The sequence below is a fragment of the Saccopteryx leptura genome, chromosome 2 (genome assembly GCF_036850995.1).
Source record: "Saccopteryx leptura isolate mSacLep1 chromosome 2, mSacLep1_pri_phased_curated, whole genome shotgun sequence".
In the NCBI taxonomy this organism is placed as follows: Eukaryota; Metazoa; Chordata; class Mammalia; order Chiroptera; family Emballonuridae; genus Saccopteryx; species Saccopteryx leptura.
This window is the reverse complement of record NC_089504.1, coordinates 38414125-38485035: the sequence shown is the minus strand read 5'-3', so window position 1 is coordinate 38485035 and position 70911 is coordinate 38414125. Positions and strand designations below refer to the sequence as shown.

The window sequence follows — 70911 nt, the reverse complement described above, 5'->3', positions numbered from 1 at the left end:
ACTGTAGAACTCAAAATTAATTTGTGTCAGGATTATCTTGAAAGGGGCTGTGGCTTACATCACAATCCATAGCCCCACTATCCTAACAGAAAATAAACTGCAGTCTTTATGTTGGGGTGGTACGGGCCACTATTCCCAGAAATCATCTGAGGTAATGTGTTGTGGAGTTGGGAATCTGAAACCTGTATGATCATGTTAAGTAGTGTCACCCTAATAAATTCAATTAAAAAATAAAATTAGGGACATGTAAACACACACACACACACACACACACACACACACACACACACACATACACATACAAAAAGAAGGCAACAATGAGAACCTGGTGCTCCTCTTTGCCTCTGAATCTTCTCTCTGGTCTTCAGGCACCTGACATGTCTCAGGGATTTAATCCTGGTTCAGTCTACTGTTCTGTACTTGCTCTTTTCAGCATACCCAATGTCTTCTCCCTTTATATCATTTCTTCCAAGCAGGCCTTGGGCTAAGGAAGTCCAGAATGCCTTTATGTGATATTCTCTCCCACTGCTGCCATCCCATGGAACTGTCTGCAATCCCAAGCCATGCCCAAATGTCAGGAAACTGAGCCCATTTTTTCCATGGGGAAATGCTCAGTAAATGGGGGCTGAATAAACCATGGAAAAATAAATATACACTAAGGCAAATTAAAAAGAATGATATTGCAATGAAATCGTACATGATTTTTCTATTTTTTAAGACATTTTAAGTGTAGTGGCATTAGAATATTTATAATAATTTAAGTATTTTATAAATTCTTAAGTATGTTTTAAAATAAAATATGCAAGCATATATTTAAATACTTTGATAGAAAATGAATAGCTTATAAATATATACTTAACCACCTGACCAGGCGGTGGCGCAGTGGATAGAGCGTCGGACTGGGATGCAGAGGACCCAGGTTCGAGACCCCAAGGTCGCCAGCTTGAGCGCCGGCTCATCTGATTTGAGCAAAGAGCCCACCAGCTTGAACCCAAGGTCACTGGCTCCAGCAAAGGGTTACTCGGTCTGCTGAAGGCCCGCGGTCAAGGCACATATGAGAAAGCAATCAATGAACAACTAAGGTGTTGCAACGCGCAATGAAAAACTAATGATTGATGCTTCTCATCTCTTTCCATTCCTGTCTGTCTGTCCCTGTCTATCCCTCTCTCTGACTCTCTCTCTGTCTCTGTAAAAAAATAAAAAAATATACACTTAACCTATTTTTATTAAAAAATACTGTTATTATATGTAAATTCAGAAAAAATTTCCCCATGCATTTTCTTTTTTTTCTTTTAGTGAGAGAGAGAAAAAGAGACAGACAGACAGGAAGGGAGAGAGATGAGAAGCATTTAACTTCTAGTTGTGGCACTTTAGTTGTTCATTGATTGTTTTCTAATATGTACCTTGACTGGGGGGCTTCAGATAAGCCAGTGACCTCTTGCTCAAGCTAGCGATCTTGAGATTCATGCCAGCAACCTTTGAGCTCAAACTAGTGACCATGGTGGGGTCCCAACTATGATGCCACACTCAAGCCAGTTGAGCTCACACTCAAACTGGCAACCTCGGGGTTTTAAAGCTATGTCCTCAGCATCCCAGGTCGATGTTCTATCCACTGCACCACCACCTGGTCAGGCCCCATACATTTTCTAAATATATCCTAAATATGTTTCTGTCATTTCTATCCCAGCCTAACTCCCACTAGAATGTCAGCCCCTCTGCCATGACAATGTGAGTCTTCCCCCTGCTGCCAGAATATATGATTCATGAGGGTAGGACCTTCTTTTTTGTTCCCCACTATATCCCTAGTTCCAAGAACAATGGCTGATAAATGGCAGTCATGCAAAAATACTGCTGAATAAGAAAATGTACATCTGCATCTTTATCCAAAGATAGGAAGACTTACAGCAATCAAGCGGAGGCAATAAGAATGCATATATTACATGGATCTTATTACAGTATTAATCATGGATAACATTTATAAAGCATTTATTAAGTAAATAGGCAATGCTAAGCATTTGATATGTAAAATATGATATAGACACTATTATTAATTTTATTTTTTAAAAACCTGGAGGACACTGAATTTTAGAGGGGTTAGTTATTACATACCTACATATAATGTCTTTTTTAATTTAGCAGAGCACTGAACCATCTTCATGAGTTATTCATCATAATAAAATTATAGAGTAAGATAATGTTCAAGTTATTATTTGGCTCCTCAAAGTACACAGTGAGTCAGTGAGTAAAAAGAACTGCAATAAGGATTTTGATTCCTTAATCCTAGTATGCATCCAAAGCAGCTCAGATTTCTTGCCAGGAGACAAATACAAACATTTGTAGTGATGCTGCCCGTGTTGCAAGTTTCTGGTGGGGGAGAGTTAATAAATGATTACAGAATTCTTTGTAAATAGAGTGCTGTAGAAATGCAAAACATCTACAACAGCAGTAATTAATTCTAATCACCATCTCTTCTCTGTGTGCAGCTGTCTCACAACATTCTCTTTGGGAGTTGCATCACCCCATCTCAACAAATAAAGCAACCTCCCTCTTTCACGGACCCTACTAAGAAGCTGTCCCTTAACCCCACGCCCCCAGTGCTGAAGTTCTTCCCTTCCTCCCCTGCCCCCACTCCCTTCATATTTCCCTCTAGTTGATCAACAAAGACTGAATGCTGACATTAATAAGAAAAAATTCAGACTGAGCTTTGAGTCTTTCAAAATTCCAGAATTTCAAACAAAATTGGGCACAAAGAAGAAATGTAAAGGCATTTCAAAACAGAATTCCCCTCCCTCTGCTACACAGGAAGGATATTTTTTTCTTCCTCCTCTGAGTTCTAGTTATGTTCAGATAACTATGCTGAAATACCAGGCTGATGAATTATTGTTTATTTAGCAATATGAGGTTCATAATAGGCACTAATGATAATGATCAGTTCAAAACATTCATTTATGTCTATGGCTTCTTGAATAATTGTTACAAACACCATATGTCCCCAAAACTGAAAATATTTACTGTCTGGCCCTTTATATTAGTAGTTTGCCAACCCCTGATAGGCTGAGGCCTCAGACCTGGTGCACTCCAATACAATAAGAAATATGAGGTAAGAACTTTAAAAAGGAGCAGTTCATGATGTGGGCAGAAAACCTGTAGAAACACATCCTGTAGGCTCTGAAAATACAGCTGACTTGCAAGCCATAACGCCTAGAAGATTCATGGCATTCTCTAGATTGGTTTTCTTTTTATTATCATTTACTAATGTCTCATTCAGATATTCCAGCTTTTTATTGAGAATCACACAAACCCATGTGTCCGCATAAGATTCAGAATGTTAAAAAGAGCATTGTCTTGAAAGTCAGCCCTCGACACAAGGGTTTGTAAAAAAATAAATAAATAAAATAAAAAAGAGCATTGTCTCCTGGAGGCCAGTGTGGTAAGGGAAACAGTGATCAGGAAAAGGGAATTAATTCCACAGGTAGTGCCTGCGTCACAAAGCCCAGTCAGCCCTTGATTTTTATTCCAGTGTCAACATTAGAAATTTTGTTTTATTTAATTAAGAAGAGGAAAACTTACAAAGTCAAGGAAGCTTTTGTGTTGAGGGATATGTTCTAATAAGATAATGGGTATAATGGCATATGATTTCTCTTACAAAACAAAACTCGGAACTTTCACGGTTTAACTCTCCTGGAAGACTTTTCAGGCAGAAAGGGGAAGCTCAGCAGATCTGCCCAACACTGTCCCCCCGTTTCTCTTGCCCCAGCGGAACTCTTACCTCAAGAACCTTTACAGACTCCAGGAGTGCATTGTTCTTCCTTTTACATTATGCTATAAGTGTAGTCAGAAACTCCTCTTGCTTTGGCAGGATAAATACAAGACTAGAATATTCTTAGTCTTTCCAGGAGACTAAGAGGATAATGAAGCAAGCAAAAACTGCAGAAGCAGGAAAACAGGAAAATGAAATCTAGGCACACTGATTGAAGGCAGATAATCCTGGATTTAAACTCTGATTCTGCCACATATTGCCAGTATAATCTTGTGCAGGTCAATTAACCTCTCTGAAGCATCGTGTCTTCATCTGTAAAATGGGTAAACTTACACCTACTTATGTTAGTTCAGATCCTCCAAGAAGTAGGCAGCAAGATCAGATTACAATGCAAGAATTTGGGGGAAATGCCTGTGAAAGAAAATGGGGAGGGAGCTGGAGAAGGCCAAGATCTGTCAGACAGTAATGCACATCTGACCCATGACAAGGAGAGAGGGAAAGAAGGTAGGTAGGATAGAAAGAGCCTTAGACTGCCATGAAACTTCTAGAAAGTTTCTGCAAAACCAATGCAGAATCCCCAAGCCAAAATCAGCAGTCAGAGGAGTCCTCTGTCTTACAGGAATGGGCCTGCCATAATATCCCGTTGTGTACTGTCACTGCCTGGAAACATGGCCCTAGAGCAAATACAGTGTTTCATTTAGAACACAGCAGCTGTAGGCATCAGCCAATTTTGCTCCCCACAGTAGGAGATGTGAGAGGCACATTCTCATGGTCACACACATCTTCTCCACAGGGGTTTGGAGAGCAGCTCCTCCAAGGTTCCCAGGGGCCTCTATTCCTGAGATAGAGCCAGTTTGGTGAAACAAACTAGAGCCCTCATAACTGCTGTTGATCGCAGGCCTACAGCTGGTATTCATAGTTTGCCTTTTTTTTTTTTAGATTTTATTTATCATTTTAGAGAGAGGAGACAGAGAGAGAGAGAAGGGAGGGGAGGAGCAGAAAGCATCAACTCTCATATGTGCCTTGACCAGGCAAGCCTGGGGTTTCGAACCGGCAACCTCAGCATTCCAGGTCGATGCTTTACCCACTGCACCACTGCGGGTCAGGCTATAGTTTTCCTTCTCCATTCTAAATTCCCCTCACTGTCATCTATCACCTTGGCTAGTCTTAGTGGCTTACCTGGTAGTGTAACCCAAGTCTTCATTCCTGAAAAGTCTGGTAATCATACTTTTGTTGTTGGTAATCACACCCTTCTCAGGCTGGAGTTGCTGCATGTGTCCATTCAAAGGGAACAGGGAATATCAGGAGATGCCCAACTACATCACAAAGGTTCTACGCCTACCTTCCTTCCCTGTCCCCCTTGTGTAAAAGTAGCCTTACCTTCTGCTGATCAGGGTCAATTACCTTTGCCAAAATGGTGAATCTTCTTCTCTAGGCTGGTCACTGGACACAAGGAGTCCAAAAGTCCTGGTGGCAGCCATAGCTTATAGTTTAGTGGGATCATTACCATGTTCCCTGGCAAAAGTACACCTTCTTTGGGGATCAGGACTTCAAACTCTGCAAAGCTTAGCATTGCAGGGACAGGAAGTACAAAATCCACCATTGGATCATTATGAGTAACGGTAAGTGGTTACCTCTGCTTGCACCCCTTGATTTCCAGATCCATGTATTATTACTGTCAGGGGCTTAGCACCATATAAAGTCCTATGTATGGGGTTGGCAAAAGTAGGTTTACAGTTGTCCATATGAAAATAATACAATAATTAATAAGTAATAATACAAGAATAGGCCCTGGCCAGCTGGCTCAGCAGTGAGCATTGGCAGAGGCAGATTAAGGTCAGTTGAGGCCCCTGGCATAGAAGAAAATATTGAGCCCCTTCAAAAAGAGAGAGAGAGAGAGAGAAAATAAAAATACATGTTAACCATATTTTCAAATAAATTTTAAAAAATAATGTATTATTAATGTTAAAATTGCACATATGAAACCAAACTTGGTGTCATTAGAAAAAAGTATAACGTTGGGGTTTTGCGGGGCCCTTCAGAAGTCGGGGCCCAGGGCGCATGCCTGGTACGGCCTCCCTTAAATCCACTTCTGAGCATTGGCCTCACCTGTAGATGTCCTAGTCAGGGCACACAGGAGAAGTGTCCACCTGCTTCTTTACCACTCCCCCTCTCTTGCTTCTCTCCCCACTCCTCACCCCTGCAGCTATGGCTCGATTGGAGCTAGTTAGCCTGGCCAGGGCACTGAAGATGGCCCCATGGCCTGGGCCTCAAGCCCTAAGAGCTCAGTTGCTGAGCAAAAGAGCAACGCCCCAGATGAGCAGAGCATCACCCCCTAGTGGGCTTGTCAGGTGGATCCCGGTCAAAGTCTGTCTCTGCCTCCCCTCCTCTCACTGAATTAAAAAATAATAACAACAATAATAATAAAGAATAAACTGTGTTTTATGTACTCACAACTGTAAACCTACATTTGCCCACCCCTGTATACTGCATCCTGAAGTATGGTGCTCCATCCTTTCACAGTGTTGCCACAAAGCTGGCAGTTACCTGTGCCTTTAAAAGGCTATTCCAACATTTTCTGAGGCCAGCTGCCCCTGATGGTGCAGTTATATGATACAACTAGTGGACCTATAACCATAAACCCACTTCACACATCCTTCACTGTGAAGTGGATCCCATGTTTTGACACTTTGTTGTGTGAGAATCCTTGCTTATGGATCAAACATTCTACAAGCCCCCTATAGGGGCTCACTAGTTCTAACCATTCCAATTTTTGCATGCTTTACTAGAAGTAGGAATCCTCTCAAAGGACCACTCACTGCCTCTCCAGTGACTCCCAGATACTTCAATTAATTTTCAGTCTATTCCCATAAGTCATAAAACCTCTTAAATCAGATAAGAGGTTTTATGAACATATGTAAGAGTGTTCCCAACAATCACCAAAGGATTTCAAAATTGTTTACAACAGGGATGTCACATGCACAGAGAGCAGACCCAGAGACTAGAGTTAGAGAAAAGATTTTTCTGGCTTCTTCACTCAATCTGCATAAGATTTTATTTAAGACTATCTAAATTTGCAGTCTTCTTGGTCCAAAATCACTTTGTCTGCGTCTTCTAGAAGTATATATTCTATTGGTTCAAATATTTTCTGAGCTGCTAAAAATCAGAGAATCAAAAATAAATTTAAAGTAATAAGGGACTTAAAGTAAAATAAATTTAAAATATATCTATATATTAGTATATTTATTATGTTTGAGCTATTGTGAGGAATACAAAAAAAAAGTAACATGATCCCAGTTCTCAAAGAGCATATAAACAAATCTTTCCACAGCCAGATTTTTATTACCTATATTGTTATTTTCCTTCTCTTTTTCTACAGCTCTGAAATTTTTATTTTTCTAGGGTTTTGCTGAACTTTAAACCAGTCTCATCAATAAGTCACATGCTGCTGGCACAAGTTAGAAATAACTACAGAAAAATATAGCATAGTTGGCCCTGGTGGGTTAGCTCCATAGAGTGTCAGCTGGCATGTGGATGTCCCAGGTTTGATTCCCAACCAGGGCAGATAGGAGAAGTGCCTGTCTGCTCCTCCACTCCCTCTTGCTTCTCTCCCCCTCTCTCTCTTCTCCTCCCTTCCTGCAGCTATGGCTCTATTGGAGTGATTTGGCCCCAGGCTCTGAGGATGTCTCCATGGCCTCCACCTTATATACTAAAAAATGGCTCCAGTTGCAAGGTAGCAAGGGCCCCAGGTGGGCAGAGGATCGCCCCCTAGTGAGCTTGCCAGGTGGATCCCAGTCAGGGTGCATGTGGACTCTGTCTCTGTCTCCCCTCCTCTCACTAAAATAAATTTAAATTTTTTTCTACCCCACATGGGTGCTTTCTTTGTTTAATTCTTCACAGAGTGTATACAACTTACACAAATTCAAATCCCACTCAGGGTTTTCCCTGAAGTCTACCATTTGAGGTCTCTACTTAATTCAACTGATATAATAATTTGTGCTTTTGCATTCTGTAACTTTTTACTTTATAGAGTCATTATTATCTTATTACCTATAGAATTTATAAGTTCTTAAAATATAGAAAAAAAATTTTAATTTATGATTTTAATTTATGTTTACATAGATTCAAGTGTCCTACTGAATATATCTCCCCCCATCCCTTTATTCACCCTCAGCTCCCCCCATGCCCCCTCCCCCCAGTGCCTTCCCCTCTTCCCTCCAGGATTTGCTGTCCTGTTCTCTATAATGCTGTTATGAATACATAATTTCATTAATCTCTTTCCTTATTTTTTAATAAAAAAATAGCCTACTTATCATCTACTCTCCTAAATGTGGAAGACATACTCAAACAGAAAAAATTTGAATTTTCAATATCTTAGAACCAAGCAACACATCCTAGAAATTAGCTAAATTACATTTTCTGGCATCTAAGCAACTGAGATCTAAGGAGTAATGGCTTCCATGGGTTCCTATGGCCTCAGTTTAAAAAACTGAAGGACATAAAAAGTAATATTCACCAAATATTTATGTTAATACCTTTGAGTACTCACTAAACCTCAGACACTGAGAATAATACATGGTCCCTGCCCTTGAAAAATGCATAGTCTAGTAAGAGAGACAGAAATTCAGATAGTGATACTACAAAATGATAGAAATGGTAATAGGGATAAGCACAGGGCACTATGTAAATCCAGGGTACAAAGCACAGGAAGGACACTAAGCTACCTGGTGTGAAGGAAATAACATCTGACCTAAGTGTTAAAAGAAGGTAAGTTTTAGATAGCAAAACTATGAGGCAAGGTAAGCTAGGTGTATATACCAGTCAGGTTACCAATCAATCATCAGAAAACAACTTTGACTGATTTAATTAGAAAAGGAGTTTATTGGGAAAGTGTTGTATAGTTCAGAGAATCCCTAGAAAGATTGAAGATCATACAAGATTAGAAAACAGGAACAAAAGGATACTGCTCATGATAAATACAGTCAAAATCACATGAGAGAACCAATCAAATGAAGATGCTGCTGCTGCTGTCATTGAACCATGGCTCATTCAGCTGAAATTGCCAGTGCTATTATATGGGACACTGAAATGCTGGTACTAGACAGTGAATGCTAGTATTGGATTCTGGATGTCCAGTGCAAGTCAGTGGTTGCCCCACTGGTAACCTTCAAGACTCATAGAATTGGTGATTCCTAAACCATAGGAGAAAGGTTCCAATGCTGACAGTTTAAAAAGGGGCATTATAGCAACATTCAAAGGAGATGAAAAATCAAGAGAAAATGCACATGTAAATGTCTGCATGAAAAAGAACAATCCTAAATCAATCCCTTAAGCTTTAAACTTAAAGTAGAAAAATAGGAGCAAACTAAACCCAAAGCTAGCAGAAGAAAAGAAATAACAAAGAACAGAAAATAGAAATCAATGAAATAGAAAACAAAAACCAAGGAAGCAAATCAATAAAACCAAAAGTTGGTTCCTAGAGAAGAATAAAATTGACTAAACTTATGCTAGACTCACCAAGAAAATAAAAGAGAAGACATAAATTATTAAACTAGAAATGAAAGAGGAGACATCACTAGCAATCTTATAGAAATTAAGAGGGTTATAAAAAAAGATATAAACTTTATGCCAATAAGTAGGACAACTTATATAACATAATTCTATATAGTTCCTATAAAAATACAAATTACCAAAATTAACTCAAGAATAAATGGAAATAACCCATAACAAGAAATTAAATCAGTCATTTAATATCCCTTCATAAATAAAAGCCCAGGCTCAGATATGTTCATTGGTGAATTATATCAGAATTTAAAGAATAAATAATATCAATCTTTCACAAACTTTCCAGAAAATAGCAGAGGAAGGATCACTTCCCAACTCATTCTATTAAGTCAGTATTATTGGGATACAGATGCTGGACAAAGACACCGAAAGAAAAAATATATAAACCAGTATCCTTCCCAAATATAAACAAAAATTCTCAGCAAGATAATAGAAAACTAAATCAACAAAATATAAAAAAGGATTAAACAACAAAGGCAAGTATTGATGAGGATGTGGAGAAAAGGGACCCTTGTGCGCTGTTGTTAAAAATGTAAATTGGTGAAACCACTATGGAAAACAGTCTGAAGGTTCCTCAAAAAATTAAAAATAAAACTACAACATGACTCAGTAATTCCTTTCTGGTTGTCTGTCTGAAGAAAACAAAAATACTAACTTAAAGAGATATAGCCTGACCAGGCGGTGGTGCAGTGGATAGAGCGTCGAACTGGGATGCCGAAGACCCAGGTTAAAGACCCCGAGCTTGCCAGCTTGAGTGTGGGCTCATCTGGTTTGAGCAAAGCTCACCAACTTGGACTCAAGGTTGCTGGCTCGAGCGAGGGGTTACTCAGTCTGCTGAAAGCCCATGGTCAAGGCACATATGAGAAAGCAATCAATGAACAACTAAGGTGTCTCAATGAAAAACTAATGATTGATGCTTCTCATCTCTCTCCATTCCTGTCTGTCTGTCCCTATATATCCCTCTCTCTGACTCTCTGTCTCTGTAAAAAAAAAAAAAAAAAATTCATCCCATGTTCATTGAAGCATTATTTACAATAGTCAAGATGTGAAAATAACCTTAAGAGTCCATTGGCAGATGAATGGATAAAGAAAATGTGATATATGTACATATGTTTTATAAACATATATAAATTCAGCCATTAAAAAAAAGAGATCATGCCATTGTAACAACATGGATGGAACTTGAGGGCACTATGCTAAGTGAAATAAATCAGACACAGAAAGACATACAGTGGTACCTTGAGATACGAGCAGACCAACACACAAATTTTTTAAGGTATGAGCTGCAACTCGGTCTGTATTTTTGTTTGAGATCCGAGCGAAATTCCGAGATACAAGTCATAATTCGGGAAGCTGCTGCTAGTTGGCGCATTGGCTCATGGGTCCAGTATCGGCAGCACAACACTAGCATCTCATTCTTTCTCACGTGTTACCTGCAGAATCAAGTCGAATCTCATGCGCTGTACCTGTTCTTGCATCATTTTTACTAACTTTTTTTGTGTGCTATCATGGGGCCGAAGAAAGTGAGTATAAAGGACAGTGGTGAGAAGAAGAGAATGATGTCAATAGAAGTAAAGCAAGAAATAATAGAAAAACGAGCGTGGCGTACGAGTGATGGAACTGGCAAGGCTGTACAACTGCAATACATCTACAATTGTACCATCCTTAACCAAAAGGATGCCATCAAAAGCACAAATCCAGTGAAAGGAACTACAATTCTGTCCCAATTAAGGACATATATCCATGAATAAATGCAGAAGCTTTTGTTGGTGTGGGTGAAAGAGAAATAGCTGGCAGGAGATACAGTGACAGAGACTTTAATATGCGAGAAGGTATGTATTATTTACAGCGACTTGAAGAAGAAAGAACCATCAACCTCAAAAGAGACAGCAGAAGATACATTTAAGGCAAGTCATGGCTGGTTTGAAAATTTCAAGAAGAGATCTGGCATCCCCTCAGTGGTGAGGCATGATGAAGCTGTGAGCGCTGATGATAAGGCAACTGAGGAGCACATACACGTTTTGCTGTGCTTATCGCAAAGTAAGGCTACATCCCAACTGTGATGAAACAGGATTGTTTTGGAAAAAAATGCCCCGGAGGACTTTCATCACCACAGAGGAGAAACTGCCAGGCCATAAACCCATGAAGGACCGTCTGACCCTTGCATTGTGCACAAATGCTAGCGATGACTGTAAAGTAAAGCCACTGCTAGTGTATCATTCCAAAAATCCTTGAGCCTTTAATTTATTTTATTTTATTTTTTATAAAATCCTTGAGCCTTTAAGACTCACAAGATTCTTAAAGAAAAACTGCAGGTCATGTGGCGTGCCAATGCTGGGGCATGGGTTACGTGACAGTTTTTTATTGAATGGGTAAATCTCATCTTTGGTCCTTCAGTGAAGAAATATCTTCAAGAAAATAAACTCCCGATGAAAGCATTACTAACCCTTGAAAATGCTCCCGCCCACCCACCTGGTCTTGAAGATGACATGCTCGATGAGTTCAAATGAAAGTCCTCTACCTCCCACCCAACACAACTTCAATCGTGCAACCTATGGATCAGCAGGTCATTTCCAACTTTAAAAAGCTTTACACAAAGTACTTGTTCCGCCATTGCTTTGAGGTGTCTGAGAATACAAATCTAACCCTTCGAGAGTTTTGGAAAGATCACTACAACATCGTGATATGTTTATGCATTATTGACTTGGCATGGCAAAAGGTTACAAGAAGAACCTAGAACTCGGCATGGAAAAAGTTATGGCCTGATATTGCTGCAGACAGAGACTTCCAAGGATTCGAACCAGAGACCGAGACCAAGGTAGAAGCATTGGAGGAAATTGTGTCCCTCTGAAAGTTGATGGGTCTGGAGGTAGTTGAGGGTGTCTTAAACAAGCTCGTTGAGGAACATGAGGAGGAACTCTCAACTGAGGAGTTGAAGGAGCTACAGATGATGCAACATATGGAGCTTCTGCAAGAGATTAGTAGTGAGGAGGAGGTAGAGTTGGAGGAAGTGATTTCTACAAGTGAAATTAAAGACATGCTGGCAATGTGGGAGAAGCTTTCAGGTTTCATTGAAAGGAAACACCCAGAAAAAGTTTCAACTGGTCCTGCTTCAGCACTTTTTAATGACACTTGCTTGTCACATTTCCATAACATTTTAAAAGGCAGGCAAAAACAAACCTCTTTGGATAGATTTTTATTCAAAAGTCCTGCAAGTGAAAGTCCCAAAAGTGCAGCCAAAAAGGCAAAAACAGGTGATAATAAAATGAAAAATATGTAATGTTAAGCTTAGGTTAAGTTTAAAGTTAAGAAAGTGCATTTTTTTTACAATTAAGTGTTTGTGGTTTCATTTTAAGTAAAGAAAGTTTTAGTTTTGTTTAAAGTAAAGAAAATGCAGTTTTAGTTTACATTTAGTGTTAACAAAGTGCAGTTTTAGTTTACATGTCTACAGTGCCTGCATCCCTTCCTCTCTCCTTCCTCCTCCACCATTCACCTCCATTGGCCTCACTCGTCTGTCTCCAAGGTAAGAATCCAGTATTAAATAGCACTTTTTTCTTTTATTTCATATATTTTTTTATGCATTGGTAAAGTATATCTGTGTGTTTCTTAATTAAAAACATGTCTTTTTTCACAATTTAGGATGGTTTGGGGATGTTTTACAGGGTTGGAACGGATTAAATCTATTTCAGTTATTTTAAATGGGAGAAATTTGTTTGATATACGAGTTGACTGACTTACGAGCTTGGTTACAGAACAAATTTAACTCGTATCTCAAGGTACCACTGTATACTGTATGTTCTCACTCATTGTGGAATCCAAACAAAAGCAAAACGACTAAGCTCATAGATACAGAGAACAGACTGGTGGTTGCCAGAGGTGGGGGTTCAGGGATGAGTGAAATGGGTGAAGAGAATCAAAAAGTACAATCTTCCAGTTACCTAATAAATATCGTATCTCCCCATGTATAAGACGCACCCTTTTTCAAAAATTTTGGGGTCTAAGAACTGGGTGCGTCTTATACAGTGGTTGTAGTTTTTCATTTGCATTTCCCGCTTTTTTGCTCTTGTTGTCTTTGCGTTCATTTTTCACATTTGTTACCAGTATATTACAGTAGGTTACGTTTTGTCACATTCTGCCCAGAAATGGCTCAGAAAAGATTTTCGTACAGTGCTGAATTCAATTTAAAAGTGATCCAGTTTGCAAAAGTGAATGGAAATCGTCTGCTGAACGTAAGTTTGGTCCTCCAACTGAGAAATCAATCCGAGACTGGCTAAGGGAAGAAGAAACCCTACTGAAAACACCACGGCAGAAGAAGGCCATGAGAGGTAAGTCAGCAAAATGGCCTGATTTAGAGAGAGAATTAAAGATATGGATTGAAGAGCAAAGGGCAATGGGAATCCCTGTGTCCACAAAGATGGTTCAGCATGAGACAAAAAGAATTGTTGATGAAAAGGAAGTTACCAATTTCAAGGTGCTTCAGGTTCATGAAACAGAATGGACTAAGTATGTGTACACGTACCAGACTTGCCCAAAAGATGCCTGAAAGCTATGAGCAGAAGGTCCTTGAATTTCATTGTTTTGTCATTTAATGTCGGAAGACACATCAGTTTAAGTTGGGACAGATTGCAAAGATGGAAGAAGTCCCCCTTCAGTTTGATGTCCCAAGTAACAGAACTGTTGATAAGAAGGGGCTGAAAACTGTAACTGTGAAGACAAGTGGACATGAAAAGAGCCATTTATACAGTTGTTCTAGCTTGTTGTGCTGATGGAACCAAGCTGCCTCCTATGCTGATTTTCAAATGCAAAACAATGCCAAAAGAAGACAATCCTCAAGCAGTGATTGTCCATGTTCATGACAAGGGTTGGATGGATCAGGATGGGATGAAAATTTGGTTTGAGAAAGTTTGGAGGAGACGACCAGGGGGGCTCTTATGCACACCTGCTCTATTGGTGCTTGATCAGTTCAGGGCACACATAACAGAAAACACAAAGAAGATTGCTTCAGTGCAAAAAACAAAACTTGCCATTATACCTGGAGGTTTGACATCCCAGCTCCAATCACTTAATATCAGCATTAACAAAAAGCTGCCATGAGAGATGAATGGGACCAATGGATGAAGTCTTCTGGGGACAATTTGACACCAGCAAGAAGACTAAAGAAACCAACTACAGGAGAAGTTTGTACCTGGGTGAAAAGATCCTGGGATAATATCAAGATTGAGACTGTTGTCAAGTGACTTAAGAAGTGTGGCATTTCAAATGCCATAGATGGAACCGAGGATGAGGCAATATATGAAGACAGTGATTCATCATCAGACACAGATGAGGACAAGCTAATGGATGGGAGTTTTGATAGTGATGAGGAGTTGTATGAATTTTATGATGAATAAAACTTGAGTTCAATAACTTTATGTAATACTTTTTTTTTCAAATTTCAGGCTCCAAAATTAAGGTGCGTCTTATACATGGGGAGATATGGTAAGTCATTAGGATCTAATGTACAGCATGGTGACTATAGTTAATAGTATTGTATTACATATTTAAAAGTTGCTTGAGAGTAAATCTTAAAAGTTCTCATCACAAGAAAAAATATTCTGTAACTGCATGAAAATGATATTAACTAAACTTATGATATGATGATCATTTTGAAATATATACAAATATTGAATTATTGTTGTACATCTGAAACTAACATAATGTTGTTTCTCAATTATACCACAATAAATTTAAAGAAACACGAGTCTTAAAATGGGAGATTATTCTGGGTTATCTGGATAGTCCCAATATAATTACATGGGTCCCTATAAGAGAAAGAAGCAGGCAGGTGAGTCAGAGAAGGAGATGAGACAATTAAAGAAAAAGTTAAGATTGATCTGATATGAGAAAGATTTGACTAGCCATTGCTAGCTTTGGAGCCAGAGGAAGAGGTCCAAGCCAAAGAACATAGTGGCTTGTAGAAGATAGATAAGACAAGAAATTGATCCTTGCCCAAAACCTCAAGCAGGAATACAGTCCTGCTGATACCTTGATTAAGCAAGGCTCATTTTGGACTTCTGACCTTCAGAATTATGAAATAAATTTGTGTTGTTTTAAACCACTAAGTTTGTGAAAATCTGTTATAGCAGCAATAGAAAACTAATTATCACTAAGGAAGAATAAATACACTTACAAGCTCACTCAGATTGGGGCAGAACTCATCTCTTATGGCTGTAAGACTGAAGGCCTTGGATTCTTTCTAGCTATTGACTGGAAGCCATCCTCAGTTTTTAGATGCTTTCTTAAACTGATAAAGAACATCTCTGAAAAACCTATAGTTAACATACTTAATGTTAAAAAATTCAATGCTTCTCTGCTAAGATAGGATGTCTGCTCTCACCACCTCTATTCAACACCATGCTGGAAATCCTAGCCAATGCAGAAAGAAAAGAAAAAAAAAGATCTATAGATTGGGAAGTAATAAATAAAATGATTTCTATTCACAGACAACAAAGTAGTCTACCATAAAAAATCTCAAAGAATCTACAAAATAAAAGCTCCTAAAACTATATGAGTTTAGCAAGGTCACAGATTACAAAAGCAATACAAAAGCCAATTGTATGCCTCTAGACTAGCAATGAATAATCAGAAATTGAAATTATGAAAACTGCATAAAAAATTAAATACTTAGGTATATATATAGCAAAATATGCACAGGATCTATCTACTGAAAACCAATAAAACAAATCAGAGGAAACTTAAATAAATGGAGAGACATACCATTTCATAGATTGTAAATCAACGTTGTAAAGATTACAATTTTTCTCAAACTAATCTAAAGATTTAATGCAATTATAATTAAAATGCTGAAAGTATTTTTTGTACAAATCACAAGCTGATTCTAAAATGTACATGGAAAGGCAGAAGAACTAGAATATCCAAACCATTCTGCAGAATAAAGTTGGAGGATTCACCCTACCTAGTTTTCACACTTAAAGCTACACTAATGAGGATGACAATGCAGTATGGGCGAAAGGATAGAGACATAGATCAATGGAACAGAATAGAAAGTCCAGAAATTGACCCATACAAAAATAGCCAATTGATTTTTTCTTAAAGTATAGCTGACATACAACATTGTATTAGTTTCTGGTGTACAACATAGTGATTTGACATTTATATATCTTATAAAGTGATTACCACAGTAAGTCTAATAACCAACTGTCACCATACAAATTTATTACAATATTATTGACTACACTCTCTATGCTGTACATTACATCCCCAAGAAGTAAAATAATGGCCAATTGATTTTTGACAAAGGTGCAAAGGCAATTCAATCAAGTCTTTCTAACAAAGGGTGCTAGAATGGACATCCATATATAAAACAATGAATCTATCCATACCTCATACTTTATACAATAGTTCATTTTAAGTGGCTCATAAACCTAAGTGTAAACAATTAAACTATAAAACTTATTTTCCTATAAAACATAGGACAAAATCTTTTTTGATATTTGATTAGGTAAAGAGTTCTGAGATATAACACTAACAGCATAACCCATAAAAGATAAAATTGATCAATTAGATTTCATTAAATTAAAATTTCTTCTCTGCAAAATATAGTAGCAAGAGAATGAAAAGACAAGCTACCAAATGCAGGTAACTTTTGAAAATCACATAACTGAAAAGAGATTTGTGTCTAGAACAGTGTCTAGACCCCGCTGGGGTCGCGACCCACAGGTTGAAAACCACTAGTCTAGAATGTGTAAAGAACTCTCAAAACTGAATAAGGCAAACACCAAATTTTTTGAAACAGGCAAAAGATCTGAACAGATACTTCACCAAAAATGTTATATGGATGGCAAAGAAACACAGGAAAAGAAGTTCAATGTTATTACTAACTATAAAAATCCAAAAAAACTCAATGACATACTATTACATAGTTATAATGGATAAAAACAAAACAAAAAAACTGACAGTATCAAGTACTGGAGAGGATGTGGAGAAACTGGAACACTCATACATTAGTAATAAAAATGCAAAATGATACACCCATTTTGGAAAGCACATTGAAAGTTCTTTCTTTTTCTTTTTTTTTTTCTTATTTATTTATTTTTGCATGAGGGGGAGAGAGAGAGAGAGAGAGGAAAATGACAAGAAACATCAACTTGTAGTTGCGTCACTTTAGTTGTTCATTGACTGCTTCTCATACATGCCTTGACTAGGGAGGCTCAAGCCGAGCCAGTGACCCCTTGCTCAATCCAGTGACTTTGGGCTTCAAGCCAGTAACCTTTGGGCTCAAACCGTGAACATGGGGTCGTGTCAGTGATCCCATGCTCAAGCTGGTGACCCCGTGTTCAAGCCAGTGGTCAAACCGGATGAGCTCTTTCTCAAATTGGGGACCTTGGGGGTTTCAAACCTGGGACCTCAGCATCCCAGGTCCATGCTCTATCCACTGCACCACCACCAGTCAGGCTCACTCTAAGTTAAGTTCTTTATAAAGTCAAACATACACTTACCATACCACCCTGCTGTCATATGCCAAGGTATTTAGCCAAGGGAAATAAAAACTTACCATACAAACACCTGTATGTAAATGTTTCTAGTGACTTTATTTATAATCACCAAAAACTGGAAATAGCCCCTGCCTGACCGGTGGTGGCACAGTGAATAGATCTTGAAACCCCAAGGTTGGTGACTTGAGCATGAGCTCATCAGGCTTGAGCACAGGGTTGCCGGCTTGAGAGTGCAATCATAGACACGGTCCCATAGTCGCTGGCTTGAGCCCCAAAGTCACTGGCTTGAGCAAGGAGTCACTGGATCGGCCTGAGGCCCCTGGTCAAGGCATGTATGAGAAGCAGTCAGTGAACAACTAAAGTAACACAACTACAAGTTGATGTTTCTTATATCCCTCCTTTCCTGGCGCTCTCTCTCTCTAAACAAACAAACAAAAAAACACACACAAAAAAAACCTGGAAACAGCCCTAATGTCTTTCAGCTGGCCGGCTGAAGCATAAAGAAAAGGGATGGAAGGAAGATCAGGGACCAGGAAAGCTCTGAGGTCAGAGCAGCTGCAGTGGGTGGGTCTTCTCTTCAGGATACACTCTCACTAACTCAGGTCCAGCAATTCCCAAGTTCTGTGCTGCTTGGTTCTAAGTTTCAAATTCCTGGGAGAGACCATGATTGTACCAATTTAAGTTGGATGTCTACCTCTAGATCAGTTGGAGGTAGCCAAAGAGCAACTTGCCTAAGTCTGAGACCTTGTCCCTGTGCAGCAGAGCTACTCACAGTGAAGAGAAATTATGTGCTGGGTAGTTGCCTCAAAAGACGTATAAGCAAAAAGTGTCATTGATTCTTTTTCACTGCAGGGCAATTTCAGGATATGAAAAGGACAAAACAGGGTTCAGTGGCATTATGATCCCCCCCTCACATCTCTCTAATATCCCAACAGCATTTGTCTAAGGCATAGGAGAAATGAACCTCATTCTTATTTGTATTTTTAAATTTTTGATTAAACTACTGACAAGAGATAACACACACTCTCATTCAGTCCTTTATCTGAAAGATAATACTGTTAAATGTTTAGAGTGATCTTTAACAAGCTACTACCATGCTCAAAAACTTGTAGGGGTTCCTTATTAAACTACCATATCAAAACATCTAGGTATTTAGTGTTCCTTATTAAATAGCTCTGCCTTTCCCAACTCCTTATTTAACATTTGTAGAGTATAAAACTACTTTCTATGCCCTGGACTGTTGGCTCAGTGGCAGAGCACTGGCCAAGCATGTGGATGTCCCAGGTTCAATTCCTGGTCAGGGCACACAACAAAAGCAACCATCTGCTTCTCCATCCCTCCTTCTTCTCCTCCTGCAGCCATGGCTTGATTGGTTTGAGCTCATCAGCCCTGGGCACTGAGGATGACTCCATGGAGCCTCTGTCTCAGGTGCTAAAATAGCTCAGTTGCAAGTATGGTCCCAGATAGGCAGAGCATCAACCCCAGACAGGGGTTGCTGGGTGGATCCCAGACGGGGTGCATGTGGAAGTCTGTCTCTCTATCTCTCCTCCTCTCACTTGGAAAAGGGGGGGAGTACTTTCTAGACACTAATATGCATATGGTGACCATATTTGTCAACCTTATTGACAAGAATTTATAAGCAAATACTTGAATGCAAACCCTCCCAGAATACCTGTGGCATATGTTTGCCATAATTAAAGGGTATACCAAAATATACAGCAAAAACACAGTCTATCTTGCAAAGGAAATTCTGTGTGGTACAGGCTACTCTCCAGCAATCTCTGACTCTGTCCAGTCAGAGTCCTGGCTTCCCCTAGACCTACTTGTTCACCCCCACCTTGCTTTTTTCTTTCACTATTTCTTTGACCTTGAAAATAATATTTTGTGCATCATCATCCCATTCTGTGCCTCCACTTGAGGAGATAAAATAAACTACCTCAAAAAGTTTGTGCTTATATCCCTCTACTGGGTATCTACCCCCAAAACTCAAAAACATTGGTATGTAAAGACACATGCACCTCCATGTTCATCACAGCATTATTCACAGTGACCAAGATATGGAAACAACCAAAGTGTCCCTCGATAGAGGATTGGATAAAGAAGATGTGGTACATATACACAATGGAATACTACTCAGCCATAAGAAATGATGACATACTGACATTTATGACAACATGGATAGACCTTGAGAACATTACACTGAGTGAAATAGTAAATCAGAAAAAACTAAAAACTGTATGATTTTACACACAGGTAAAACTGACACTCATGGACATAGATAAAAGTGAAGTGGTTACCAGGGGAAGGGAGTCGTGGGGGAGGGGTATGATGGAGGGGTGGGGGGAAAGGTGCAAAAAGGGACAAATATAAGGTGATGGAAAATGATTTGACTTTGGGTGATAGGTATACAACATAGTCACCAGTTCAAACACTATAGAAATGTTTACCTGAAACCTATGTACTCTTACTGATCAATGTCACTCTGTTAAAGTTAATTTTTTAAATAATTTTTTAAAAAATGTTTGTGCTTAATAATTTCTCCATACTCCAAACAATCCTTATAACATCGTAAAAAGCTATCTTTTCTGAAAATGAGATCTTTGCATGTAATCTTTTTCTGAAATAAGTTAATAAATTTTATACTGTGTGTAATACAAATCAATAATAAATTAAATAATTTTGCATTTTCCTTAGCCCATGCACCTCCTTCATGAAGTAATCTGTCTCTCTCGTCCTTGGAACTTCCATTGCATTTCATTCCTCCACGGAACACAACTCATTTTCTGTTTTGTATTATGGTTCTCTGCTAATGCTTGTTTCCTCTGTAAGGTGACAGCTCCTTGAGGAAAAGTATTTTGTCTTATTTGTAACCCTTTAGTTCTCGGCACAATACCTGGCATACTATAGGTATACAATACACATATTGTTTTGAATGAAGAAAGAAATTAACCAACAGAGTTGTTTTTTGTTTTTTGCAAGAGACAGAGGAAGGAAGGGAGAGAGAAGTATCAGTTGTGGCACTTTAATTGTTTGTTGATTTGCTTCTCATACATGCCTGTAAAGGGGATGGGGGCACTCCAGACAAGCCAGTGACCCCTTGCTCAAGCTAGCGACCTTAGGCCTCAAGCCAGCAACCATGGGATCATGTCGATGATTCCATGCTCAAGCCAGAGATCCCATACTCAAGCTGGTGAGCCTACTCTCAAGCTAGCAATCTCGGAGTTTTGAACCTGGGACCTAAGCATCCTAGGTCAGTGTTCTATCCACTGCACCACCATCAGTCAGGGTCAACAGAGATTTCTTTCTTTCTTTCTTTCTTTTCCTATAGAGATTTCTATGGTGATATTATGACACCCTTGTCTTCCATATAAGCCTGACAAACAGCCTAGAAATAAGACATGTACTGAAAACAGTTCAGAGAATGTTATCTGTGAAAATTGTTGGTGTGATATAAGAATTGTATTGAGAAAGTTCCTGAACTTCCTTTTTCAAATTTTTATTGATTGATTAAGAGAGAGAGAGAGAAACATCAGTCTGTTGTTCTACTTATTTATGCCTTCACTGGTTGATTCTTGTATGTGCCCTGACCAGGGATAGAGCTCACAACCTTGGCATATTGGGACAATGCTCTAACCCAGTGGTCCCCAACCTTTTTTGGGCCACGGACCGGTTTAATGTCAGAAAATATTTTTACGGACCAGCCTTTAGGGTGGGACGGATAAATGTATCACGTGACCAAGACAAGCGTCAAGAGTGAGTCTTAGACGAATGTAACAGAGGGAATCTGGTCATTTTTAAAAAATAAAACATCGTTCAGACTTAAATATAAATAAAACGGAAATAATGTAAGTTACTTATTTTTTCTCTGAGGGCCAGTACCAAATGGCCCACGGACCGGGGGTTGGGGACCACTGCCATAACCAGCTGAGCTACCTGGCCAGGGCTTGGTGTGATATACTAATTCTAAAGAATGTTAGGGTTCTCCAGGCTATACGGAAAGCTGTCTGCTCTTTTGTGTTACTTTCACAAGCAAAAATAAAAGTGGTTCCTGAGAAATTAGTACATACTAATTTTAGAACTGCATATTAATGGTTAGCAGCCTCTCCTTTCCCATTGGCAGTATAGTAAAATGGTTAGAAGCTCATAGTCAGAAGTCAGAATACCAGGATTTCAATCTCACCTCCATCACACATTAGCTATGTGACCTTAGGCAAGTTGTTTAATCTTCCTGTGCCTCATTTCATCACCAGCAAAATGTAGAAACTAACAGTACATACCCTCCAAGGTATTGTGTGAAAATTAATGACTAATATATTTAAAATGTTTAGACTGTACCTGGCTGGCACTTTGTTTAAAAGTGATAGCAGCATGTAGTATCATATTTACCTTGTATTTCTCAGTTCCATGATGTTAAGAACAAAACTGGTTCTTTTTTTTTTCTTGCCCCTACAGCACCTAAAACAGTATATAACAAATACTAGATATTAAAAAAATGAATTGTATTTGAGATACAGAAAATGAAGGTATGTTAAAAATGTAAATGCAATTAATTTAAATAGAAGGGTTCTTGGCATTTCATGTAAGAATATTTAGTTATTTGTTTCTAATTAGTTGCTAGGTGCTTTATGACTTTATCTTTTCTCGCCCTCTTCAGAGCATGTAGTTTGGTGTAGTGCGTATTATATGCATTACAGAACTGCTAGCCTTCCGATAAGCTGGCTGTTCAGACAGTCTGAGGAAAGAGGTTGCTGCAGCAAAAAGTGGGTTGCATTACACACAGTGCTGCTTTGCTGTTGGAAACAAAAGGCCAATAATTTAAGAAAATGCCTGAGGAAGAGTTCGGCCAGCCAAGCATTTTGTAACAGCTCATTTGGAGCTCCGTAGTGGGGTACGCGAAGGTGAGTGCCCTGAGGCCAGGGTCGTTGCCGGCTGCCTGCGGGAGCAGCGGGGATCGGCAGGGGAGACAGCTCAGTCCGAGGCCTCAGGAGGAGGATGCGTCATTCTCACGACCCTAGCCAGGTGCGGGCTGCAGGACGCTCTGCCCCGGCGGGAGCTGTGAGCGGCCTCAGCCCCTGGCCGTGCCCCCTCCCGGGCCGCCTGCTCCCGGAGGACACTAACCTTGCCGCGGGCGGCCGGCTGGCGCAGTCCCCGCGCCGCGGAGCCGGGCGCTGGCGGGGGGCGCCCACGGGCATCCCTGACGGCTATTGGGGCCGGCCGCCGCTCTCCTGTGGTTCCCTCAGCGCTACACTCCCGTGCGAAGTCGCCAGCTGGCCCGCGAGGGCAGCGCCTCCGGGCGCAGGGGGCGGGGCGGGGCGCGCCCACCGGCCCCAGACGTGGTCTCGCGCGGGCGCACGCGCCGCAGTCGCGCGGGGCGGGTAGGGTGGGTGTGCTCCGGGCGCGCGCCCCGGCCGCCTCAGCTTGCTGCTCCGCCCGCGCCGCCTGCTCCCGGCTCTCGGCCCCAGAACGCCGCTTCCAAGCAGCCATGGGCGGCGTGGGGCCAGCGGTGTAGTGCGCCAGCCCCGGACCCGCGTCCCGCACCCTGACAGTCCCGGTAAGCGGGGTCGGGGGCGGAGGGGACCCGGCAGGCACCCTACGGGGGGTCTTCGGGCCGCGGATAACCCTCTGGGGACTCTGAGGTGCTGTGTGGGAGCCGCCCCTGAGGGGGTCCCTGTGTAAATGGATGAACCCCGACCATCTGCTGCCTCTGCCCTTTGGGAGAATCCCCGAGGCGGTGTGTGGGAACCGCCCCCATAGAATCACCCACTCCCCCCTTTGAATGGAGACTCCGGGGCTCGCTCTGCTTTTGCTGCCATGAGGACGCCAAGTGTGGAGGGCACCGTCCCTAAAGAGAGGGTCTGTGTAACTACGGGAGGGCAACGCTAGTTGTCTCTGGAGTTGCCACAGTGGAAGACCATTTGGGAACACAGGGGACCATCAGGAAGCCTCAAGAGCCTGTGCAATGGGATGGACCCCTCCCCCTATATAAAGGAAGACCTTAGGTTGTGCCCTAGAGATGTCTGGAAGGAACCTCTGCCTGGGAGGAAGGGACCCTGCCATGGCATACAGGCCAAGAGTGACTTTCCATATGCCCAGAGGACTTTGGCCTTGACCTCCCTTCACACTCAATGTGTCCTAACTTGTGCCCCTCAAATGTGGTCCAGAGGTGGGGATCTTGTAGGGCTGCTGCCTTTGTCCATTGCCCCCCATTAGCAATTTTATTCTCAGTGGTAGCCCAGATGGATTTTAGTGGAGTCAGAACTTCTATAAAGACACAGGATTCAAGTAAGAGAAGGACCATGAAGCCTCTGAAGCAAAGAAAGGTGATTTGAATCCCTGGGCTTGACCATGAGGGAAAAAGAAGTAAGCTCAGGGGAAGCAATTGACTCTGGCAGGTTCTATAAAGAAAAAGTCCTTTGAAGGAGGGAAGAAAGGATATGTAGGGTTCTTGAACCCCGGATGTTTAACATCTTATATAACAGCCTTATGAAATTATCTCCTTTAAACATTAGGCACTTTAGTCTCAAAGAGATTTAGCAATGTGCCCAAGGTCACAAAGCTTGGAATCATGAAATCTGTTTTTTGAGATTTATTTGGGAAAAAGTATCAAGGAGAGGCAGAGCTAGAATGTATGTTTTTAAATAAGTTGCATTCAGGTAACAAATATAGAGCTTTGCAATAGTATATGCTCAGTAAATGTGATGATTAAATAAGTGGATGAGGACATTTTAATTGAGAATGAGACTGCCTAAGAAACTGATTTCCACTGCATCTCCAGATTTTAGGGTGTGGCTTCCTTCACTGGCAGCCTCACTGTAAAGATGCCTCTTGGTGTCTCTGGACTTAATTGGGTCTGGGAGAGGCCTCTGGGTTTGGTCTTTGACAGGACTTGCTTGAGAACTAGAGGAACTCTTCAGAGGATGGTGCTTTCTGAGACAACTCTTTCTGCTACAGAATCCTTGAGGGAGCTAGAAGGGAGACAAGATCACTTTTAGGAAGCATGGCCCACACTGTCCTGTGGCCATCTGACTGCATGCACCAGCAGACATTCCACAGATACCACTCAGGACACTTTTGCCCCACAGATGCCTCAGCATGAGAAGGAGGAGGGTGGGAGAGGAGCAGAACCAAGGAAGGATTAACATTGTCTGGGGAGTGAAAAGGGTCTGCAGCTGACGTAGTAACGCGCCCTCATCTTGCCCCCTCTGCTGTGGCAGTGCTTTCATTCCATCTGAATCCTTAGGGTGTGAATTTGGAATCAAGGATAAACTCTATAGTTTCTTGTCCAAAAAAATGGAGTGGTGAGGAAGCTAAGCAATGGAATTCATCCCAGAGCCATTCTGAGACAGCTTTCCCATTCCCCTTCCTCTCTTCTACCCAGCCATAGTGACATCCTCCTATAATAGAAATGGCTTCCTTGAGCTCCTGGGGTTACATAGTGAGAAGGCAGATCAAGCTTGTGAGTAAACAAAACAACCTGATTTGCCAATTTTTAGCTTTTCTTTTTAACTTGATAGCTGCCTGAAGCCTGGGTGTGGCACCTCCTGCAAAGCTCAATGGAGTAAGCTGACAAAGGTTCTATTAGTTTAGCACCTCCCCACTACAGAGTTGTTTGTAATCCCCTTTCAATTCAAACTCCTCTCATCAGTTTAACACACCAAAATAAAGAGGGATATATATTTTTAAAGAAAATGAGAAGAAGCAAGCCTGCAGATATGATCTTTGTCCCAATTCAGATTCGTCATTAGGGTTTTATTCCTAAACTGGTCTTTTCATTGAGGTCTCTTGGTAAGGCACCTGTGCATAGCCCTGGAAAATTTTTTAGATGCCTCCAGATGATCCCTAAATATTGGTCCTTGCATATTACCTCCTAAGAATACTGCCTAACTATCCCCTAATCACAACATGAGCTTGCAAATCAAATCATTCCAGAATGAGTGTGAAGGATGTAACCAGGTAGCTTAATCTTCTCAAAAACAAAAACCGATCTCTACAAAGGGAAATAAAAGGAGAGATAATGGCTCAACCAATTTCACTTGAGTATATATCAATGTGTCTGGATTTTTCTGCCTTTAATCTTCCAAATGTTCTCTGACCACATTCTTATGATTTTCTTCCTTCCACATTTGCCATCTTTTTTAAAGTGCTTCCTTTTCCTCAAATGTAAACAGTAGAACCTTCCCCAGACCATTTCCCACACTCCCTGTACTTTCTCCCCCAGTATACCTGTTTCTAAGTGGATCATATTTATGCAAGTAGTTTCTTTTAGCTACAGAATCTATTATCTTCCAGTCCCACATGCTTTCTTAGTAGTGCTCTTGGTTTCTGCTACCCACATTTCCCAAATTGATTTATTCATCTCTGATGGGACTATCATTATCCACTCCACCCCTCAATCTTAATGACCAGTTCTGACAGGAATTGCTTACCAGCTTTGGACCAAGAAACCAAGACCATCAGTGTCCAGCTGGAGACATGATTATTTTTTCCATTATAACATTTCCCTTCATTCTTCTTCCCCTTCCAGCAATCTCCTTAGAGAACCACATATATTTACTAAGTGCTACTTACTTGACAGGCACTGTGCTAGATAAATATTAGAGTTCCTCGCCCTTGAGGAGTTCACATAGAACCATCCTGTATTTCTTTAATCATTTATTATAATGAGTAAGAAAAATAAGAGGGAAATTACAGCTTTACAGAGTATCCACAGGAATCAGTGTAGGGTATGCCTTTCCCAGGCATCATTGAAATGCAGCTGCTGCTCTGTGCCTCCTCTGGCAGCCACATTCTTAGCCCCCTGCCATTGCCCTACCCAAATTACTTTTGCCCATATGCTTTGAGTAAACTGGCCACACTTGTCTTCTTAGGATAATCATGATAGTACCTTATATTTGAATAACATTAAAATTCACAAAGTCCTTTTACATACATGATCTCTGGTTTGAGAAATGTTTCATCTTACTGGGGTTTTCCCACTAAAACAACAGTGTGTAGGCTGTATCTTTCCTCCCTTCCTTCCTTCCTCCCTTCCTCCTTCCTTCCTTTTATTCCTTTTATTTATTTATTTGGTTATTTATTTTGCCTTCTAATCAGGCTTATGGGTCTCCCAGAGGGAAAGCCCCAATGATTCACTACAGTCACTTCTTACCAGCTCTTAGGCTATGAAGAAGAGTTTTCTGTTGGGTCCAACAGCCAAGCAATGCAATCATTAGCCCTGGGACTTATCAGGACTATCCTGCCTCCTGGCCTCAGAAAATCCAATTTTCTGTTTTTATTTTTCTCCCTGAAACCCAAATTTATATTCCCTTTTAAACATATTTTAAGCATACTATCTCAAACCAGTCTGGGCTGATTCTTATGTGACGGCAGATTTCCTTGCCTATTTCTATTCAGCGCCCAGCTGGCTTCATACCATCTAAGCCATGATGGATTCCCCATATAGCTCCTTGCCTTGGCATGCGCATTTACCTCTTCCTGGAATGCTTTTCCCCCCCTCCTTATCCACGGGGGTAACTCCCACTTATATTTCAAAATTTAACTCAAGCAACACCTTTTTTTTTAATCCCACACTTATACCCCTACACACGGACATACATTGCATGCTCAGACTGAGTGAAGTTCCGTTTGTCTTTCTACCAACAGTTAAGTGCCTGATTTGTACCTAACACATAGTAGGCTGAACTCAGCAACTATCTGTAGAATCAACAAACAAGTAAGTCGTGATAACTATGGTGTAATAAGGGTATTAAATAGGGCTGAATCTATGCTTTGGGACCCCAGAACAGAGAACAAGGAGTGCCTTTCCATCTTGCTGAAAAGCTCTGCTTTGCTAAGTGCAATCTCACCAGTCAGTCACTGATGGTGTGCTATTCCTTAACGGTTGCTCTGCTTTTGTGGGAAGCCAGCACTATAGCTTTTCATGAAGACTCATCCCAGGTCCCCAGAGGCTAAAGATCATACTGTAATTTTGTCCTTATGTATATTAGAGCTGTGTGGGCTTTCAGTAAATATTAAACAGAAGGACCTCCCTCACATCTCATTCTCTTGAGCTGAGTGCAGGAAGGCAGCTTTACTCATTCTTCAGCCCTTTTGCTCCTTGGAAACCCCTAAAGAGCCCTATGCAGTTCGGATGACTATGCCTTCCTAGGCTGACTGAAGCTGGTGCTGCTCTGCTGACTAAACATAGGCAAGTGGAGGAGGACAGAGAGGTACCAGGTGGACACCTCCAGGGTCTATAGACATGAAAACTAAAAGTAGTCTGTAGGCTACTGCCAGGCAACAGAATGACTGACTAGGAGCAGGCTGCAAGAGCACTGTGGTGAGGCACTGGATTCCTAAAGCAACACCTGGTCACTGGAGAACAGCCAGACCATTTTGGGCTTGAATTTCCTCAAAGACCAGCAGAAGGTAAGGGGACTGTTTTTGATGGTTTTTGTTTAAAGTCTCAAGAGAGATGTTAATGCGCATAGTGAGCTTAAGATCTGCAATATTATGTGCATTCTGCATTTTAAGACCCTGGTTCTGCTTGTATTTTAATACCCTTGTGGCTTGTCACCTTCTATGTTAGGTATATGGCTTTCTTTGAAGCTTTCAGACACATGCTTCCTGGAACCAATTGTCAAACACCTTGAAATTTTTTCCTTATCTGCAGATGCTGCTTATGCTAAATGTTTCCAGCCAAAACCCAGCCCTGACCAAACCTAAGAGCTTCCTACATAGATAGCCCTTAGGGCAGCTGTCCTCCTGTGGGCCAGGCCACAATGCTCCTGGATATAGTGCAAATGCAGGGGACCATTAAGTTTGGTAGTATGAGTCTCTTTTTTTCTTACTGTGGTTGTGGACACTAAATTCCAAAAATCCTGTAGCTCTCTCTTATTGTCAAAGAAATATGTAGAACTACTCTATGGTTACCTGTTCTCATCCCTGCTAGCCCTGACTCACCAGTTAGGGTCCACCTCTGGGGAAGCAGAATAGATAAGATGAGCTGGTGACTTCAGTTTTTAGAACTGAGTTTTGAAGATTTGGTCTAATCAGTCCCTCTGGCCAACTCTGAGGAAGAGAATGGCTACTGATACCATAATCTTAATTAAACTCATGTTGCCCAGTCTTATCTGCAACATTAATTCAACAAAGATTTATAGAACACATGCTCCACAGAAGGCAAGAGGAACCATCTAGATTTTTCTCCCTCTTGGTCTCAGTGAAAAACTAAGATTCCTTTTTCCACTTGCCCAACCCACTACCCCGACTCAGAGGTTTCCTTTGCCATGTCCCTGTCTAGGGAAGCCATCATAACCTCCAAGCAATTACTTTAAGTTGCTTTTGAGCCTTTTCCAAACAGCTGCCATTCCCATATCAAGAATCAGGTGAAAGCAAGTCAGTAGCGTGCCAAATGTGGAGATTTCTGCCTGTTAGGAGGATTGCTCCCCGGGCTCATCACAACTATGAATCTTTATGGAGAGGTTTGGAAGAAAAACCTCCTAGCTGCCTTCCTCTTCCTTATTTCTCCACCAGCTCTGGCTGTGGAACAACCCCCTCCTCCTCCTACTGCCACTACTTTGCCCTTATAAACAATCCCACTGCGGTTGTAAGCATGTGCTCTGCAGAGGATGGGTGTGTCTTGCACACATACATTCCAAGCTGCCCACATATGTCTTACTGCCTGACAAATACATCTAGACAGACTTCTCTTAGCCAGAGAAAGATTCTGGTTGTCATCTATTTTCATTTCCTCCAGATTAAATAGTCAGACCACCCTATTTTGTCTTCTACCTTCTTGTCCCTCTGTCATTCACACCACCTGCTCCTGTTCCCTGAGTTTTTTTCCAGGCCTTCCCTAGATACCACAGATACTCTGACAGTCACATCATTATTGGAACAATGTCATTTTATCCCTCTTTCATCCTTGTTAGGGAGGCAGAAAACCCCAGTTATACTTACCAGCCAAAGAAGTAATCATTAGGTATAATTTATGGATCTTTGCAACTTGATTTCCTTTTAACTCACTCTTCTTCCTAGGACTTCTTCCAGCACAGGCAAGGCCAAGGTTTTCTCACCAGGAATTCGTTTTTACCCATTGCTAATCACTACCACTTGTTTCTCTAGAAATTAGAGCTGATTTTGTTAATTACTCAAACACTGAAGGTACACATCTTGGATATTTCAATACATTTTTGTTTTTAATCAAGGTGTCTTTTACATACAGGTTTGAGCCTCTCCATTAAGCATTAAGGATTTTAGCCTCAGTTCCGTAGCCTAATTTTGTTGCATGCTCACAGTCTATCTCAGAATTAAAGCCATGTCAATTCGAAATGACTTGGTGTCTTGTTTGGGTTTTAATGGTTTCTTTTTAATGCTTCTGCTTTGCATTATCTGCACTATGGGCCTAGAAAATTGAACCATCTCAGGTAAAATGAATAGCAGTTCTCTGAGACACTGTGGTCAGGACTGGAAAGTGCTCGTTTACTTGTTTTTATGTTTGTTATTTTTGCTGTTGGATGTCATCTTCAGACTTCATTGAAATTCCTTTAAGGATAAACCCAAAACCATTGCAATGTCACACTAATCAATTGAGATGGCTTAATAGTAATTCTTGTTATCCTTACAGAGAATAATGGTTGTACCAGGACTACATTTGTGAGTTATCTGTGGTTTGTTTGCTGATACACTTTTAATGAGTTGATTCATTTACAGAGTAACCCTCCTCATTGGCTGGTCTTAGTTCAGAACTCTTGTTACTTTGTCTGAAAAAGCCAATAAGAACCAAATGTGTACCATTGATTTTCCTCCAGTGAATCAATCTTGAAAAGTGAATTTCATATGATTATTCCAGGTCTCCAAATAAGTGTTTCTTGACTCTTTTATTTCATCCCATACCTTCTTTCTGATAAATATAAATGTTATGACTGCTTCTTAAACTTCTGATAAGTCTTCTGGCAGGGGCTTCCCCAAACTATTTAGAGAGCTAGTACCTTTTGTGTATCACCAAGAACCAAGAAGATACTATAAAGCTCTGCTGTGTTATAGTCTATATTACAAAGGTGAGGAGGGTTAATGTCTTTTAATATTCGTTTTCCAAACAAATATCATAATTGATTGTCCTTTTTAAATCCACTCATTCCTCTCCCTCTTCCAGGAGTTTCTTATAGACACCTTCTACCTGCCCAGGATCCACCTAGTTCACCATTTAAGAATCATTGGCCCTGGCCGGTTGGCTCAGCGGTAGGTCGGCCTGGCGTGCGGGGGACCCGGGTTCGATTCCTGGCCAGGGCACATAGGAGAAGCGCCCATTTACTTCTCCACCCCCCCCTTCCTCTCTGTCTCTTTCTTCCCCTCCCGCAGCCAAGGCTCCATTGGAGCAAAGATGGCCCGGGCGCTGGGGATGGCTCCTTGGCCTCTGCCCCAGGCGCTAGAGTGGCTCTGGTCGGCAGAGCGATGCCCCGGAGGGGCAGAGCATCGCCCCCTGGTGGGCAGAGCGTCGCCCCTGGTGGGCGTGCCGGGTGGATCCCGGTCGGGCACATGCGGGAGTCAGTCTGTCTGTCTCTCCCCGTTTCCAGCTTCAGAAAAATACAAAAAAAAAAAAAAAAGAATCATTGCTTCAGACTTTGGATTCTTGTTGAGCTTGTTTCCACCTTTAAATTATTATAAACAATGCTCCAATAAATATTTTAAATATAGACACAGCTCAGAGTATCAGCTTTTCATATAGAGTAGAGTTTTCTTCAGTCAAAAGTATATTAGTAGCTGTCCATCTCTGCTAGACCTTCCAACCACAGATTCTTAAGACAAACTTGAGAATTCTGTTCTTATATCACTTCAGCCAAAAGGGAAAGTTGCCTTATACCACAATGTTGTCCGTGTCTTTTATAAGTAACCATCTTTAAATCAAAAGACAAAAGTATAGTTTTCTAATCAAAAATGTAAAATAATCCTAAGGCTCTGTTTTTCAAATTGCAGGTCAAGATCCATTAGGAAGTCTTGAAATCATTTTAGAGAGTCACTATCAGGATCATTTTTTTTAATTTTATTTATTTGTTTATTTTTTTACAGAGACAGAGAATGAGTCAGAGAGAGGGATAGACAGGGACAGACAGACAGGAACGGAGAGAGATGAGAAGCATCAATCATGAGTTTTTCGTTGCACATTGCGACACCTTAGTTGTTCATTGATTGCTTTCTCATGTGTGCCTTGACCGCAGGCCTTCAGCAGACCTAGTAACCCCTTGCTGGAGCTAGTGACCTTGGGTTCAAGCTGGTGGACTTTTTGCTCTAACCAGATGAGCCCGCACTCAAGCTGGCGACCTCGGGGTCTCAAACCTGGGTCCTCGGCATCCCAGTCCAGCGCTCTATCCACTGCGCCACTGCCTGGCCAGGCTATCGGATCATTTTAATAAAATAGGATAGAGAAGATAGAGTCTCAGGGAGAATCATATCTAATAAAAGTAGGATTGTTTCACAAAACTTTGGGTTCAGTTACAGATCTATGAACATGTGTTTATAACCATGTGTGTACAAGGTCACATCGTGAATATATTTCTTACTATGGGCCACAGTCAAATAATTTGAAAAACATACCACAAAAGGTTTCTGAGGAAAACATTGTAGCCTTGGAAATAATAATTGATCATAAGGAAAGTCCTCAGTGAAGGGTGGTGTGTCAGTTTTGCATTCTCCTTTTTGGTGTGGTCTGCATATTTCTGTTCCTCTCACTGCATGTTGGAGACTTGCTTTCCTACCTAGCCACGGAGCACAGCTGTGGGCTTTGTCATGTGGCAGTGTCAGGGAAATATAGGCCCCGCCTCTTCAAGAATCCCCTGGGTTCGTAGCCCCAAACAAAAGCTCTAACATACACACACCCTTCTCTCCACCCCAAGCCCCAAACCAAACCAACCAAGGCTGGATATCATTAAGTTACATGGATTTTTTTTTTTTCAGAGACAGAGAGAGAATCAGAGAGAGGGATAGACAGGGACGGAGAGATGAGAAGCATCAATCATCAGTTTTTCGTTGCTCATTGCAACACCTTAGTTGTTCATTGATTGCTTTCTCATTGCATCTTGACCGCAGACCTTTCGCAGACCGAGTAACCCCTTGCTCAAGCCAGCGACCTTGGGTCCAAGCTGGTGAGCTTTTGCTCAAACCAGATGAGCCCATGCTCAAGCTGGCGACCTCGGGGTCTCGAACCTGGGTCCTCGGCATCCCAGTCCGACGCTCTATCCACTGCGCCAACCGCCTGGTCAGGCAAGTTACATGGACTTTTTAAAGGATATAAAGAACATGAAGATTTTATTTACTTATTTATTTTCTTTTCCAAGTGAGAGGAGGAGAGAGAGAGAGACAGACTCCTACCTGTGCCTTTGATTACCTGGCAAACCTGCCTGGGGCCAATACTCTGCCTATCTGGGGCCATGCTCGCAACTGAGCTATTTTTAGTGCCTGAGGCAGAGGCTCCTCAGAGCCCCTGGGATGCACTGGAACCAATAGAGCCATGGCAGAAAAAAAGAGGAGGGGGGGGGTAGAGAGGCAGATGGTCACTTCCCCTGTGTGCCCTGACCAAGAATCAAACCCAGGACATCCACACGCTGGGCCAATGCTCTACCACTGAGCTAACCAGCTAGGGCCAGAACATGAGCATTTTAAATGCTTAAGACTACATACTCCAAACATACTCATTAATACAGTCATCCCTCACCATATCACGGTTCACTTTTCACAATCTCACTGTAACACAGATTTTTTTTTTTTTTTTTTTTTTTTTTTTTTTTTTTACAGAGGCAGAGATAGACAGGGACAGACAGACAGGAACGGAGAGAGATGAGAAGCATCAATCATCAGTTTCTCGTTGTGCGTTGCGACTTCTTAGTTGTTCATTGATTGCTTTCTCACATGTGCCTTGACCGTGGGCCTTCAGCAGACCGAGTAACCCCCTGCTGGAGCCAGCAACCTTGGGTCCAAGCTGGTGAGCTCTTTGCTCAAGCCAGATGAGCCCGCGCTCAAGCTGGCAACCTCGGGGTCTCGAACCTGGGTCCTTCCGCATCCCAGTCCGACACTCTATCCACTGCGCCACCACCTGGTCAGGCTGTAACACAGATTTTTAAATTGTATAAATATATATCTAATTTTGTATCACAGATTTTTCGCTATATTGCGGGATTTTACAATATATAACTACTTTATATATTTATTATTTTAATAATTTTGTGGTAAAATAAGAAAAATAAGTGTGGGAAAGGTTAATAACAGGGTGGGAAAGGTTTATAAAGCCTTAAAATATATAAATAATAAAATAAATATAAGGTTGCTACTTTGTAGATTTTCGCCTATCACATGGTGGGGGGCTGGGAGGGGGCAGGGACGGTCTAGAACCTAACCCTGCGATAGACGAGGGACTGTAGACAAAGAACTGAAGCTGAAAGCAGTAAAACAACATGCCTGGGTCACAGAACAGCAGATCCAGAACCAACATACGTCACCAAGTTGCGAATTCTGAATTATTTTTATTTTATTTTATTTTGTTTGCATTTTTCTGACGCTGGAAACAGGGAGAGACAGTCAGACTGACTCCCGCATACGCCCGACCGGGATCCACCCGGCACGCCCACCAGGGGCGATGCTCTGCCCACCAGGGGGCAATGTTCTGCCCATCCTGGGCGTCGCCATGTTGCGACCAGAGCCACTCTAGCGCCTGGGGCAGAGGCCACAGAGCCATCCCCAGCGCCCGGGCCATCTTTGCTCCAATGGAGACTTGGCTGCGGGAGGAGAAGAGAGAGACAGAGAGGAAGGTGCGGCGGAGGGGTGGAGAAGCAAATGGGCGCTTCTCCTATGTGCCCTGGCCGGGAATCGAACCCGGGTCCTCTGCACGCTAGGCCGACGCTCTACTGCTGAGCCAACCGGCCAGGGCGCGAATTCTGAATTTTTTAAATTATATTGTTAATGTGTAATATAAGAAAATTTAAAAATCCAGATTAACAAAAAGATGAAAAACATATATGCATTCTTTCTTTCAAAAATTAGATCATAACAGAGCATTTAAAAAAAATTTTTTTTCATTGATTTTAGAGAGAGAGAAAGGGGAGAGAGGGGAGGGAGGGAGAGAGCATCAACTTGTTCCACTTAGCTGTTCCATTTTAGTTGTACACTCATTGGTTGCTTCTCATATGTGCCCTGACCAGGGTCAAACTAGCAACCTCAGCACACTGGGCCAATACTCTATACACTGTGCCACCCAGCCAGGGCCAACATAAGCATTTTTGTAACTTGCTTTTTTCACTAATATGTTCATATATTTTGAACATTTTTCTACATCAATAAGTGTACTTTTACTTCAATATTTTTCATATAGTTCACTCTTTCATTGTACCATTATTTGACCATTCCCCTATTGTCCAATATTTGTTTGCAATTGAGGAAAAAGGACTTTTAAATTACAATTTATTAATTGTACACTGGGCATGTATACCTTAAATGATTTCCTGAACTTAGCCCCGGCTGGTTGGCTTCGCGGTGGAGAGTCGGCCTGGCGTGTGGAAGTTCCGGGTTCAATTCCTGGTCAGGGCACACAGGATAAGTGACCATCTGCTTCTCTACCCCTCCCTCTCCTGCAGCCATGGCTCGAATGGTTTCAAGCAAAGTTGGCCCGGAGCGCTGAGGATGGCTCCATGGCCTCGCCTCAGGCCCTGAAGTAGCTCAATTTTGCTCAGCCCAGCCGGCCAGATCATCGCCTGGTAAGGGCTTGCTAGGTGGTCATGGTCAGTCGAGGCACATGCAGGAATCTGACTCTACCTCCCTGTCTCTCAATAAAATAAAAAAAAGATAAATGATTTCCTGAATTTGATCAATAAATCTCCTTTGCCACCACCCTGTAAAACGCAGTTACTCGTTCAAAGAAACATTTCTTAGTCATATACTTTAATTTTATGAACAAATTTTACATATAGGAATAAGGGATCTTCTCTTTCTTTTCAGTCAGTTTTTAAATTCAAAAATATGGATTGAGTACTTTTGGTAACAACTGATGGTAGGGCAAGCACCCAGGCAGGGTAGGAATTTGTACCACCTTCGCACATACAAGAATTATTTCTGGAAAGAAAATATGGCTGTCATCAGACATTATGTACATTAAGAATTTCTTAAAAAATCAAAAGGACTTCTCCACAATTAATTAATTGGAAAATGTTTATTAAGTGTCTATTCTCTTCCAGACACATTGCTAGGCAGTGGAGACAGGCACTGTGCAGTGTAAAAACAATCTATAGGGGAAATGGACATTGATCAGATAATCATCCTCTTGAATATGTAATGACAAAGATAAGTGCTCTAGAGCAGAAGAGCATGGTGCTGTGAATACTCCGACCTGGAGTCAACAGTGGCTGGGGAGTCAGCAGTGATGAAGAGGCACTAGACGGGTGAAAAGGAATGTTCAAAGTTCCAAAAAAAATAGAGGGAGCATGGCAAATAAAGAAGGCCAGTGGGATTGGAATACAGAGTAAGGAAGAGAGGCCAGACCAAGCAGAGCCTCACAGGTCATGATAGACAGAGGCAGATTAAGGTCGGTTGAGGCCCTGAGCGCAGAAGAAAATATTGGGCCCCTTACATTAGAAAAAAGTGTAAAGTTGGGGTTTTGTGGGACCTTCAGAAGTCAGGGCCCAGGGCACACACCTGGTGCGCCTGCCGTTAAATCCACCTCTGATGATAGACTAATTTGGAGGACTTTATCCTGAAAATGATAGAAAGCCATTGAAAAGTTTTAAGCAGGGGCTAACATAACACCTAAATGTCCCAGAGACATCTTTAATTCAACATGTACGAAAACCCAATTTCATTGTTCCTCTTTCTTATTTTCTAGTTTCTGTAAATAGCACTACTGTTCTAGTTAGTTGATTTCAAACTGCCCTCTCAGACAGAGGGGTAGGGGGAGGTAAAAGAGGGTAAAGGGGAAATAAATGGTGACAGAAGGAGACTTGACTTTGGGTGGTAAACACACAATACAATATACAGATGTACTATAGAATTGTACACTTGAAACCTATGTAATTTTGTCACCCCAATAAATTCAATAAAAATTATTTGAGAAAAATAGGTCAGACAGAGAAAGACTGAATGAAATACTGTATAATCTCACTTATATGTGGGAAATGAGGGGTGGAAGAAATGGAGAGATACTGGTCAAAGGGTAGAAGTGTTCAGTTATAAGATGAATAAGTTCCAGGATCTAAGGTATAGCATGGTGACTATAGTTAACAATATTGTATTGTATACTTGAAAGTTGCTCTAAGAATAGAGCTTTATTGTTCTCACCATAACAACACTATGTTAATTATGTGAGGTAAAGGATGTGCTAACTAACCTTATTGTGGTATTTCACAATGTATATACATGTATCAAATCATCGCATTTTACACCTTAAATGTATATGTTATATGTCACATAAAGCTGGGGAAAACTATATAAAACTGCCCTCTCTCTCTATACCTTTAACCAATCACTTATTTCTAAATTTCTCTAATTCTGTTTCCATGGTATCAAATAGACTCCGTCATCATCATTCCTGTTGCCATCATTTCAGTTTAAACCCTCTACATCTTACCTGGACTGTTACAGTAGCCTTCTAATTCACCTTAACCTTTCCTCCTACCCTCCGTCACCCTTTCCCCCAAACAAACAGAGGGTAACTTCATACCCATCCTTCAAGGTCCACTTTGACTCCCAGTAGTGTAGGCTCACCTTCCTTTGTGTACTTCCAGCACTTTGTCTTGCTCTTTGAATTCTGATATTAAGTAGCTTGAGTGGTAAGACTCTGTTCTCCTGTCCTATTTCCTATTGTGAGTGGTCAGTGCCTTGCACATAATACTGTTCAATAAGCCTTGATTATAATGGATTGAAAGCAGGACTAAAATGGACTCTCTCTGCTCTACTTTCCATAGAACAGACATTCCCCGGCTGAATTCCACTAATACCCCTCAGGGTAGGAAACAGCAAACAGCTTTGCAATACCCCTCACTTCCTAATGCTATGCCCCACAGAGGAAGAGTGGGGATGATGTTACTTTTTAAACTATAAAGGACATGGGCCTTTCTTGAACAGTTCAGAAAATCAAAGCAGAAAAATGTGGGAGTGACATTAATGAAGACTTAAAAATTTTGAGAAGCACCTTAGAGCTTGAATGGGCCAGTTATCTGTTTTGGGGTCTGCTGATAGATAAATAGATTCATTAAGAGGCATAGCTACTAATTAGAGGAGCAAAGGAGTATTTGTGACCTTGACAGGGATAAGGATAGGGTTTCCTGACTGCCTATTCAGGAGTCCTCTAAAAATAGGACTTTGTTTACTCTGACTCAAAAAGTAGACATTTGATGTGGATTATCCTTAGATGGATTGTGCACAACACTTATTTGAGAAGCTTTTCTTCAATCAGAAGTCTAAAATATGTTGCTGTAGTCTTGCTTTAAACCCTGGGTCATCTTGGGGCAGAGGAGAGGGTTGGGCTCTGAGGCCTCCAACTATCTCAAAGTAGCAGAGGCCTGGGACCTCTGGACCCGATTGGCTTTAGGACAGGAAGGAAGGTCAAAATGCCATTTCACATTTGTAGAGTGCTTTCCAGACACTATTAAACCCTTGAACTAATGTTATCTTCATGATAGCCCTACGAAGTGCACTGAGCAGATAGCTTTCATTTCCTAGATGGGAAAACCAAAGTCACAAGCCAGTTAGAAATAGAACCAAGGTCTTCTGACATCTTAAAAATTGTTCTCTCCACTCTGCCACTACTGAGTTCTAGAAAAAGAGAAACTGTTTAACAGCACTTGAACTTAGGTAAGTACTTGAAACTGATTGGTTCAACATGATCAACCACTGGATGAGTCTAGGCCCCTCTGCTTTTCATTCACAGAGCCATGGGGGTGTTGATGTCCAAACGGCAGACAGTAGAGCAGGTGCAGAAGGTGAGCCTGGCTGTGTCTGCCTTCAAGGATGGGCTACGGGACAGGCCTTCCATCCGACGCACAGGTGAACTTCCAGGGGCCCACGATGGCACTGTAGAGAGCTCTGTCCAGGAGGTGCAGGAGGAGAAAGAAGCAGAGGCAAGTACCCCAGTGCTACAAGAGAGCAACATCAACCGTGCAGCCTGGGAAAGGCTCCGAGACGGGCGTGGAGTGGAGCCTGAGGAGTTTGACAGGAACTATCGTTTTACACCCCCTGCCTTCATCCGCCCCACCCGGAAGCTGGATGATGACAAGCCTCCAGATATCTGCTTGGAGCCCAGAGAGCTTGTGAGTGTCCAGTTAGGAAAGATTCCTCAAGTTTTAGATCTTCTGAGGATCAGGGAGCAGGACAGGATATGGTTAAGGTGAGACTCAAAACCAGAAAGATGGAGTTGACTCCACAACAATTTTTGAGTTTCTTCCACAAAAATTAAAATGTTATATTCTGGAAGTCTTAGTGAAAGACTTGAGGCAGTAGGTGACAAGGAATGATACCATGGCAGGTCTGCCAGCCTGCCCACCTAAGGGATAGTACTCCCCGCAGGGACCATTTGGATATTTGTGCAGTGGAGGCAGTTAGAGGAGGTCATAATAAGTGTGAGAATTGCTACTGGTATTTGGTGCCAAGAAAACCAGGATACTAAGTGTCCTGCAATGCCTGGGACAATCTCTCACAACAGATTATTCTTTCTAAAACTGATAATAGTATTCTTATTCAGAAACATGGTTGCAGAGGCCTAAGCAGATGGAGGAGCCTGCTGGTTCTTGTCTTCCAGAGAGACAAGATAGGAAATTCTACCTTAACACTAGCTTCAGTTTGAGTTGTTTCTCTAGGCTGCTCTAGGGAGACTCAGTCCTATGTCAGTAGCTCTGTGCTTAGTGGCCAGAGGACCTTGCTGCCTGTACTTACACATCCCTGTTCATTCCTGCCATCTTTCCCCAGGTTGACAATGACGAGATGTGTGATGTCTGTGAGGTCTGGACAGCAGAGAGCCTCTTCCCGTGCAGGGTCTGCACCAGGGTTTTCCATGATGGCTGCCTGCGTCGCATGGGCTACATCCAAGGAGAGAGTGCAGTAGAGGTGACTGAGATGGCACACACAGAAACCGGCTGGAGCTGCCACTATTGTGTGAGTCTGGATCTGCAGGGACAGTGTTGCTGCTGTACCACAGAGGACATGGCACTTTTCCTGAAGGCCCAGTCTTAGAACACTGGTTTCTAGGCAGTTACCTAAAGAGGTTTTCAATAGTAGTTATAAGTGTCCTAGAGCTAAGACAGGATTTCTCAATCCCAGTACTATTAACATTTTGTTGTGTATTAATTCTTTGTTGTGGGGGTTGTATGCATTGTAGGATTTTTAGCAACATCACTAGCCTCTAGCCCCCATCTAAACACTGATGATTCTCAAATGTGTGTCTAGACTTAAATTTTCTGTCTCTAGGACTTATATTCATCTTTATGTTTCACATGTACTTTGTATTCAGTGTGCCCCCAAGTGAACTTATCTTTCTCCCAAAACCTGGTTTTTTGTTGTTGTTGTTGTTGTTGTTTTGTATTTTTCTGAAGCTGGAAACGGGGAGAGACAGTCAGACAGACTCCCGCATGCGCCCGACCGGGATCCACCCGGCACACCCACCAGGGGGCGATGCTCTGCCCACCAGGGGGCGATGCTCTGCCCCTCCGGGCGTCGCTCTGTTGTGACCAGAGCCACTCTAGCGCCTGGGGCAGAGGCCAAGGAGCCATCCCCAGCGCCCAGGGCATCTTTGCTCCAATGGAGCCTCGTTGCGGGAGGGGAAGAGAGAGACAGAGAGGAAGGAGAGGGGGAGGGGTGGAGAAGCAGATGGGCGCTTCTCCTGTGTGCCCCGGCCGGGAATCGAACCCAGGACTTCTGCACGCCAGGCCGACGCTCTACCACTGAGCCAACTGGCCAGGGCCAAAACCTGTTTTCCCTCCATTTCTTACCTCTGTGAATACTACCTTGCCCCACCCCCAGTTACCAACCCCAATTCATTTCTCTCTTACATCCCTCACATCTAGTAAGTCAACAGGTCCTATTGATTCTACCTTCTAATATATCTCTCAAATCTCTCCCCTCTTCTCTTTTCTCACATCTTAGTTTAGTCACTCATCTTTTCTTATCTATACTATGAAACAGCCACCAGATTTCCCCCTCTAATCGATTTTCCACACAGCAGTCAAAGATCTCACCATGGTACGCCACACTTAAAAACCCTTCAGCGACTCCTCTTTGCTCTCAGAATAAAAACTCAATTTAAGGGGCTCAGTAAAAGGGCATCTGAGGCCCTTCACAGTCAGACGTCTGCCTGCCTCCGCACCCTTTTATCCTTCCTTCTTGCTTTCCCCACACATACTCTATGCTCCAACCACAGTGAACATCTCAGTGTTACACAACATTGTGCCCAGAGTATACTAAATGCTCAGAAGTGTTTATTGAAAGAATAGTTTGAGTTCTTTATGAAATCCACAAATGAATATTCATGAAACATCTGTTCTTTGCTGATATTTTAGGGGGAAAATATCCTACTTGTAAGAATCTTTGATATTTTAAAGACTGTAAGATGATAAATTAATGTTAACAAATTAACATATCAGTGCTTTTTTGAAATTAAAACTTCTGTGGCACCACACACAAAAAAACTCATTTGATTTTAGAAACTTTGTCATAATAGCATCTCTTTCAAAACTACTCTGGAATAAATTAAAGTGATACAACCCACTAGGAACAGAGTTACAATTAAAATTATTTTAAACTAAAGTACTCTTTGAGCATAGTCTAACACAGAAGCCAAATCTATAAAATGGGTAAAGATGGAGCCACTCTGGTTGATGGAGCCAGGGAGTCACAACCCTACCCCTTAACAGTCCCCTTTCTCCCTTGCAGCAGCTTCCTAAGGCACTTTTAAGGGAGCCCTAGGGTATCTCAGAAAATGACTTTAAACCCACTATTTTAGTATAGGGGACTTTAGTACAAGGGCTGGAATGAGAATACCTGGGTTCTGGGGAAGATTCTGCTCCATGGTTGAGCAACTCTAAGCAAGTCCTTTCCCTTTTCTGGGTCTTCAGTCTCCTTGACTGTGAGTGAGAGGCTAGGATCAGAGGAGTTCAGAATTGCCTTTCATTTGAAATACTATTTCCATTTCTCGTGATCTTGGCCTTTCTCTCTTAGGGGCCTATGTGGCCACTGACTCAGCTCTTCTCCTTTTTTTGTTTATTTGTTTTCAGGACAACCTCAACTTGCTGCTTACTGAAGAGGAAATGTACAGCCTCACAGAGACCTTTCAGCAGTGTAAAGTCATCCCAGGTAAGGCTGGATGGTGCTGCTGGATGGAGGGGGCCAGACGGATTTCCCCATCATACTTTCGAGGGTGAAAGAAGTATCCTGGAATTTGGGGGCTAGCTGGTAAATAAGTCCCTACTCCCAAACTGGTGGCCAGCAGGGGCACCCACACCCAACCACAGCCTGAGCTATCCTGGTTATGGGAGACAAAGAATCTACAAGAGCTGGGAGTATAAGGGCTCTGCAGGGTACCCTAGAGGTGGGTGGAGGTACCCCACAGGCTGAGGAAGGAGTGGGCATGGCTAGCATGTGGTGTGCCTCCCCATAGATTGCTCCCTGACGCGGGAGGACTTCCTGCGCTACCGCCACCAAGCAGCAAAGCAGGGGGACAGTGACAGGGTTCTAAGTGAGGAGCAAGAGGAACAGGCAGCCCGCCAGTTTGCAGCCCTGGACCCTAGTCATCGAGGACACATAGAGTGGCCTGACTTCTTGTCCCATGAGTCCCTCCTACTTCTGCAGAAACTGCGTCCCCAGGTAAGGGCCAGCTGGGATGAGTTGTCTATGGGATACTGGGTGATAGACACCTGGGAAGAATGTTAGGAAGAGTGGGGGGAGCACTGGGTAGTCTCTGAGCAGGGACCAGAAAAGGGCTCAGGTTTCACTCAGTGACAGGTGACCAGGGCCTAGGCTGAGGAAACTGCCCAAGGAAGATTGAGTTGCACTGGATTCCACTGCAAATGTTGGTGCAACGAGAAAGGCTCTGGGCAGCTTCAAAGGGAGGTTGCAGAAGTGGTAATGGAGGTAGAATTCTCTGTGACTTGCCAGTTTACAAAGTATTTTTACATCCAAGTTCTTAACTTGTCTCTTCTTCCCCAGAACTCTCTGCTAAGGCTTCTGACAGTCAAGGAGCGGGAGCGAGCTCGAGCTACCTTCCTGGCCTGGGGCAGCGGGAGCACCATCAGTGAGACAGAGTGCCGCCGTGCACAGCACTCTTGGTTCTGCAAACACTTCCCAGAGGGTCCTTCCTCCAGCGTCAGGTCCGCTCCCTCCAAGTCCCTGCCCTCACTGATGTACCCTCTTCCTTTTCCCATGCCAAATGGCCCTAAATATGAAAGGTACCTCCTGGTTTCTCCTGCCAACAGCCAGGAGAGGATCCTTGTTTGCATTAGACAGAGGACACTGACTCCCTTTGGCCGAGGTATAGGGCAGCCTTTACTCCAACTCTAAGCTTTACCCCATGTCAGAAAACTTAGACATGCACACCTAGAGCCATGGGTTCACCAGGGCTTTGGAGGAGACAGGCCTTTCATTGTCCCACTCCTAACTACATGTCCTTGTGCCCAACAGCATCAGCCATGTGGGTCCCATAGCAGACAGCAGTCCAGCCAGCAGCAGCAAGAGTCAGGACAAGGCCCTGCTGCCCGCAGAGCATGAAGCCAGGTGAGTAGGATCTCCTCACCTGCTGTCTGCTCCCCTGACCCCCCCAACACACACAAATAAGAGAGGACATTACCCATTGCTCCCTCGAAAAAGCAAGTGTCCACCCCAGAAACTAGGCTCCAAGGGTGTACACTTGACCCCAGATCCATAGGGCCAGCCAGCTGGTCTGTCAGCTTGGAAACAGAGTGGCCATAACAATGTCAGGCACAATCCAGAGCTTCCCTGAGTTTTGTCCAATTCAAGCCATGCTGACACCAGGATAAGGTCTCATGAGCCCTTGGGCTCTGCAACCAGCCTCACAAACATGTTCTTTGATTCCGCTCCAGATCTGTGGACTGGCCTACCTTCCTGCGGGAGAATGTCATCTACATCTTGGCTGCTCGCCCAAACAGTGCAGCCATTCACCTGAAACCCCCAGGATAGCGTGGAGAAGAGAAGCTCAATTCGGGGACAGTAGCGTTCTCTCCTTCTCCTTTCTCCCTTTCCCCCACCAACCTCTGATACTGAGACTTATAAGGATGGAGCACTGCCAGCATCTCAATTTGTCACCAAGCTTTATGGCACTGAAATCACCATCACAACAGAGGCAGTAAATGCACTGCCACAGGGAGAAGCCCTGGGAGCCATGGCAGGACCCAGTCCTGGACACACACACCTCCACTTTCACACAATAGACTAGACTCGCCTCTGCACATGCATATGCATGCACACTCACACACATACATACCTACATGTCCATGCCTTCAGAGACCTGGTTATTTTGGTTTAATATGGACCCGAGTTCCTTCATTAAGCCACTGGTAGAGATTAGGGGCTCTCGACTCACCCCATTCTATTGGCCAGTTCCAATTTGATTAGATAAGACCCTGGCCAAGTGATTCTTAATAAGGGGGCATATCAGACTCAAATGCTGTCCTGGAGATGATGACAGCCTCCATTTTGTCTATGGAAAACCCCTTCTGTGGTGAGCCACTGTTCTGGTAGGTGTATGCTATGTTCTTCAGGTGTGTCGGGGTGGAAAAATGGCTAAAAACCACCACTTCCCTTTAGCCCATTATTTATTTAAATCCCAATTTGTGGTAACAGAGAAGGTAACTAGTCTGTGCAATCCTAATTATAAAAGGGGGCGGCAGTCCTTCCCAGGGACCCAGAAGTCTAGGAACCTCTCAGGTCATTCAAGTCCAAAAGTCTTTTTGAAGAACAGTCAAAAACCAAGGTTAGCCATCCTGGCCCTTGTTTTCCGATGCAAGCTCATGGCCCAGAGCCCAAGGGGCCTGAATGGAACAAGTATGATGGCAGGAATCAAAGCCCTCTGTGTTAGATGTTTCACCCAAGTCAGCTACCACAAAGACCTAAAGCCTGAGCTCCAGTGAGGACAAGTTCTAGATGGAAGAGAAGACAAGGTTCATGCTTTTCTGCCCTTCCAGCTCAACTTCACTGTATACCTAGAAAAGTATGCCATTGTAAGGAGAACAGAGCCAGCCTCTTCCATAGCACAAGAAAGAGCAGCTCCAGAGAAGCCCCAAGCAGGGACTCCTTTCCTCCACCTTGACCATGAAGATAAGAGGTTGGACCTAGGAAGATTTGTATCTCAGCTCTCTTAAGCAGTTAACATCCCAGCAAAGCCTCACAGGAGAGTTTTCCCTTCTCCCCATTGCTGAGATATGGCCTGAGCTGCTACTTCCTCCCACTATTCACCACATGTTCTTCCCACCAGGCTAAGGCCCTGGGCCTAGAATGGGAGAGCATTGAGGACAAGCAGAGGCTGCCACAGACCATCAAGGCCTGGCCTCTAAGCCCCAGCTATTCTTCCTGTATTCTCATCAGTGCATTTTGTGGGTCAGCCCTGGCCTTTGGGTTCAGGTTTCTGTTTCCAACCTAATGACTTAGGTTTAGCCCAATCTAACTACCACAAGTTACTTGAGAGGGGGTTGGCTCAGTCATGCAGAAGCTAACATATCCCCATTGCTCAAGTAACTTGTACTAAATTGGTTGTTAACAGAAGCAGCAGCATATAGCTCAGTGTTGAGATGCTCAGAGGGAGGGGTATCTGCAACCAGAAGTGGGGTATATGGTCCCCTGCAGAAACTGCCTGACCTGGAAGCAGGGTGAGAAGCCTCTGAGTTTGGGTTATTTAGGTCTGAAATGAAATAGAGGACAAATCTGGGTTCATGTATATGACCCTGAACTTTTCAAACCCCATAGCTTTTTTGTAAATATTCCTTAGCCATACTCTCAGGACTGATCAGTAGGAGGAGAAGTCATTATTCAGTCCAACCAAAAAGAAAAAAAGAGAGAGAAGGAGAAAGCACATGACTCTTGGGCCCAAGGACTGCATCTTAAGCAGCCAGGCCTGAGAAGATTAAAGCACATTAAGCACAGGGCCTCTTGCTTACTATCCTGGCAAATCACTTTCTACATCAGTGGCCCTAGGCTCCTTGATCTCACAGGGCATTTTGATTAAAGACAAGCTCTGGAGTTTGAGAGCTGAACAGCTTTTTTTCTCCTGCCTCATCATCAGTCACAAGGACTAGAAGTCCACCTTCTCATTTCCTGACTTCACAGATCAAGGTGATGCCTATGTCTCTGGAGCTGCAGCTTCTAGTTTTCTGTGGGTGAGTGGTGAAAGACCATGGGCCAGATCAGGCTAGTTGGATCCCAGGAACTGGCAAAGCGGGCCCCAGAGTTCTTCCACAATACAATCAGGCCCCTTTGGCATCACCTCGCCCTATTTCAGGACAGCCAGCTTCCTTGGTAGGGGTATGCTGCAGAGGGCCCAGGGGGACACTGCCCCCAGCCAAGGATAGAGTCCCCAGTCCACATGAGTCCTAGGAAGCAGAAAAGCAGAGAAAAGCAACCAGCTTCTTCTCTATAGGCATCTTAACTTCTTACCAGAGGAGAGTTCCATTGCTTTCTGTCTGTGATCTCCATTTGCAGTGTCCTAATCCATGGAGTCCTTCAGTATGTATGGAGACATTCAAACTTTTATAAACCTAGTGAACTCAATTCTCTTTCCTTTTCAAACCTTCCCATCACTGTGACTGTCTGAAATTCTTGCCAAGCACAAAAATTAGCGTATGACTCTAATAAGGGTAGGAGAAAATGTTTCAGTCTTTTCTTGGCTGCCGAAAACTGAGATCAGTGCTTTTCCCAAGCACCACCCATCCCACCCCCAAATGAGAGGCTGTTTTCCACCCAGCAGTCCTCTTCCCCATGCTCAAATTTGAGTACAGGGGCATCTGGACGACACAGTGAAGCTGCAGCCACAGAGGGTCAGCCGAGGCAGTGGCTGTGGCCATGTGACCTCTCCAGGTCTGCTCCATGGCTTCCTCTCCTAAGACCAGCCTTCCCCAGCAGATGCAGGCTCGGCACTTTTGAGCAGCGGCCCTTTTGGAGCAGTTCCCTCACTCCTAGGTACTGACCCACTCAAGTGCTCTTCTTCCTTTGAGGACAGCCAAAGCCATGAGCACATTGCCTCTTCCTGCCCTCAGCCCAAGTGACGAGGGCTGCAGGGCTGACACTGGCCTTTCTGGCCCTGGTGCTCCCTGTGGGATGTCACCCTGGCCTTGTTTGAGTGGCCAAATCTGGGTTTCCCCCATTCCTATCACCAACATGGGAAACACAGAATCAAACTGCCTGGGAAGAGGGCACCTCACTGGGAGGTAAGCCCAGGATTGTGCCTAGGCTAAGAGTAGCCCAAAGCACAACCTCAACCATGTGTGTCTCACAGCTTTAGTGAGAGTGGTGCCAGGAAGTCCTAAAGCCAAGAGGGAAGCTCAGCAAAGGCTTTCTGGCAGGGCTAGCCATGACTACCCCAGAGCCATGAGTAACCTCCAGGTAGGACTGGTAGCAGGCTCTAGTGACCCTGCAAGCATGTTCCCTTCTACCCAGCAGAGTAAAGGGAGATACATACTTGGCACTAAAAGACAGAACCACCCTGATGCCAGAATTTCAGGACATCCTGGCAGCACCTGTAACCATAACCCCCTTTTTACCCCTCTATTACAGTGGAATAAAATTGCTACTTTCTCCATGCCACTTAGTTTGAATTTTCTCAGGATCTCTCTCTGGGCCCCTGCCTGCAGCCCACAACAGAGATCTATCTCCCTGAGTGAGGGATATTAATGTATCATGCCTGTTTCCAACAGCTCAGCCCCGGAGTGGGGTGGGACTGGGCATTTTCCTGCTGTTGCTTTCCTGCTGCCACTGCTTTTGGTAACCCTGAAAGGAAAAACAAAAAACCAGGTTACAGAATTTCCACTAGAACCAACTAGCACTAAGGAAAACCTTCTTCCCTCTGGGCCACATACCCTGATGACCCAGATCATGGAGAGGGTATCAGGTCTGGTCTGGGCCAGGGGCTAAGAAGCCCAGTCACAGTATGTATAAAATGGGTTGATGTAACCACAGATGTGAACAAGGTATAAGTAGCAAAGCCTTTCCATATCTATGGGGAAACACAGGCCTTCAAGTTTACCCTCCTTTAAGAGATGGCCTATGCTCTGTGTCCCAGCCAAAGTCAGGCTTGTGTGTGTCTGGGGGGGGGGGGGGGGGGTCTGAGAGCTCTCACGTAACAGTGAAGGATCCAGTGCCCTGTGGTCCCTCGTGCCCTTCTTATGTGCTTTTCTGAGGAAGGTAACTTGACAGCAAGCTTAGGGGAACATCCCCAAGCCCTGTCTTCCCATCATTATAGCTGCATGCTCCTCCCTATGGCTCAGCCTTTACTCAAGAAGGAGCTGATGCTCCCAGAGGCTGGGCACAGTGGAAATCATAATAAAGACATTGTGATGCTATTTCAGCTTCCCGTTTCCTGTTGTTGGGACATCTGGCACGTTTCTGTGTGATTTTATGTCATTGGCAAATTCCTGAGTCTGGGTCTAAGACAGGAGCAGCTGTGGCCTCCAAGAACACAATACATTGCAGCTCTCTTTCTAGAGCTTTCCTGGTACTGACCCTCCCAAGAATCAAGTGATGGGTGGGGACTGGAGGAGGCAGGAGTTCCCTCACCAACACAGAGGGGATATGGAGGCACTGAAGAGGCCCGAGTTTTTGGAGACAGTGAAGAAGTAAAGCCTCTAAGCCTGTCTGCTATGTATCGCCCCACCCTCCCCACGAAGGGCCCTTTTTAGATGCCTTTCCCAGTTCCTGCTGAGCTACAAAGTTGAGAAGGTAATTGGTTGTTTTCTCCTGCTCTTCTGGGCTGTACTTGGTCTGAGTGTGTCCTATCCATTTTTGCTAGTTTTAAAGTGACATTTAATGTGATATAATAGGGTTGAGTAAACTACAATCTGGAGAAGCTTTAGGATGACCATAGAATCTCCACTTATCCCTTTACCTGGTAAGAACAGGAAGTGCTTTGTATAAAGTAATTAATCTTCAAAATAACCTTATGAGATTTATATACAGATGAGAAAAGTGAGGAACAGAGAGGCTGAAAGTTTCACACAGCTAGAAAGCAGGGGAACCAGGTAATCTGGCTTCAGTACCTATATTCTTAATCCACCCACAGTTCCAGGCATAGGTGGGAGTACAGCCAATGGCCTCTGTCTAAAGTACACTTCTAGGAAATGGCTACTGAGTGGTCTAGCACCTCCCCTTTCCACCTTCTTGGAACAGACATACACAGGTAGTCAGGCCTATAACCATGTCACAGGATTTCTTACCAGCTGCACAGCTCACCCCATTCACTTGCAGGGCTCCCATACCTCACCTCCCTGGAGTTTCTCCATGGAGGTCCATCAGGCTCAGGATAGCTTAGTAACATCCTACAGGTCCCTTCTCCGTCTCAAGGCACAGTGAAACCAAGCATTGGGACAGAAAAAGAGGCATAAAAGCTGGGCCTCTGTAGACGCTAATAACAAGATTTGCCCACCTCAGTCCAGCAGTCCTGACTGGAACTTTAGACCCTTTCAGAACTGTTCTTCCTACCAATTGCCACTTGTTTCTGGGGCTGGATGGAGCCTTGGTTCTCCCATCCAAGTACTAACCAGGCCCGACCCTGCTTAGCTTCCGAGATCAGACGAGATCGGGCACGTTCAGGGTGGTATGGCCATAGACGAGCCTTGGTTCCATGTGTTCTGCCCACCTGTCCTGCTTTGGCTTAAGTGTGCTCCTCTTTATCTCTAGGGAAAGTCATTCCCCCAAAGGTAACAGCAGCTGCTAATTTGCTAAACATGGAGTAGTGTGTTCTCTGTCCCATCCCACCCAAAGGGTTATTTGAAGTTGAACCTTGCTGAATCTGTTCCTCGGCTGTAAAAATTTAGAAAATAGTCCCTTTTCTGTCTGCCTCCTAGGCTGATAGTTGAGTGAGAACAGAGTAACTTTGATAAGAGAAAAGAGCTGAGTGAGCAGCTTGGATTTCTGGCCCCATCTGAAGGCTGTGTGTATATCCTCTTCCACCCACCCTCGTAACTCCCAGGCCTAGCCGGGGTACTGCCAATGGCCTCTGTCCACAGTGCTGAAGTCACAGCCAAGTCAGTTGGGAATCTTCAGTCCCTCTTTTTTGTTTTGTTTTGTACTGTAGTATACTACTAATTTACTCATATATACATTCACCTTACAATCTTATATTTTAACATTTATCAAAAACAAAAATATTGAATACTTGATAAATTTGTATGTCACCCTTACACAGGGGCCGTGCTAATTTATCTTCTCCGTGTTGTTTCAATCTTAGTACATGTGCTGCCAGAGTGAGCACTTCAGTCCCTCCTTGCCCCACCTTTACATAAGCATCAAGAACAGAGATTTCCAAGTTCAAGGACTGCTCTGAAACTCAGAAAGTATTACCAAAATGTTTATTTTATTTCATTTATTTCGAGTATCTTTGTTTTAAAAGCAAATATAACACTCCTTTCAAAATCATAACAGGTACAAATGTACAAGATGTGATTTAGCAGCTCAGAGAGAAAAGAGGTTGCAGTCTTCACTTGGTATGGTTAAACAGTATGAGGTGACTACCCAAAATCTGGTGGAACATGAGGCTACATGAAACGAAATTCAGAGTCAGAGGAGGGAGCAGGCTGGCTCATCTGTACACTGCACTGGCATGCCAAGAAAAATCCAAAAGCTAAATCAGGCTCCACAAAGTGAAACCCAGCCAGGGGAACATGGTCTTAGTGTCTGCAACAGAACAAAGCAGAAGAGAAATCCATGAAGGCCTGGTGTTCACCCTGGAGAGGAGCAGACTTGAGAGGATGCAGAGGCTGATACCTGGTAGATGGTACCTACAGGGTCTACGTGACCTCAAGCACAGAGCTAAGACCAAAGGTGGAGTAGAGGCAGATTCCTGCTTAATAAGACTCAAAGGTAACTGGATCCCAGGGAAGGTATGAAACTGTATAAACATATGACAGAAGTATTGAGTTGGGGGAGGAGGATGCCTTACTAAGTATCCAATCCTCTTGAGACCTATGATGCCAATAAATGGTTAAGGACCTTTTGGTGAGTTCCCAGTCCTGAGCCCAGCTGAGCTGTATAGGGAGATCTATGATTGTACAAATACACATGACCACCAAAGCATCACCATCACTGGGTTAGGAACTTTATTTAGTTTGACCTTTCAGAACAACTGTTGTGTCTGCAGCTGTGGGTCCTGATCTGAGAGAAAAGATCCAAGGTCTCAATACTCTGATGTCCCCTTTCTGGGTGGGCTCTGAGAAGCTTCTCTAGAACCTGATGTTGCACGCCCTCTGCTGGTCATTCCTAGCACTGTCCTCTCACCCCAAGGCAAGAAATGATCCTCTTTGTATCAAGATGAGGGTTCATCCATGTCTAGGAGGAGGGCTTAAGCTGAGTCTGGGTTTGGGGAACTGTCTGGTTTAGGAATAAGACTAAGATCAGTGTCTCATGCTGAGGCCAAAGTTGGGACTCAGCATGGGACTGAAGTCTGGGCTCAAGTGTCAGCATGAAATATTTATCCACATATTAAATTTAATTTCTAAGTAACGAGAAATATGTATCCAGGTGAGATGCTGACTCAGGAAGAAATCAGTATGCATCTAGTGTAATGGGGTCAATGTAGCATTCCTATACTAGGTGGAAGCATCAGGTAATAAGCACCAGCCACGGGAGAACTCAAGGAGAGATATTGTCAGAGAAGTATAAGGTATGGGGGACAGAATGAGGTAGTCACTAATTTCTAAGGGCCTCCCAACCTTAAAGATGGTGGTAATGGGCAGGCTAGAGCCCATTTCTCCTCAGAAGGCAGATTTCAGTATTCTTCATCCAGCTTCCTGTTAAAGTCCTCCACCATCCCTAGTACTGTCACATACAAATCACAAATGCAATTTGGGGACAGAAGAGGTCAAAGGGCTAGTCTTGTCACTGCAGAGAGCTGGTAGCTGTGGAGGTAAGTCTTCCTTTCCCCCAGGATTCTGTTTCTACTGGCAACAGTGCCTGGCAAACTCCCACACCAAGATCTTAGCAACCGTGGGAGCCCCTGGCAACTGCTGCCATGGTGACAAGACAAGGAACTGAGAATGGGCTGAAGGGGGAGCATTTCCTTTGAAGCCTTCGGGATAAGTGCAAAATGGGGGAGGCTCCCTTTCATACACAGTCTGCTAGGGAACAAGTGCTCCTGTCTAAACACCTCCTCCCTGGCACCCACCCCTACCTGTGCCCCCAGGTTCCGGTTCCTTCAGGGTGAAGAAATGAGGGACACCTAGGATTATGATGTCTCCATGGGGAGGGAGTGTGAGGGGGTGTTTGAACTGACATGATCACAGATGCATGCATACACTGGCAGACCCAATGTCAGTGTGTCAAGAGCCATGATGCCACACTTCATCCACTCTTTTGTCATGTAGACACAGGCCTGCACAGTCATTTAATTACACATGTACACTAAAACAAAATCATACACCTACGGCAAATAACAGAATCAGACACACTACCACACAAAAATAATTACACAGATACACTTACAAATTACATTACAAATAAAACAGTACAAATAACTCTCAATCAGACTCAAGCATTTACACATGCACTCACATACCCAGATATCTATGAACATTCAAAGTAACTGTTAATTTTGTGAGCATTAACTATATGCCAACCTCAGAACTAGGTGTATTACATGTTACTTTAATTAACCCTCACAACACCCTATGAGGTACTGTTGCTGTCTATCCCCATTTTACAAAGAAGGAAATGAGGCACAGATGTGGCAAGTAACCTTACAAGATCGACAGTCTACCTCCAGAGCCTGCATTCTTCTACCCTATTCTTCACCCTGATTCCTCACACACACCTTACACCCAGGGCCAGAGGCGGATTAAGGTTGGTTGAGGCCCTGGACGCAGAGGAAAATATTGGGCCCCTTAAAAAAAAAGAAAGAGCCTGACCATGCAGTGGCGCAGTGGACTGAGCATCGGACTGGGATGCGGAGGACCCAGGTTCGAGACGCCGAGGTCGCCAGCTTGAGCTCATCTGATTTGAGCAAAGCTCACCAGCTTGGACCCAAGGTCGCTGGCTTGAGCAAGGGGTTACTCAGTCTGCTGAAGGCCCGCGGTCAAGACACATATGAAAAAGCAATCAATGAACAACTAAGGTGTCACAACAAAAAACTGATGATTAATGCTTCTCATCTCTCCCCGTTCCTGTCTGTCCCTATCTATCCCTCTCTCTGACTCTCTGTCTCTGTAAAAAGAGAGAGAGAGAGAGAGACAAGGAAAATAAAAATACATGTTAACCATATTTTTAAATAAATAAAAAATACTATGTACTATTAATGTTAAAATTGGACATATGAAACCAAACTTGGTGTCATTAGAAAAAAGTGTAAAATTGGGATTTTGTGGAGCCCTTCAGAAGTTGGGGCCCAGGGCACACACCTGGTGTACCCGCTGTTAAATCCGCTTTTGCCCAGGACAATGGGACAGAAGACAGCAATAGCAAACATAGCGAAGAAAGCCCATCTCACCAACACCAGAAGGAACAGCCTTGCACCCTCAAAGTTCTAAGTCTACACTTTAGCACTTGCAGGGACCAGGTTAAGGGCCAGTGACTAAATTTTCTGCCTCACTGTTGGCAAAGGCAAGGCTGGAGGAGGCAAAATACACAACTGTAATAGGAGGAAACAGAGCCACCCACTAATCAGGCCCCAATGAGTCTGGAGAAAGGGCAGTGAGAGCCCCCAGATCTAAGGAGTCAGTACCAGTCTTGGGCTTCCTTATCCGACTTTGCCCATCTCCACGTCACACTATTCCATTACTTCATCACCCCACTTCCCCGCCCTTCTTCATTCTTCTGCACCCCATCTCTTTCCCATCCTTTTGCTGCTCACTCCATCTCCCCTCTCTTCTATTCCTTGCTTCCCACTTCCCCTTCTCATCTTCTCCCCTCCTTATCCCCTATCTCCCCTCCTCTTCTCAGCCCCTTTATCTCATCTTTCCTCCCTCCTCTCCTCATCCCCCAAACCCCACCTCATCTCCATCCTCCTCTTACCCAACTTCCTTTCCTTCCTTCGCATCCCACACTCCTTTACACCTGGGATCCCCATAGTGAGTACTAGAAAGAGGACAGGTAGTAGAGCCTATGCAGTCCTGACTTCAGGACCCCTAGGCCTCTCTCCTGCTCTGCTCTGTAGCCTAAGTACTGATGCTCTCTCTACAAGCCTCAGTCTCCAGCTCTATCCAGTTTGTATGACCTCACGGATGTACAAACTTTATCTGAAAAAAACGTCAAAGAGAGGTAAATGTCCTAGTCCTCAAATCCTCCAAGAATTCATTCCCCGTATTCACCCCGAGGTTACCCCCACCCCACCCCCAGTTCCCTTTAGCACAGATGGGCCTGGGAGACAGTGACGTGGGCGCCAGGCACCGTGTCTGCTCAAGCGTCGGCTTCCGCTGCTGGTGACCGCCTCCGCAGCCTTGCCTGCTCTGAACAGCGGGGACACTGGGTTGAGATTTAATAGGGAGTGGGGGTGGGGTGGGACTGAGATGGGAGATTCTGCTAGTATTAAGAAATGAGATCATGTGGACCTGAGATGAAGGATTAAATGGAGGACCTAGCATAGGAGAGATCACGAGAGCAGAAAGGATTAAAAATACGATAAGCCAAAAGATCGTGGGGTAAAGCCTGAAGATTATATGGGGCCAAGAAGAGGGAAAAGTAAAGGGGGGGGGGGTACTAAAATGAGGAAAGTCAAAGGGTAAGTCGGATGAAAGAGTATAGAGAGAACTTTAACGGAGATTGTGGGGGTTGCTGAAAAGGGGGAACTGAGATGTGGGGATTATACAGAGAATGAAAAGGGGACTCAGAACAGATCTCACGGAGGTGTCAAACAGGGGGAGAACTAGAAGGTTACAAAGGAGAAAGTAAAAGGGCACTTAAACTCTCCATGTCTACCCCGGCCTGTTTTGAAATTGTTAGGTCACGTCAGGTCACCTCTGGATCAAGGTAAGGTAAAAGTAAATCAGGTCAGGTCAAAATCAGTTCACAGTTCGACAGAATACAGGTTAAGAAGGGGTGACCTTTTGACCCTAGTCCAGACACCACACCTCCCAGAGTGCACTATTTTCTCCCCTACCATCCTAAATGATGAGACGAAAGAATGCCCAGAGTCACCGCCAACTGGTAGGCGCAGTTTTCCTTTAAGGCTACCTTTGACACTGCACGAGTTCCAGAAGGTTCTCCCGGGATTCCAGCAGTGGCCAGTACGTCCCACCTTCCCAAACCGGAGATTGGACTAATAGAGTTGCGCACCCCACCTCCCAGCTCGAGTCTGAGTCCCACAGACCAACCAATAAAATCAAAGGGCGCATGGAGTTGCCGCCCTCTGTCCCTTTCACCAATGACACGACAAGATAGCGAAGAGGTGTGGTTGACTGATCCCAGAGTGTACCAATCAGACCCCCACCAATCATTGCCAGGAATGTGTGCGCGTGTGGCCAAGTGACAGGGGTGGAGAATGGGCGGCTATCACTAAGCCACTCGTAGAAAACTATCCAATTACAACAGAGATTGAGCTGAGTGACGGGCAGACAGCGCAATGGGCAGCACGAAGGCGGAGTCGTGGGGGCGGGTCCCCGGGCCCGCTGTCTGAGGCCGGCGGGCAGGCGACTCCTGTCCCGAGTGGAGGCGTCGGAGCCGGAGCCGGGGGAGGGGGCAGCGGCTATCTGACGGACCGCGGAGGCGCCCGCAGCTCCTCACCGGTGAGGGCGCCGAGCTAGGATTCGGGGGTCCTGGGATTGGGGGCGTCGCGAAGCCAGGGGACCTGGCGTCAGGGTTTGGGACACGGAGGGCCCGTGGGCTCTTCTGCCATAGGGGTGCGGGGACTCAGTTTCTGCAAGGTGCTCCTTGTCCGCGATCCTCTTACGCTGGGGGCAGCCAGCGTCTGAGCCGGGGAGGGTCGGGCCGGGTTGGATTAGGTTCCGCGGGGCGGAGGCGTTTCTGAGCTGGCCCAGCCAGCCAGCACCGGTGACATCACCGACCACCCTCCCCCGCCCGAACCCCCTCCCTCTCTCTTCTCTTTCTCTCCTCGCCGCGCCTTTTGTCCCGGCAGGTCTCAGCTCTGCCCCGCCCCTCCCCGCCCATCTATGAGGGAGGAGACTCCCCATCAATGACTTCATTGAGTAGGTTCTTGGGGATTGGGGTCGGGTCCTCCCGGGAAAGAGAAGCGAGAGGAACACAGTGCATCTCAGGCCCTTACAGACAATCACACCTGTCACAAGGTACACACGCTGCCACTCACAGCACACGCTCGCACTGCCAGCCTCACTGTCACACTGTCATACAGCTGTTCACAACCAGACATTCCTGCACCTGAGAACAAGTGACCGCTGGAGCCTATCCCTTCACTTCTACACCTGGGGATCAGGCCCAGCTCCTGCTGCACCGGACAGGCCTTGCTGGGCAAGTGCCTCAGAACCTGAGGAGGTGACTTCCAGAGCTGCAGCTTTCCAAGCAGGCTCCGGTGGAGCGATCAGAGGTGAGGGGCTGGGCTGGGCATGTTTAAGCGCACAGTGCTCTCCTGCCCGTCCCCAGCAGCATCCCCACTACAGGCTCGAGGAGCTTTCCGGAGCTTCCCACACTTCTGGGGAGAAGACTTCTTAGCCAGCTTGATGTTTAAAATTCAGCTGGAGCCCTTAAAACTTCGAGCGTGGACGCTGAATGGGTTTGTAAAGTTTCGGTAAGTCCCACCGGAGAATGGCACTCATACCCGTATCAAGTCAAATTCTCCATGTCACATCCCCCCTCCATTGCCTACTTGCTTCCTCCATCTCATCTTCATCTCATCCTCATCTCATCCCCATTACATATAAGAGCCTCCTACCTCACCTCTACATTTGAATGAAGTGTACCTTTATCATTCATCTCCTATACCAAACCCTTCAGGCATCCACCCCTTTTCCACAAACATCTCCAGTATTTTAACTCTCTACATCTCTCTCTCTCTCTCTCTCTCTCTCTCTCTCAACACACTAGTAACCCATTTTTTTTTCCTCAGCCATTTCCATTTGTCATCCCTCATCCCCCCCCCCATCAGTCCTTCATTTTCTGTATCAACCATCTCCCTGCCCTATACCAGTCCCCTTTGACATTTCTCCTCGCTTTTTATTCCTGCCTCTGCATTAACATCCTCTTCATTCTTCATTAAAGGCAGTGCCATGCCTTGGGGATCCTTTGTCATTCCAACATGTGGCTTGTGGGTAGGGAGAGGGAGGGAAGAAAGAAGGAAGGAAAAGGTGATTCCTGAAAGAGATTGCCCTGTGTCTGTGGAGGCAAGAGAATTATAGGTCTAGAACAGCTAGCAGCCAGCAGGTGGGGGCTGGGGAGAAAGCTGGCCAGATGAAGAGGTAATGCAGGGACAGCAAGAGAAAGGTGAAGAATTGGCAAGTCTTTCATTTGCCCTCTGCCTAGAAGCTGCTGTAGTTCTCTGGAGGCACCCTGTTGGTGTGCTAGGATTCCTTCCCATTCCCAGGGGGAAGAAGGTGTGGGCTGAGGCAGAGATGGCAGACCACCCCCAGCTCCCTCTCAGACAGCTTTTACTGCTGCTTCCGAAAATGGCTGCCCTCCCCCACATGCTCTTTCTTCTCTGCCTCCTCCAACCCCAGCCTCCCCCATCAAGCGTGACATGCTGGTAGGGGAAGAAGGGGAGTACTGGCCTTTTGGGTGCTTTCTTTTTGTCAGAGTGAGGTGACTCCCAGAACCATGAGTCAACCCAGCCACCTGCAACAGGCCTTGTGGGGGCAGGAGCTAGGGCCATTGTCCCTACCTAACTGGAGCCTTCAGGCCTCCTCCTACCAATTACAGCCCTCATTCCTGCCAGGAAACCTATACCCCTCGCCGAAGAAGTCACAGGCAGAAAAGCAGGTCTCAGCTGTGGCTGCCAGCCCAGGACATTGCTAGAAAGACTCCGGTTCTCTGGGCTTTAGCAGGAGTTGGCCAAATCTCTCAGAAGAGCTGGAGAATGTCTTCTGGCCATTCTCCCAAATAACTCTAGATACAGGAAAGTCCCCTCCCCTTCATATTCACCAGAGTCATTGGTGAAGGGAGATTAGCATGGAAGAATTAAAGCCTTATGTTTCTCTCTCACATAACAAAAGCCCCTGTATCCAACTTAGAAGGGACTACCAGAGGAGTGTGGGCCTGGCACTGGGACTGATCCTAAACCACTGGACAGATGAGAGGGAGGAATTGGTAGGGAAGGTATTAAGGAAATGGTAGTTAGTGCCCATTTGTCTCCTAACAACTAAGGTTTTAAAAGGTCCTACTGCCAGGATGTTTTTGTTCACTAACATTGATGCTTAGGTGGCACAGACATGTCTTCACACACAGTTTTATGTGTAGACACTGGGAAATGAGTAAAAGGAACTGTTGCCCTGGTTGAGGGAAGGACAGTGTCATCCTGCTACTAATGAGGGAGTTAGAAACGGCAGTTTCTAAAGGCTGTGAGTCATCCTCTGATGTGAGTCACACGTGAGGCTTAGCATAGTTTGGGGATCTGGGGGCAGGGAGGCTGGGGTCTCCAGTGGCCGAGAGGACTCCAGGCACCCATACCCTGACTCAGCCTGGCTGGCCAGGACAGCTGGCTGAAGACCTAGGCCTGTCCCCAGTCCTAGGCCACTGCCCCAGCTGCCCTTAGCCTGGGCACCATGCCTGAGGCATGGCGTAGGAGACCATGATGCCCAGGTGACCTCACCCCCTACATTGATCTTCGCCAGCTTCTGTGTGTGGATCTGTCAGTTCATGGTGCCACCTCACTGAGAAGGGCCTTTGAAGGGTCCTCAGTCTGGCCCAAGATCGTGGGCCTTAGCCTAGCTCCACAAAGTGGGCCACAGCCCCCAGCTTCCTGCTGGGAAAACCCAGGAACTGAGGAAAGAATCACAGAATCCTAGAATGTCAGAGCTGGAAGAGATCATCTAGTCCAAACCTTTCATTTTACTGATGGGGAGACAGAGGCCCACAGGAAAGGCATGACCTGTTTTAAGTCACACAGTGACTTTTAGGGATTGCAGGATCATCAGGAGCAGGGCTGGGGCAGAAGGGAATAGAGACATCAAGGACTGGCCCTGGATTTCTTTCAGAAACAAGGAGACCAGTGCCGGTCCAGTGGCTGTGATGGGAAAGGATTATTACAAGATTCTTGGGATCCCATCGGGAGCCAACGAGGATGAGATCAAGAAAGCCTATCGAAAGATGGCTTTGAAGTACCACCCAGACAAGAACAAAGAACCCAACGCTGAGGAGAAGTTTAAGGAAATTGCAGAGGCCTATGATGTGCTGAGTGACCCTAAGAAACGGGGCCTGTATGACCAGTATGGGGAAGAAGGTAAGAGAGCAGTGCTCCAGCATGATATTGGACCACTGTCCTTATTTGGGGTCCTGGGGGGCCCAGTTCTCATAGCAGGGAACTGGAGACTGAGAGGGGGTAAGGAAGGCGAGTGTTCCTAACACTGACACCCAGAGGAGAGGAGAGACAGCCCATTCCCCAGCCTTGGCTTACCTAATTCTCCCCACCTCTCTCTGCCCCTCGCCCTGCTTAAGTTCAGGCCGCAGAGAGGTCTGAAGCTAGACCCAGAGGCCTTCCCCCTCCGGTTTTTTCCTCTCAGCCTTATTAGTCCTTCCTGAAGTCCCCACTGCTTCATTGGCTGATGGGGAAGGCTAGGGAAAGGGAGTGTGTGGCTCTCTGAGGACAGAGTATTTACATTCATCAGCATAAAAGTTTGACCCATAAGCCACCTGGGAATTAACCACTGGAGCACTGAGTTAGAGCGATGGTTGTTCCCTTCTCTGCCCCCTCCCTGCCCACTTCAGGCCATCTGAACAGAGTTGGAACTTTGCCTCCCAGGGGAAGTGGCAGGGATCCAAGGGTGTAAGGGAAATTGCTGCTGGCATCTTGCCCCCTCACTGGGGTAGCTGGTGGCCATGCACAGGGTGGCAGGAAAGGCCCAAATAAAGCCTCTGAGAGGGCGGCCCCTCCCAGCACATCCCACGGGCATGATGTAGCTGCTAATTCTGGGCCTACCCCTCAGGGCCGCCTGCTACCCGCCAGCCACAGGCACCTGTCAGGCTATATTAAGAGACATAGTCACAGCTGAGGACTCTCCTTCCCGGGAGAAACTGTCCTTCCTCCCTAACTGTATCCACCTTTCTTTCACATTCTCCTCCTTATTCTCCCCACTCTAGCCTCAAATTAGATAGGCTAACCATATGCACTGTACCTGATGCAGAGAAGGCACTCAAAGGAATGTTCTTTTCCTCTCTTCCTCCTTGCTTTGTGTTCCATGACATTACCCTCTGTGCACCCAGTCCTCCCAGCTCCCTCTTCTGATTTTCCAAGCCACTAGTTCCTTCCATTTTCCCCTGCTCACCTACTAAACTTGCCAACTCCCAGAGACACCAGGTGTCTCCTGGGATCCCCACTCTTCTCTCAGCTAAGATTTTTTCCCCCTCTGGGATGGAGGAATGGGAGAAGTAGAGGTGGGAAGGGAGGGAAGCTGTGCAGACAGTGTGCCACCATGTGACCTGTCTAGGAATTGCACTTATTCCTCCACTGGGCCTCACCTTTGTTTAGGAAGGTGGGAGCTGGGAGAGAGCTACCTGGAAACTTCCCCCTCCTTAAGGACCGAGCCTAAGTGAAGGGCAAAGCTTAGTCCTTAGGCCCAGACACTGGGTTCTAATGTACATCTACATCCCAAGAGGTCTCCCAAGGATGCAGCACAACTTTAAGGGGACATCCAGAGCCTGAGGAGGGAAAAAACAGCCTTGGAAATGTGGGTTATATTTCTTTCAGCCCTGCCTCCTCCCCAACAACCAGACAGAACAGTTGTGTACATAGAATCTGTGCTCAGCCCTGGCTGGGGACAAGTTGTTCCCAGCTTGAAATGGGGGTGGCAGTGGTACAGCAGGAATCCCTACAGAGAAATTACCCCTTCCTGTCGTCATCAGTCCAACCTCCCTCTCTCCCTGAGCTCTGCCAAGCTTCCTGGACTCACCTGATCATCAGACCTCAACAGAAGGGAAGAACAGCCCCTGAGTCTGAAGCAAAGGGCGAAAGGCAGCTGCCAGGAGTCTCTGAACTGTCTGCCACTTGGCCCCTCTAATGAAATCCCAATCTGCCAGAGGCTAATTTAGACTCAGGCTTCTACAGCCAGTTGAAATTCTAGGTAAAAGGCCTCAAAGAGAAGAGTCCCTTCCTCTAGCTTGGGCCCCACCCTAAGCCTACATATTCTAGATCTAGATCTCAGTGTTAACCCCCTGCCTCGCTCCTTCCTATGCCCCCTACTATCCCATCACCACCACTGTCATCCCGCCAGTAAGGCTGCCTCCAGGAATCTGGGTCCCTTAGATAGGACCTGACTCCAGTGTGAGCAACTGGGGTCACCACCCACAACGTGCCAGCTCATTCATGCATTTTGGCTGCTCTGACATTAAGTATGAGGCGTAGGGCTTGGTGTTATATAACTCCAGGGAGCTCCATCCCCATTGTAATGTAGGTCTGTCTACTGTGTGAATGGTGCCCCCTGGAGTTGTGTAACACTATGAGCCCTGAGTGTGGGAACAAAGCATTTAAAAACTTTTTCTGGAGAAGTAGCTCCTCATCTCCAAGCTAGCGAGCTTTCCTGCTTTTGGGGGTCCTCTTTATTTCCCATTTGGTCAGAAGTCAGGGAAAGAAGAAACTGCTAGAAGCAGAGCTTCCTCTTGAGCTGTATCCCCACCTTATTTGGGACAGATCACTTACTAGAGCCCTGTGTGGTCAAATTTTATCCAATTGCCTCTTTCCCTGTGTGTCTTTGGAGATAAACAAACATTTCAGAGCCAGATATGATGTGTAATGTGACGCCAGGGCAGCCACTCAAAGCATGTGAGAGGTATTTGGGTCATCAGTACATGGGAGAGATTATAGGACTGGAACTCACATCCTCAGAGACTTTTAGTCTTAGCTTTTCCACCTATTGGGTGACTCAGTTTCTTTGAACCTCAATATATGCTTTATCAAACATATAATTAAGAGTAAAAATAATCTTGCCAGGGAGTTTTCTCACTGTACCAGGCCAGCCCTCTCTCTTGGAGTTAAAGGTTTCTTCTTTTTCTAGGCCCATGAGTTGGGAGCTAGAGGGCAAGGAGAGGAGACTGGGGTGGGGCCCCGACCAGCCACACTGTCCCTAACTTCTCCTCCCTCCAGGCCTGAAGACCGGCGGTGGTTCGTCAGGTGGCTCCAGTGGCTCCTTTCACTACACTTTCCATGGGGACCCCCATGCCACCTTTGCCTCCTTCTTTGGTGGCTCCAACCCCTTCGATATCTTCTTTGCCAGCAGTCGCTCCACTCGACCCTTCAGTGGTTTTGATCCAGATGACATGGATGTGGATGATGATGAGGACCCATTTGGCGCCTTCGGCCGCTTTGGCTTCAATGGGCTGAGCAGGGGTCCGAGGCGAGCTCCAGAACCACTGTACCCTCGGCGCAAAGTGCAGGACCCACCTGTGGTGCACGAGCTGAGGGTGTCCCTGGAAGAGATCTACCATGGCTCCACCAAGCGTATGAAGATCACAAGGCGACGCCTCAACCCCGATGGGCGAACTGTGCGCACTGAGGACAAGATCCTACACATTGTCATCAAGCGTGGCTGGAAGGAAGGCACCAAGATCACCTTCCCCAAAGAGGGTGATGCCACACCTGACAACATCCCTGCTGACATAGTCTTTGTGCTTAAAGACAAGCCCCATGCACACTTCCGCCGAGATGGTACCAACGTGCTCTACAGTGCCCTGATCAGCCTCAAGGAGGTGCGGCCCGGGTCAGGTTGTGTGTTTGACGAGGGGGGATGATAGGGGACATTCTTTCCCCGCTTTAACCTTTTTCTCTCTTCCCAGTCACTCTACCCCATCTCCTCCTCACTCTCTGCCTGATTTTCCCCAGGCGCTGTGTGGCTGTACCGTGAACATTCCCACCATTGATGGTCGAGTGATCCCTTTGCCCTGCAATGATGTCATCAAGCCAGGCACCGTGAAGAGACTCCGTGGGGAGGGCCTGCCCTTCCCTAAAGTGCCCACACAGCGGGGAGACCTCATTGTCGAATTCAAAGTTCGCTTCCCAGACAGACTACCACCACAGACACGACAGATCCTTAGGCAGCACCTGCCCTGCTCCTAGGCTCTGCCCCAGCCAGTCTACCACAGCAATACCCCACACTCACCCCCCCAGTGTGCACCCAACTGATGTCCACTGGACACCCGCAACTTTTCTAAAATGCAAAAAAAAAAAAAGCCACTGGTTTTCAGGAAAATGTTCCTATCCCTGACCCCTTTCAGAGCTGGGCTGCCTTGGGGGAGTGGGAGGGAGGTGGGGAGAACTAGCCCAGGCCAGGGGACAATTTTCATGTCACTAGCTTTGAATCCAGTTCGCACTCCAGTGGCTGGAGAGTGACCTGAGTGCTACTTGAAGATATAGAGAATCCTGTCACTGCCTGTAAATAGCATGCCTTTCTTCCCTTCTCAGCTTTGCTAATACCTCTCCTCTCCCTCCCCTGTGGTTTTCTCCTGTGGGGAGGAAGGGGATAGAAAGGACACTGCTTTCTCACCCCAGCCCCACCACCAGGTCCACAATGGCCAAGGTTATCACACACATATGCACACACACAAAGCACTCATCTAGAGCTGTCGGTGCCTCTCCAGGGCTGAGATGGAAAGGGAAGATCCATAATCTATGAACCAGGCCATTGAGTATGAGGCACTTTTCATTTGGGGCAGAGAGGTGAACGGGGCCCTCAGCAGCCTCCCTGACAGTTCCCCTGCCCAGATCCCAGAGCTGGAAGTTCTGTCCTCCCTGCTGCTCTCCGGAGTATGCAAGGACGGAGGAAGGGGAAGGGGGCCTGCTGTATTCAATCTAAGAGGTGGAGGACAGAGTCCATCTTCCCAGCCTTCATCAGGAAGGGACAGGGCTTTGGAGTCAGGTGGCAGCTATTCTCCAGCAAGAGATTCAGGGTCACAGGCTTCTCCCCACACCTCTGAACTCAGGGCCTCGCCACCCCCAAACTTCCAAATACCATTTTTGTGATATGTGAAGCTACTTATTTACCCTTCATGAGGCTGCGTGGGAAATTTCCAGCCCTTTGATGCCTGTGTGACGCCACCCCATTCCCACAGCAGTAAGAAGACCCAGTAGTGCAGGAGCTAGGGAAGACTGCTTAAGCAAGGGCCTGGGGTGGGGTCTTTAGGTTTTCTCACTTTGACAAGCCCTTGAATGTTTTTATAGTAGTTTTTGTATTTTTTTGTAATGACAGTATTATGAAAAAATAAAATATTTTAAAAATATGGCATCTGAGCAGGAACCTGGGTTGGAGGCGGGTGTGCCATGCCACTGTCAACCTTCCTCCAGGACCCTGATCACCTCTGAGAAGCACAAGCAGGACCTCAATATAAGGTGAAGCTGATTCCTTCATTCCTCTAACCCCAGACTCCTGGGATTTCCAAGACATACTACCCCAAATAGCAAAGACAGAAGATAGCACCAATTAGAAGAAGCAAATATATTTGCAAAGAATAAGTATCCTTGGTTATGAGAAACAGAGCCTATCCTCTTTGAAGGATGTGCTATCATGAGAACAAATAGATTTTCTCTACATGGACTATAATTTTCCTTTGAGAAAAATGTCTCTCCTAGGAGATGGAGAGGACTTTTTGGATGAATAGAAGAGACATGTCCCGAAAGACAGGGCAGTAAAGAGGACAGCTGGAGGTACCTGGGGTCTTTGGTGTATGCTGGTGGGGTCTGGTTGGGAACACAGGCTCCTTGGGAGGCATGAACATCATTGTTGGTCCTTAAATCTCAAAATTTTCCTGAGATGTATGTCCTGTTCTCTGAGCCACCTGTTCTGCTGAGACAGCTCTGGTCCTCAGGGCCTGCATGCTGTGCTGACTATATGATGCACCTGTCACTTTCCTTGGGTCTTGGTAGGGAAGAGCCCTGTAGTTGAAAGAATGCCCATCTGCGGGCTCTGCCTGGGCCTAGAGTTCTCCTGGTGCTTATTTTCCTCTGTGCCTGTGCCCTGTTTCCTCTCCAGGATCAGGCCCAGGATGACCATGCCCTCCCGAGCTTCAGCATTCCCAGTGCCATGAACACAGCTCTGCCTTTGCATGGTGCCGAGCTCCACACAAAAGCTGACACTGACTGGGATTTTAACATGGACCTTCCTGCCTTTGCCTTTTTTCCTGAAACAATGCCAGTGAAAAAAGCTCCTTACCCTTTTCAGAAGGAGCATGTTCATTCCAATGTAGAAACCATGGGTTCTTACAAGGGTGTCTGCTAGTCCCCTGGCCTGGGCAGGGAGAGCCCCAGTCCTTCTTCCCCTACTTGATGCTCTTATATTTCAGGTCTCCTAGGTTGACCCTCTTTACTTGGGGTTAAATTCTTGTCCTAGCTCTTCCCTGAGACCTGAAGCTCTGGGATCCAGGTCTTCTGGGCCAGACTGCTGCCTCCGGCCTCAGTGTGAATATGTAAGACCTAGGAAATTGTCATGTCTCTTCTGAGCACACTGGGGATGGGACTATGAGTCATTAGAAGCTAAGCTATCTGAGGCCAGGGGACCTCAATGAGAAAGCCATGAAGCTGTCTCTGTAGCTCTACCTGCAATTTTAACCTTATCTTCCTTAAAGGTTGCATGGGGGATTTGTGGTCCTTTAATGCCTATGTAACCCTACACACACATACACACACACACACATAAAAATTAAGATAGTAAAACAACTGGGGGAAAAGACTGGTTCAGCAAGATCCTGGGAAGTGGGGTCTTTATTGGTATTGGATTTTTTCACTTTGACAAGCCCCTGAATCCTTTTGTAGTAGTAGTAGTAGTAGTGTGTGTGTGTGTGTGTGTGTGTGTGTGTGTGTGTGTGAGAGAGAGAGAGAGAGAGAGAGAGAGAGAGAGAGAGAGAGAGAGAGAGAGAGAGAGATTTCTGGGCATCTCCCAGCTCACTGGATCTCATAACATTTTCTAATTGTGGCTGAGGAGCCGGAATCTTCATAGACTTCACTATATCCCTGGACTCTTTGGCCCTTGAAAGAATCCCTAAATTAGTCTCTAACATCCTATAGCTAAAGTGGAAACTCTCAGAAGATGCTCTGCTCCCCTCCAGATGCTCTTCTCCCTGTTGTCTGCCTCTGGGGCACTGCTCCTCTATGTCTGGAGTCTGTTGGGGCATAACTCCATTCTCATCCCTTGGGTCACGCCCTGCCATCTGGACTGCCTTTCTTGTTCCCCATACAGTCCTACTCTGCTACAATTTATCCATCTTAATGGGTGGGAAGAGCTAAAAAGTTTGTTTACTCTTCTCCTTGGACTGAGGGTCCTTCATGAACCATGATCAATATCTTGGAGCCCTCTGGCCTTTTTTGCTCAAAGCTAAGGGGGAAAGGTGAGAACTATCCAGGGTGTGAATGAATGTTTTATGATCAAATTATCTCCTGACCTGCCTAAAGGTTTCTTTCAAAGAGCTAAGCAAACTTGTCTTAGCCATCCCTGAAACATGAGTGACTGAAAGAGAAAAGTGAACTGGGAAAGGAGCCATGGTTGGGACTCTATCAACTTAACAGTTTTATGTATTCAAGGACCTTGAAAGGTAAACTCTTACCTGTCACACCCAAAGCCATATAATCGAGGCTTCCTAGTGCTTGTCTAATGCCTAGATCAAGGAAGGAAAGTTTGCAAGGGTATTCAGGTAGTGTTTCTGATTTATTGAGCGTACCAAATTTCCAGTTTCCAAGTGGCTTATTTCCAAGGACTTCCCAGAGGGGGCAATGTACAATTGGTAAAAACCATGAACAATACACATCTCTAGGGGTCCCACTTTGATAGATCTGCCCCAGCTTCTTGCACAAGTAAACGTTTGGGGTATTTTTCAATTGCTTCAAATCTAGGTTCTCTTTTCTTAATCCATTCCCTGCGTGACTCAAAAAGTCACTTTTTATGTCCTCTGAAGCATCAGCCCCCAAACCTTACTGGATAGCTTTCTGAATTCCTTAATAGCTTATACTTGGAGCCCTTTTCAGGCTCTGCCTCAGCCCTTTCACTAAGTCATTCTCTAACTGGAACTTTGCTGGGCCCTTCACATGGAAACTTCCTGGGTGTCACAATACAATCTTAGATCCTTGCTTCTTTTGCACACAAACACAGCAGGCTTTGAAAGTCTATGACTGTCCTTTAGCTAAGATTTGTCTGTTAGTTGCCCTGAGGCTGCCTCAGGGCCAGAGACTCTTGGACCCTATAGGACAGGACCCTCTACAAGACTCTGAACAATACAGCTCTTTGGGTTCAAAATATTATTGCTTACAGGAAATTCTCTAGGAAGAATGGAAACTGACACAAAGACATGGGAAGCCAGGTTGTACTGAAAAGAAGTCAAAACCCACAAATTTTCAATCGGCCTCTGTAAGAGGTATTAACATTTCAGTTGAGGTGAACGGTCCTCGTGCTAGGTCCTAGGAAAGCATACTCCAAAGGCCCAAATCTGAGGTGGAGAAGAAGGTAGTGGGAGTGGTGGCAAGAATTAAAGATAAGCTTGAGGCTCTCTCTCTCTTGTTAGAATCAATAAATTAAAAGGCCCTGGCCAGCTGGCTCAGTGGTAGAGTGTTGGCACACAGTGTGGATGTCCTGGGTTGGATTCCCAGCCAAGGCACATAGGAGAAGCGACCGTCTGCTTCTCCACCTCTCCCCCTCTTGCTTTTCTCTCTTATTTCTCTTCCCCTCCTGCAGCCATGGCACCATGGAGCGAGTTGGCCCGGGCACTGGTAATGGCTCTAGGGCCTCCGCCTCAGGCACTAAAAAATGGCTTTCATTGCAACGGGGCAAGGGCCCCAGAGGGGCAGAACATAACCCCCTAGTGAGCTTGCCAGGTGGATCCTGATCAGGCAAGAGTCTGTCTCTGGCTCCCCTCCTCTCACTAAATTTAAAAAGAAAAAGAAAAAAAGAACAAAAAACAAAGAGAAGCCCAGTCTTAAGGGTGAAAAGGAGAGAGTTTGGGGGCACTAAAGTCTATTAGCAGAGATCCTGAAACAAAGATAATGGGGTCAAAGAAGTTTAAATGAATAACAAGGCACAGAGAACTCCCAATGGCAAGGAGAGCTCCAAAGATGGAGGATATAAAACTATCAGTAGATGAGTAAAATAGGTCAGTGAAAATATGGGGGCAAATAGCAGTGTCCTCCAATGACAGAAAGAAGGCCAGTGATTGGGAATGAAAAGAGTGATATAGGCCTAGAGCCCACTGGAAAGTTGGGGTACAATGAAAAGAAGAAAGACAATGAAGAAAGCTAAGATGGGGTACAGTGTGGGAAGATGGAGCTCTACAGCATCCTCAGGTTGACAGGGCAATAAATAGGGATAGTGTGAGAGGGCTCACACCGAGGGGCTCTGAACTGGTTTTCTAAAGGGATCTGGTGAGAAGGTAGAAGCCAAAGAGAGAGAGAGCTCAGACAGAGGACTGGTGGAAGCCAAAGGGGACACAGAGAACAACACCTTCCCCAACCTCCCCAAACATGAGTAGGTCAGCTTCTACAGCCGCCCTAGCATGACCCTCCACCAGGGATCTTGCTGCAAACTGCCCTCACCAAGAGGCTTACCCAGATGGCTGCATAAGACAGGAAATAAAAGCTACAGCCAGGAGCAGAACAGAGATGAGAGGGCCCAACAGGCCAGGGAGGAGTCACATTCCCTTATGTCAATAACTTCATGATACTTCTTTCATTCCTAAATCAGAGTTTTCTTTCACATTCCCTTCCCTAAAGGTTTACCATCCCATGTCAATCTTGGCTGCACCGGGCTCTGGAATCGCTTAGGCATGCTAAGAAGAGGGGTACAAGAAAGAAGAAAAAGAGATTCATCGACACCTGCTTTTCCAAAGAGCAACCAGCAGCCTGACCTGTGGTGGTGCAGTGGATAAAGCGTCAACCTGGAACACTGAGGTTGCCAGTTCAAAACCATGGGCTTGCCTGGTCAAGGCACATATGGGAGTTGATGCTTTCTGCTCTTCCTTCTCTCTCTTTCTCCTCTCTCTATGTGGAATTTTTTTTTATTAAGTGAGAGGCAGGGAGACAGAGAGACAGACTCCCACATGCACCCCGATGAAGATCCACCTGGCAACCTCTATCTGGAGCTAATGCTCTGCCCATCTGGGGCTACTGCTCCATTACTTGGCAACTGAGCTACTTTAGCACCTGAGGTGAGGCCATGGAGTCATTCTCAGTACCTGAGGCCAACTTGCTCAAACCATTTGAGCCATGGCTGCAGGAGGGGCACACAGAGAGAGAACAAGTGGAGAAGCAGATGGTTGCTTCTCCTGTGTGCCCTGACTGGGAATTGAACCCAGGACTTCTACAAGCCAGGCCAATGCTATTGCTGAGCCAAATGGCCAGGGCCAAAAATTTTTTACACAATAGTGTTTTTTTTCATTTTTCTCTGCTGCAGAGCATTCTTTTCATGTTTATCACCAAGAAACACACTTTTTCACAACAGATTTATGCTGCATTGGTGATAACCCTCACTGAACTATGGGCATCAGTTCTGCCTCACTTTATAGTCAACTCTGAGGACTCATTCAAGTGAATTTCCTCCACACAACATAAAGGAAATCATCTGACAAAGGCAATTTCAGTGCACAATATTACACACAATATTATGAGCACGATAATGGCACAATAATTATATTAAAATATGTAAAGAAACAACTGTATATATTGTTTAAAACTTCAGATCTTGCCCTGGCTAGATAGCTCAGTTGGTTGGAGCATCCACCCAAAGCACAGAGGTTGCTGGTTTGATCCCTGGTCAGGGCACATACAGGAACAGATCGATGTTCTTGTCTCACTCTCTTTCCCCTTCTCTCTCACTAAAATCAATAAATTAGCCTGACCTGTGGTGGCGCAGTGGATAAAGCATCGACCTGGAAATGCTGAGGTCGCCGGTTCGAAACCCTGGGCTTGCCTGGTCAAGGCATATATGGGAGTTGATGCTTCCAGCTCCTCCCCCCTTCTCTCTCTCTCTGTCTCTCTCTCCTCTTTCTCCCTCTCTGTCTCCCTCTCTCCCTCTCTCTCTCTTCTCTAAAAATTAATAAATAAAATAAAATAATTTTTAAAAAAATCAATAAATTAAAAAAAAAACACTTCAGATATCTATATAAATATTTTCAAATATTGATGAGAAAATGAACCATGTCCTGTCATACATTAAAAAAGTTTTTAATTGAATATATTGAGGTGACATAAGTTAATAAAATTATATAGGTTTCACAAGTACAACTCTATAATACAGAATTGTCACACATTTAAAATTAAGTGTTTGGGTTCCCACTTAAACATAGTAGATCAAACAGACTTATCTCCTCTCTTACCCAAAGTTCCATTAAAAGCAAAGAAAAAAGAAAATAAACTATTGAAGATAACAAGAATGTAAGGGGATACATAAAAGATGTATCGGAAATCAAATGGAGAAATGGTAACTGATTTAACAGAGCAGACGTAACTACCAAGTTAAGCACTTACAGAAGAGGTCAGGAGAAGTAAGCCAATTCACCCCATAAACCTCAGCAGACTCAGAAAGTGGGGGTGGGGCAGGGCAAAGAATTGTAAATGATTATTAGATGATTTTTGACCATGTGGTAAACATGCTTAAATGACTACAAGTTTATATGGAAAAATAATGCCTGACCAGGCAGTGGTGCAGTGTGTAGCATCAGACTGGGACGCTGAAGGCCCAGGTTCGAAATCCTGAGGTCACTAGCTTGAGCACAGGCTCAATGGCTTCAGTGGGGGTGCTGGCTTAAGGGTGGAATCATAGGCATGACTCCATGGTCACTGGTCGCTGGCTTGAGCCCAAAGTCGCTGGCTTGAGCAAGGGGTCACTTGCTCTGCTGTAGCCTCCCAGTCAAGGCACA

The 70911-nt window shown here is 44.7% G+C and overlaps 2 protein-coding genes and 1 non-coding gene across 9 annotated transcripts; 2 read left to right on the top strand and 1 right to left on the bottom strand.

The window, feature by feature from the left end:
• Window positions 1–22595: 22595 nt before the first annotated feature.
• Window positions 22596–48329, top strand: PHF24 (PHD finger protein 24). Of its 2 annotated transcripts, none has more exons than XM_066367806.1 (8): window positions 22596–22718; window positions 38708–39086; window positions 39742–39927; window positions 42042–42120; window positions 42425–42630; window positions 42973–43133; window positions 43444–43536; window positions 43863–48329. In XM_066367806.1, exons 2-8 carry the CDS (start codon window positions 38712–38714, stop codon window positions 43957–43959), a joined length of 1197 nt encoding a protein of 398 aa, XP_066223903.1. In that variant the 5' UTR covers window positions 22596–22718; window positions 38708–38711; the 3' UTR covers window positions 43960–48329. The 2 variants fall into 2 exon arrangements, with proteins under 2 accessions (XP_066223903.1, XP_066223902.1); XM_066367805.1 differs by lacking the exon at window positions 22596–22718 and adding an exon at window positions 23219–23371.
• Window positions 48330–50125: 1796 nt separating this feature from the next.
• On the bottom strand, window positions 50126–50236 carry LOC136396519 (U6 spliceosomal RNA). Its single transcript, XR_010749801.1, has one exon. It is a non-coding gene; the product is annotated as a U6 spliceosomal RNA (small nuclear RNA).
• A 5332-nt stretch (window positions 50237–55568) lies between these two features.
• Window positions 55569–64299, top strand: DNAJB5 (DnaJ heat shock protein family (Hsp40) member B5). 6 transcript variants are annotated; one of them, XM_066367764.1, is made up of 5 exons: window positions 55582–55694; window positions 56279–56470; window positions 59070–59314; window positions 62171–62772; window positions 62906–64299. In XM_066367764.1, the coding sequence occupies exons 3-5, from the start codon at window positions 59104–59106 to the stop codon at window positions 63137–63139; spliced, it is 1047 nt and encodes a 348-aa protein (XP_066223861.1). In that variant the 5' UTR covers window positions 55582–55694; window positions 56279–56470; window positions 59070–59103; the 3' UTR covers window positions 63140–64299. The 6 variants fall into 6 exon arrangements, with proteins under 6 accessions (XP_066223860.1, XP_066223861.1, XP_066223859.1 ...); XM_066367762.1 differs by lacking the exon at window positions 56279–56470 and adding an exon at window positions 56544–56671 and having other exon boundaries at window positions 55585–55694; XM_066367761.1 differs by lacking the exon at window positions 56279–56470 and adding an exon at window positions 56530–56671 and having other exon boundaries at window positions 55585–55694.
• Window positions 64300–70911: the final 6612 nt, after the last annotated feature.

What these genes read in the sequence shown, in the direction of transcription:
- PHF24 (XM_066367806.1), top strand. Translation starts at nt 38,712, where the DNA reads ATGGGGGTGTTGATGTCCAAACGGCAGACAGTAGAGCAGGTGCAGAAG. An exon ending in TGCAGAAACTGCGTCCCCAG is followed by an intron (nt 42,631 to 42,972) that starts GTAAGGGCCAGC and finishes CTTCTTCCCCAG; the next exon opens with AACTCTCTGCTAAGGCTTCT. An exon ending in CCCGCAGAGCATGAAGCCAG is followed by an intron (nt 43,537 to 43,862) that starts GTGAGTAGGATC and finishes ATTCCGCTCCAG; the next exon opens with ATCTGTGGACTGGCCTACCT.
- DNAJB5 (XM_066367759.1), top strand. Translation starts at nt 56,490, where the DNA reads ATGTTTAAGCGCACAGTGCTCTCCTGCCCGTCCCCAGCAGCATCCCCA. An exon ending in AATGGGTTTGTAAAGTTTCG is followed by an intron (nt 56,672 to 59,069) that starts GTAAGTCCCACC and finishes GATTTCTTTCAG; the next exon opens with AAACAAGGAGACCAGTGCCG. An exon ending in TGACCAGTATGGGGAAGAAG is followed by an intron (nt 59,315 to 62,170) that starts GTAAGAGAGCAG and finishes TCCTCCCTCCAG; the next exon opens with GCCTGAAGACCGGCGGTGGT.